The 72089-nt window shown below is 37.4% G+C and overlaps 1 protein-coding gene across 3 annotated transcripts; it reads right to left on the bottom strand.

Annotated features, from left to right (window-relative positions):
- Positions 1–10341: 10341 nt before the first annotated feature.
- DLK1 (delta like non-canonical Notch ligand 1) lies at positions 10342–53097 on the bottom strand. 3 transcript variants are annotated; one of them, XM_007473286.3, is made up of 6 exons: positions 52760–53097; positions 52293–52394; positions 51069–51129; positions 48728–48858; positions 30648–30789; positions 10342–19658 (listed from the first exon to the last, which is right to left on the bottom strand). In XM_007473286.3, the coding sequence occupies exons 2-6, from the start codon at positions 52360–52362 to the stop codon at positions 18908–18910; spliced, it is 1155 nt and encodes a 384-aa protein (XP_007473348.2). In that variant the 5' UTR covers positions 52363–52394; positions 52760–53097; the 3' UTR covers positions 10342–18907.
- Between the last annotated feature and the right edge of the window lie 18992 nt (positions 53098–72089).

The raw sequence follows: 72089 nt of genomic DNA on the forward strand, positions 1-72089 counted from the left end.
CGCCCTAATGCAAATACCAACAACAAGGAAATGAGTTCAGAGCAAGGACAGATGGGATACCCAGAGGAATTGCACATTGGCTAGGGAAGGGTGGGGGGATGGGGGGGAGGAAAAGAAAATGATCTGTTGCCATTGAACAATGTATGAAAATGACCAAATAAAATAATGTTTAAAAATTAAAAAAAAAGAAGAAATCATCTCTAACAATCCGTTACAATTGTCTTCAGTGCTTACTTCCAAACCTTTAAAAATAGGAGAGTCACAGGGCAAATTTGTATATCATATGTATGTATGTGTGTAGCATACATATATAATTCATAGGATCTATGAACTAAGGGGTTATCTAACCTGACCCCCTCATGTTACAGATGAGGAAACCAAGTTCCAGAGAGAGGTAACTAGTCCAAAGTAACACAAATTAAAACTGGTCCAGTCATGATTTGAACTCAACATCAGTCCGTGATGCCAAGTTCAGGGAGCTTGACACTTTACTTTATAGCCTGATAAGAGTTCCCTTGTCTCATTCCTTCACTTTACAGAAGAAACTAAGGCCCTGAATTATCCATTCAGTGACAGAGGCAAGAATAACACCCAGAACTTCTGATTCTCATTCTAAGACTCTCTCCAAGTGATTTGTATTTTCTATCTCACTGTAACAAAGAATCACCCTGGCTGTATGAAAGCTGCATCAGTGGTGCACCAGCTCTTATAGGTCCCATGAAATTGTAAAGGTTTCTAATACAGGTCTGTGTCATGCTTCCTGTCATTTCCAATATTTCAACTTTTTCTTTATTGTTTTCTATGTGCTCTGGGCTATAGCTACCCTGGCCTACTCATTCTTCTTCAGACATAGTACTTTATATCCCATCCCTGTGTAAGTTCACTGGCTAGTTCCCATGAGTAAAAACCTGTCCTTCATATCTGTATCTTGTATTCCTTGATTTTTTTTCAGTATTCAGCTCCAATTCCATCTTTTTCAAGAAGACTCTTTTTTACAAAAAAGTCTTTCCTTCTCATGACCCCCTTACCCACTACTGGTCCTTTCTATATGTTTGCCTCCCATTTACACTATGTACATCTTGTATATATGTAGTTATTTGCATCTTGTCTCTCCCACTGAAGTATTTTTAAATTAAATTTTATTTTTTCAGTTTAGAAAAGTCCCACCTCCACACCCCACTCCACAATGAGAAAATAAGACTAAAACCTCCATAAAAACCATATATAGTTAAGCAAAAGAAATTCCCACAAAGGCCACATCCAAAAACATACATTTCACTCTGTACTCTAATTCCCTTATTTCTCCAGCTGGATGTGGGTAGGATGTGTCATCATGAGGTTGATGCAGCTATTCATTGATGTGACTGACCACTGACCAGAGTTCTTAAATCTTTCAAAGTTGTTTGACTGTGTAATAGTGCATTATTATATAAATTGATCGCTTGGTTCTGATCACTTCATTCTGAATTGGTTCATACAAATCAGCCAAAGTTTCTCTGAAAACACCCCCTTCATCATTTCTTATAGTATTCCATCACATTTGCCTATCATAATTTGTCCTGTCATCCCCAAATTGATGGGCATATTCTCAATTTCCAATTTTACCATTACAAAAATAATTAGTATAAATTTTATACATATGTTATTTTCCTCCTTTTTATCTCTTTTAGGTATAGACCTAATAAATTTCATTTGGTCAAAGGTTATGCACAGCTTAATACCTTTAGGGACATCATTCCAAACTTTTACAGAATGCCTGGACCAGTTCAACAGTCCATCTACCAACACTATATTAATGTATATGCTTTCCCACAGCCACTCTAACATTTGTCATTTTTCCCTTTTTGTTAAATTTGCCAAAATAAACCTCTACTAAAGTATAAACTCCTTAAGAGGAGGCACCTTATTTTTGATTCTTTCTTTTTTATTCCCAGGGCTTAGCACATTGTGTGATATTTAATAAGTTCATAAATGCTTGTTGGTTTACTGGCTATCTTGCCTGAGGACTTGCCTAGCTATGTTCAGAAAAGCGGAATGCTACCTGAAGGTTAGCTACCAGGTGATGAATTTGGAGATGCTACAGTAAATCATACAAATTGGTCACTAAGTCATGGGAAGGTCATGATTTGCATCAGTGAAGGGAAGATGCACCCAATGGATTATTAAAAGCTGAAATGGCAATCACCATGAAATCAGAAAACAGCATGAAATGTCAGGCTTCTGGAAGTCCACATCATCACCTACACCTTTCCTGTCCTTTTCTTTCACTTTGGCAAGAACTAGAATTAATTTGGAACCTAGGAGGTTAATAACCTCCTAATCACCAAATTCAATTGCCTACCTACTCTTTGACTTCTCTGTAGTTTTGACACTGTTGAATACTCTCTCCTAAGAGATTATTTCTCCTTTTCATGTTTAAGAAATAATGCAATCTCCTTAGTTCTTCCACCCCTTTAATTGTGACTCTATATCAAATATCTTCTTCCCAACCCTTTCATGTAAAATTTCCCGAAGGGTCCAAACTTGACCCTCTTTTCTCTCTATACTTTATTCAGCTGTTTTTCGGTCATGACTCTTCATGACCCAGTTTGGATTTTTCTTGGCATAAATATTAGTTGTCTATTATTTCCTTCTCCAGCTAATTTTGGATCTAACAAACTGAGGCATATATGTTTGAGTGACTCGCCCAGGGTCACATAGTTAGTTAGTAAGTGTCTGAGGCCAGATTTGAACTTGGGAAGATGTTTTCTTGATTATTCTAACCTCTAGCAATAACCATAAGTTCCTGGGATTCAACTGTCACCTTGATGCAAATGGTTCACAATTTTCTATTTCCACTTCTGACCTCTCATTTAAGATTACTATTTCTTATCTCTAATTGCCTATGAAACATCTCCACTAGGGCATCTCATAAGCACCTGAGCCAATATCTGCAAAACTGAGCTAGCATTCCTCCCAGAATAATCCTTTACATTTTCTTTTCCTTTTCCTTCTTTTTTCTTTTCTTTTTTGCCTGTGGAACAACTCAGTCTCCCAGTCTTTAGTGTTGATAGCCTTCAATGGGAAGTAAAATGTTTAAGAGCAAAGACAATTTTATTTTGTTTTTTCTTAATATTTGTCTTTCTATACCTAGCACCTAATTTAACTGAAGCAATTAATTCCTTTCAAAGCCAGGAAATTATCACAAAGTTAATTATATCTCTGACACTCTTGAACCTATATCTTCTTCTCTATTCCTGCTGCCACCACTCTACTACAGACTGATTTTTTTTTTCATTTACACTTTTTATTTCCACACAAAGTGTTGCTATACATTCTTTGTGTGTTTATGAGAACTTTTTTTTTATTTCTTGGGGTACATGCCAAACAATAGAATCTAATTCAAAAGCCTTAGGGTTCCCCCTTTTATTTTTTAAATATAATATTTTATTAGTAGAAATATAATTTTTAAATTTTACAAAGCAGTTGTTTTTCTTCAGTGTTTTCACCCCCACAGTGTTTCCTCTGAATGTGGATAGTGTTTTTCTTGTAGATTCCTCCAAGTTGTTCAGGATCACTGCATTGCCACTAATGGAGAAGTCTATTACATTCGATTGTACCACAGTGTATCAGTCTCTGTGTATAATGTTTTCCTGGCTCTGCTCCTCTCACTCTGCATCAATTCCTGGAGGTTGTTCCAGTCTCCATGAAATTCCTCCACTTTATTATTCCTTTTAGCACAATAGTATTCCATCACCAACATATACCACAATTTGTTCAGCCATTCCCCAATTGAAGGGCATCTGCTCATTTTCCAATTTTTGGCCACCACAAAGAGCACAGCTATGAATATTTTTGTACATGTCTTTTTCCTTATTATCTTTTTGGGGTACAAACCCAGCAGTGCTATGGCTGGATCAAAGGGCAGGCAGTCTTTTATCGCCCTTTGGGCATAGTTCCAAATTGCCTTCCAGAATGGTTGGATCAATTCACAACTCCATCAGCAATGAATTAATGTCCCCACTTTGCCACATCCCCTCCAACATTCATTATTATCCTTTGCCGTCATGTTAGCCAATCTGCTAGGTGTGAGGTGATACCTCAGAGTTGTTTTGATTTGCATCTCTCGGTTTATAAAAGAATTAGAACACTTTTTCATGTGCTTATTAATAGTTTTGATTTCTTTACCTAAAATTGCCTATTCATGTCCTTTGCCCATTTTTTAATTGGGGAATGGCTTGATTTTTTGTACAACTGGTTTAGCTCTTTATAAATTTGAGTAATTAGACATTTGTCAGAAGTTTTTGTAATGAAGATTGTTTCCCAATTTGTTGCTTCCCTTCTAGTTTTGGATGCATTAGTTTTATTTGTACAAAACCTTTTTAATTTGATGTAACCAAAATTATTGATTTTGCATTTTGTGATTTTTTTTCTAGCTCTTGCTTGGTTTTAAAGTCTTTCCTTTCCCAAAGATCTGACAAGTATACTATTCTGTATTCGCCTAACTTGCTTATAGTTTCCTTCTTTATATTCAAGTCATTCACCCATTCTGAGTTTATCTTGGTGTAGAGTGTGAGATGTTGATCCAAACTTAATCTCTCCCATACTGTCTTCCAATTTTCCCAGCAGTTTTTATCAAATAGTGGGTTTTGGTCCCCAAAACTGGGATCATTGGGCTTATCATAGACTGTCTTGCTGAGGTCATTTACCCCAAGTCTATTCCACTGATCCTCTTTTCTGTCTCTTAGCCGGTACCAAATTGTTTTGATGACCGCTGCTTTGTAATATAGTTTGAGATCTGGGACTGCAAGTCCTCCTTCCTTTGCATTTTTTTTTCATAATTTCCCTGGATATCCTTGATCTTTTGTTCTTCCAAATGAACTTTGTTATGTTTTTTTCTAATTCAGTAAAAAAGTTTTTTGGTAGTTCAATGGGTATGGCACTAAATAGATAGATAAGTTTGGGTAGGATAGTCATTTTTATTATGTTAGCTCGTCCCACCCATGAGCAATCAATGTTTTTCCAAATGTTTAGATCTAGTTTTAATTGTGTGGAGAGTGTTTTGTAGTTGTGTTCATATCGTTCCTGTGTTCGTATAGGCAGATAGATTCCTAAGTATTTTATATTGTCTCCAGTGACTTTAAATGGAATTTCTCTTTCTAATTCTTGCTGCTGAAATGGGTTGGAGATATATAGAAATGCTGATGACTTATGCAGGTTTATTTTGTATCCTGCAACTTTACAGACTGATATTTTAAAAGGTCTGTACTATTGTAATAATATCCTTACAGGTAATATTCCCTTTATTCCACCTCTCCCCCAGTCCATCTTTTCTACCACACCATTTCTGTCAGAGTAATTTTTCTTATATATGGATCTGATGTCACTCCTCTGCTCAAAAATATTCAGTGCTTTCTTGTTGGTAACTGATTTGTTATCCAATTCCTTTATCTCAAATTTCAGGCCCTCAACAAGCGAGCAGCATTTTATTTTTCCAGATTTATCTTATATTACTTGACCACTCATTGTCCCCCTCAAATATGCACTGTTGTCTCATATATACAGGCTCTTTTTCATACTGTTCACTATGTTTAAAATGCACCCCTACCTATTCATTTCTTACCCAACCACTAAAACTCAATGCAAATATCAATTCCTTCAGAACGTTTTCCTTATCTTTCTCAGAAAGTGATGCATGCCCCCCCTTAAGTCTCAGAGAACAATTTGCCTTCTAACTCTCTAATGAATCTATCTTCTTATATCATAAATTATTTTTGTTCTTTATATTCTATATCGTTCTTTATGTAGGTATTTTGTGCCTCTATCAGACTGATTTAAAAAATGTTGAGGTGGTCACATGCTGAGAAATAGGGGTAACCAATGGACAATCCATGGGTCCCTTGTGATAATATCAAAAGAAAGTACATGATGGGTGAATTCTCTATGGCAAACTTTCAAAACAAGAATCCCATAAAGTGAACAGGAATGGATAGTTTGAGATGTGTGACAAGATGAAATTGGTGATTGATGAGATCACTAAACTATTTGTGTGTTTGAGCATCTAGTGCAAGCGTTATATCCCTAAAAGCCCCATATCTTGTCCACCAGGACTCTGACCCTCTGACCTAGGGTCTCTGTCTGTGTCTGTATGTCTATCTCTCGCTCTCTCTTTCTTAACATGCAATGTCCCTGCCCAAAATCAGTAGCTTCCAGTTTCCATGGAATGTAATACAAAACCATTAACTTGATATTTAAGATCCCCCACAAGCTGGCTCCCACCTACCTTTCTAGTTCTTGTTTCCATTATTTCTTTTTGCAAACTCTATTTTCCATGCAAACTCCTACTCATTTTCCAAACTCGAAACTCCATCTTCTAGAATTGCATTTTTGTAACAGCTGTTCCCCATGCCTGTAATGAACTCTTCATCCCCACCTTTCATCATCCATTTCTTCCATTAAAATTTAGCTTAGATATCACTTCCTCAATGAAGCCTTCAGTGATCCTCCAAGTTCTTAGTGCTCTCATAATCCTTAACTTTTCTTGAACTACAATCACAGGCTTTTATTTTTAACTGTTTTGTTGACACTTTTTGACTTCTGGGTTTTTTAAAGCCTCCATATCAATTTCCAATAACTTTCCCCTTATTAAGCCTATTGGTAGTGGTGGGTGTCAATCATCTAACCCTTAATGAGCCCATTTGAGGTTTTCTTGACAAAGATACTGAGATAGTTTGCCATTTATTTCTCCAACTCATTTTACAAATGAGGAAACTGAGGCAAATAGGGTTAGCTGTCCTTTATAGCAAAAAAATAAAAAATTAAGCAAAACAAACCAAAATATTTATGCTGACAGCAAGTCTAACATTATATACCCATAATCTATCATCTCTCTAATAAAAAGACTTCTTTTTTTGATAAATAAATAAAGTTTCTTTATTAGCAAAGTGGCAGCCCAATGACTAGACCTTTAATTAAAAACATCAGAATTAAAATCCAGTCAACCTTGGGCAAATGACTTAAAATCTATCTGCTTCAATTTTCTCAACTGTAAAATAGGATAATTGTAACTAGCTATTTTCCTCAGTCTTCTTCAACCAAGATTAATTATTATTTCAATATTAATTCAAGATGTGTCTTAGTGTTTTCCTTTGCATTTTGATTATTGTGACCTATACTTGTGTATATGTTGTAATATCTTAATAGATACATAAGCTCCTTAAGGGCAGGGGCTGTTGTTTTTTGGCTTTGTATCCTCAGTGCTCATATGTACCCACAGTGTCTTATGTATGTTGTTGTTTGGTCATTTCAGTAGTGTCTGACTCTTCATCATACCATTTGGGGTTTTCTTGGCAAAAATGCTAGAATGGTTTCCCATTTTCTTCACAAATGAGGAAACTGAGGCAAACAGGGTTAAGTGGATAGTCCAAGGTCACCCAGTTAGTGTCTGAGATCAGATTTGAACTCAGATCTTTCTGACTCCATGCCCATTGTTCCACATAGCTCTGCTTTACATATAACAAGCACTTACTAGCTAGTTCAATGAATGAAGTTGTCATCACTGATGAAATAAATAAGTGAATGAAATTAGGAGTCAACCAAAAGCCTAGAACTGATGAGATTCTTGTTATTGAATGACATTTTCATCTCAGTACCTAACATTTGTATAGTTTGTGGCCTTAATGCAAATTTGTGAATCTTGAACTCTTAAGATTTTACCTAAGTCCTCTTCTAATGATGTGCTGGCATCACTTGGATCTTGAAAGCTATGTAAGTGAAACACAAGCTCTGGCAGATCCTACCAGGCTGAAAAGTCTTTGGTTATGTCCCTGCCAACAGACCTTCAATGTATTTTCTAAGGATCAGTTTAAATGTAGAATCTCCTTACCAGAAAAAAATTTTCTACCAAGGTGAGATGTTTTCTTCTATCACAATTCATTTAACCATCTAATAAAGTGTGGAGGGGTTGGATTGTAACCCTGTCAGTTGATGGAACACCAAAACCAAATAGAATCAAAGATCTTGGCAGGGTTGACTTACTAAGACTGGAGCATGGCAGAATGAAGATGTGTAATCTGAAACAATATCCAATGAAAGCAAGACACCATGAGGTATTTATTAAGAAAAACATCCACATCTGTTTCACTAGGGCTTTTTGCTAGACAGCCACACAAATAGGAGAGATTCACAGGGTGTTGAAGATAAATTTCCTTTGGAAAACTCAATACTCTTTTAAGAAAAAAAGAAGAATTCTGAACACATTGTGTTTTGTATTTTTCTGTGGGTTTCTCATATTTAAGCTCATAACAAGACTCAGCAATTCAGCTCTATGATACAGACCCAAGTCTTTATATTCTCAATTTTAAAAAATCTAATGGGGACATTAGGCACAAGTGTAGGAATGAGCTATAACAGCCACAGCCCTCTCCACAGATGTCAAACTTGCAGCCAGAAAAACTTCCTAGCCCAAGCCAGATTAAAATATAACTGGGAAATATTTAACAAATAAATAAAAATGTAGCACAATATAAATAATGTTAATTTGGTTTTCTAAGTCAACATGCACCCAGAAGGGAGCCATTCTTTTTGAATTTGACACCACTGGTTCAGAGAACCTCAGTGACATTAATACTGCAGCATCATTGCTTAGAAGATTGAGAGTTCGAATAGACCTCAGAGAGCATCTAGTCCTCTTTTCACAAATAATGATACTGAAGTCTGCGGAAGTTAAATAACTTGTCGAAAGTCAGATAGATAATAAATATGAAGGGTAGAATTTGAACCTAGATTACTGACTCTAGAGACAGTTATATTTCAATTGAACTAGTCTACCTCTTAAGTGTCATTCTGGCAGAATTTGAACAGAATGCATTTAAAGCTAGAAGGAATCTTGAAAAATCTTATAATTAAACTTTCACTTTTTAGATCAGAAAACCAAAGCAAAGGGAGATAAAATAAAGCACAAAGTTAATTTTTAATGCAACCATTTTGTAAGATATACCTCTATTCTGTATGCAAGAGCTGCTTCTGTTGTTTTGGGAGTCTATGTGCAACATCACTCTTTATAAAGAGTCTACAGGTTCAGACGCTTCACCAAATCTCAAATTATGATTTTTTAAAAACTAATCTTCTCCAATGAGGGTGACAGCTGGTAGAATTAAAAGCAATTAAAAATAAATGAAGGTATAATCTGATTGGCAGAGCCATATGATAGGGACCACTTGTAAATCAAGAGTAGCTAGATGGTACAGTGGATAGTGCCAGGCCTGAAACCAGGAAGACATCTTCCTGAGTTCAAATATGGCCTTAGACACTTACTAGTGGTGAGATCCTAGGCAACTCACTTAACCTTTTTGCCTCAGTTTCTTTATCTGTAAAATGAGTTGGAGATGGAAATGGTAAACAATGCTAGTATCTTTGGCATGAAAACTCAAAATGGGATAATGAGTCAGGAACAACTGAAAAAAATGACTGAACTTATAAATCAAAAAAGGAGTGAATCCTTCTTGGTCACAGAATATGACTTTCCTTCATAAAAATGTATAGGTTTTTAAAATTGAAAAGTCATGGAATATATCTTCTCACCTGAAAGATTACCAAACTGAGGTCAAGAGTAGTTAAAATGACTTTCCCCAAGGCCCTATGGTGAGCTTACTAGAAATAAGATGAGCATAATATTAAAATTTACATCCTTATGAGTGCTAGGTCAGTCCATCCAGTGGGGGCCGCACTGTCTCTTTGGCATATTACATCTCCATTCCTTGAATGTTTAAATTATTATCAAATTCTTGATCTGATAAGCATGTAGGAGAGAATGAGGAATCATGCTTAATGTGGCCCTGAGACATCAGCAATCAGTGAGGGCATCCAGATTTACAAAGAGTTTCTTGGGAAGTACATTTTCCTTCTGAATTGATGAGAGCTATTTTGTTAGGCTATCACATTATTGGAAGAGTACAAGAGGAAAATGATGACAAGTTTCTTCTGACTATAATTAATTGATACTTTTTTTAAGTGTACATATACATATAATTATCTTAACCAAAATTCTATTTATAGTGTTCTGTTGGTTTTTCCTTTGAATATGAAAGTTTCCTCAGTAATATAAATGCAAGATACAATAGAAACACACATACAGATTTGTTAAGTTAATTCTTTTAACGCAACCATCTTGTAAGATATACCTCTATTCTGTATGCAAGAGCAACTTCTGTTGTTTTGGGAGTCAATCTCACAGGAATCTTCCATGCTGATATTCATTTTCTAATGCTATAACTACATGAAATAAGTTTAAGAGGGAACCCAGAACACCAAACGAACCTTAGTAACTGTTAGTATTTACAAAACATTTCTTAGAAATCAAAATTTCATCCATGATTGCAACAGCTGTTTTATTACAAACCACTCAAATGGGAAATTTAAAAAGACAACAATAGAAAAATGCCTTTCCATTTAAAAAGGAACAGCACTCCTCATTTTATATTAAATAAATTCTTCTCAGAGACTACTTGGATTGACAGGTGAGCTTTTTCATTTGGGTCTTCAACTTTACACACAAACCCCACTCCAAATAAACAAAATGTATTGTTGTTTATTCTTAATAATGACACTACAATTATTCAGTACACATGTATTTTATACAAGATTGAAGGAACATGGGATCCAAGAAGATGGGGGAGAGAGCAGAAAGGAGAGACGATTAGGAGCTGTTTTTGAAAAAATTGCCACATAGAAAGGCTTTGCTTTCCTTGGCATGGGGTGCAGATCTAGACCATCGACTGAAGAGAGATAGATTTCACTTGTATATAAAGGGAAATTTTTGAATAATCAGAATTCTCTGTAAGTAGAGTAAGCTGCTTAAGGAAAAAGTTAGCTAACAAACACTTTGAAAATATCTAATATCTGCCAGGCACTGCACTAAACACTGGGAATAAAAAGAAAAGAAAAAGACAGCCCTTGCCCTCAGTGAGCTCACATTCTATGGGGAAGCAGAGTACTGCCTGTCACTAGGTGTCTTCCAAAGCAGAGGCTGGTTGATGACTTCTTGGTTATGCTGCACCAGGAAACTTTTGTTCAGATAAAGGTTGAATATAGATTAAATGATTATCTGAGTTCTGCTTCAAACTTTGAGATTCTTAGGTAATGTGCCTCACAAAAATTTAGAAGGATCAGAGAGACCCCTAGATTTCATTCCTATAATTTATTTTATAGTCTTAGCTTAAGTTTGCTATTGTCAGTCATGTGGGTATCTTCACAGTCATGTGGGTATCTTCACAGACCTCGGAAATGTGTCCATTTTTTCCTTTTGTAATGCCTCCTCAATTAAATTCAGATAACAGTAAATTTGCACATAGGGAAAGCTAACACAATGATGTGCCTTGGTTAGTGAAATGCAGGAAGGCTGAATCCAAAAGGCAGAGCCAAGTATGATTCTAGGATGGACCCTCTTGTTATGGATGACAGGGTTTTAGAATTGGAAGGTCATAGAATCCAACCAAACCCCTTAATTCAGAGATAATGAAACTGAGGCTTAAAGATATTCATGGACTGATATTGCACAGTTACTTGTAGCCCACCCATGGAGCTAATTTTCCTGTGTTCTAGGCTGCTACTTTTATCATATGCTGACACTACTTCCACCCCCTACATATTTCTTGAACATATTTACAGTGGGAAGGCATGAATTATACATATTATGAACACCATGTGATGCTTTTAAGCACTAAATTTCTGGGGGCAACCATTCTTCAGTAGAGTTTAGAACTGATTCCCAAATACCTTATGGATTTCTTGACAAGTAAAAATGTCATCCTAGATTTACAAAAGTTATTGTCCTTGCTGATGATTTTCAAGTCTACCTATCCTACCACAACTTCTGTCAACTTGTGATCTCAAATCTCCAACTACATTTCAGGTATCTCAAACTGAATAGTGAGTAGACATCTGAAACTTAGTATATCCAAAATGGAACTCATTTCCCTCTAAATCCCCCCTTCATCTTGCCTCCTAAACTCTCACCTCCTATTTGCCTAATTACTATAGGGAGCAATACCATGTTCCCAGTCCGTTGAGCTTACAACCTAGGAGTCATCCTCATTCTCTCTCATATCCCTATATCCAATATATTGCCAAGACCTATTGATTCCACCTTTGAAACACCTCTCCAATAGGCTTGTTCTCTACTCTGAAACGCATTATTCTAGTTCAGGTCCTCATCACCTCATAGATCTGCCTATTTCAAATCTCTCCTTATTTCAATCCATTCCCCATTTAACCACAAAAGTGATTTTTCTTAAACATTGGCCTGATCCTATCACAGACACACATCCCCACTCAATAAACTCCAGTGGTTTCCTGTCACCTTCAGGATCAAACACAAAATGTTCAATTTGTCATGCAAAACCCATCAGAATCTTTCCAATCTTCTTATAGCATGTTGCCATCATGTATTCTTCAATCCAGTGACATCAAGACTCCTGGTTATTCAGTGAACAAGACATTCCATCTTTTGGCTCAGGGCATTTTCCAGACTCCCATGCCTAGAATGCTCTCCCTCCTCAATTCTGCCTACTACCCTCCCTGTCTTCCTTTCAATCCCAACTAAAATCCCTTCTTCTACAGGAAGCCTTCCCCAACCATTTTTTAAATCTTTTAATTTTTTTTTACAGATTACATGTTTTAATATTCATTATCTGACATTTTGCAATCCATATTCTCTCACTTTTGCCCACCTTTCCTCCCTCTCCAGCTGCTTTTAATCCTAGCATCTTCCCTCTATTTATTATTTTCTAGTTATCCTGTATGTAGTTTACTTTGTATATTCTTGTTTATATTTCTCTCCCTCATTTAGACTATAAGCTTTTAAGGTCAGAGCCTATCTTTTTGTATCCCCAGCATTTAGCACAGGGCTTGGCACATAATAGGGGATTTTAAAATGTTGATTGGTTGGTTGGTTGGTTGGCCAACATTCATTCCAAGAATTCAAAATGGCACTTTTTAGGTGAAAAAACAATTCTTTCTTTAAGAAAAGACAAACTATCAAATTAGCAATTCCCACATGTAGGTTTGTTCTGAATGATAGATATTCCTAACATATTTGCGATTATGTTGGTAGAGGGAAATTCTTCTTTCTATGCATAGTGACACTCTACAATTTGTATAGTTTTAAGTTTTCCTTGAAGCCTTCATGCATGAGTGACCCAGGATTAAAGTCAGTATATGTCAGAAATGAGACTTGAATCAAAGTTTTCCTTACTCCAAGGCCAGTTCTCTACCCACACCACCATACTGCTTGTTGGCCACTCAAAAACACTTGATCAATGTGTATCTATAATCTTAACTCCACTCAACACAAAATTTGGAAATGTAGCAATCATAATGAAAAAAAAACCTTTCCCACTAAATATTAGGAAGACATTCAGGAAGTTAATAAGATCCTCACATTTCAGACACCTAATATGGGAAAATCAGTTTAAGTCTGACAGAGAAAACTTTCAAGAGGGCTTTTTTTGTGTCATGTTGTAACATGCAATAAGTGTCGATGGAAATGTATTTCTGTTTTTCATTATTTTGAATTATACTCCTACTGAGGCAGTTGCTACCTCTATTCACACATTTTTATACCAGTGGAGGGAGTGGTCAATACTTACTAGTTTTGGGAAATTCAGAAGGGCTTAATTAAAGTGACAAAGGCCAAAAAGAAATCATGAACAGACTGGTATCTTCTTAGATGTGAAAACTACAGAATTATAGAATTGAAGAATTGAAGGGTCAGGTTCCTCTTGGATCTTATTTTCTTTATCTTTAAAAAGAGGGGGTTATAACAGACCGTCTCTTAAGTTTTTTGCCAACTCTAAAGTTAATGGTCTTATGAAACTAAGCCATGATACATATCAGTCCATTTGATGAATGAATATAAGGTTCCAAACAGATTAAGTTTCTCAACCAAATTATCAGTGGCTGCTGAGTGCAGATTTGGGATGAGAATCTGGGAATTAAAAGCCCTAGGTTCTCTCTCTGACTATACCAGGATTCCATTCACCCCATGCCCATACTCTTAACTAGGCAATGAAAGAGTACTGCCACTGGAGTACCAGATGAGCTGGGGTTAAGACTCACCTTTGACATTTACTACTGGAAGACAAATCACTTAAGCTCCATGGGCTCCTGTTTCAACACTTGCAAAATGAATGGGGTTAAACCACATGGCTTTGGTAGTGCTTCCAGGTCTAGATCTATTCTGCGGATATCTAGATCATAAAAAGGAATTGTGGAGATGATGAGTGCTTAGTAATGAAGGCCTAGAATCCTATGCAATTTTTTTTTTAAAACCCTTACTTTCTGTCTTAGTATCAATTCTAAAACAGAAGGGCAGCAAGGGCTAGGCAGTCGAAGTTAAGTGACTTGCCCAGGGCTAGGAAGGGTCTGAGACCAGATGTCAACCTTGGAGATAATTTATGAAATCAAATTACTTCTTTTTTGTTCACACATGACATTCCTTATTATGGGAATATAATTGCTACTACCTTGCTACACTGTTATATATACCATAGCACTAATAAGAGCATGAATGGAACCTTTGATTATAAAAACCAGTAAGGAAGATGTTATAATGGATAGAACACTGTGTCTGGAGTTGGTAAGACTTGCATTCATATATGGCCTCAGATGCTTAGTAGTTCTGTGATCTTGGGCAAGTCATCTGCTTGTTCTCATTTCCTCAACTATATAATGGGTATGACAATAGCACTTATCTCCCAGTATTGTTTCAAGGATCAAATGGTATAATGTTTGCAAAGCATTTAACTCAGGACCTGATACATGATAGGTACTATATAAATATTTTGGTTAGTATTACTATAAATCAAAAAAGAAAAATGTTCTTTTTAAAAAAGATTTCAAATTAACTAGTCTAATGCATTATTTGGGGTTCTGCTAGTTTTTCCTCTGTCCTCTTAGGAATTTATCCAGTGACATAAATATTTAGGTGATTAGATATAATCTTAATCCCATGACAAAAATATAGTAACAATATCAATCAAAAGCATAAATGGCTTGTTCTGCTTAATTCCAGGTAAGGTTAATAAAACTGAAACTTTGCCTACACATTTAATTTGGAGAATCAGCTTAAGTTTGCCTTTCAGAGGACAGCTAGGTGGCTCAGTGGATGGAGAACCAGGTCTGGAGAAAGAAGGTCCTGGGTTCAAATTTGTCCTCAAACACTTGTAAGCTGTGTAACCCTGAGCAAGTCACTTGACCCCAACTGCCTAGCCTTTACCTCTCTTCTGCCTTGGAACCAAAACTTAAGTGTCAAATAAATAAAATTTTAAAAATAAGCAAGCAAACAAATAAATAAATGAAAAGAGTTTCAGTTCAATCAATTCTACTTATTGGGACAGGCCTTTATGAAGATGGACTTTATGAAGAAATGTACATTGTTTTCTGAGGTATGTTCCTATTGAGATCTGATTGATTACTCTGCTAGAAACAGTGATTTGCCACCAAGAGGAAACTGGTCTGGTAGCATCCCTAGTATTGAGAGAGTCAAGAAAGTCTGATCTGAATAGCAAAGATGAAGTGAATTCTTCCCAGTCCTGCAGTGTGGCAGTCCTTCACAGAAATCAGATTCCAGGATTAGAAGGTCATTTAATCAAGACCCTCATTTGATAACCAAGAACTGAGGCTCCCAGACATTTACTGACTTGTTGCAAAACTGATTGACCTGTGTAGGGACGAATGAGAATTTAGATGTAAGGAATCTCAGGGTGCCATATTCTAATATCTCAGGCTTCTGGTCACATACTCTTCATGAACTCTAAGATCATTGACTTGAATATTCAGATATCTGAGTAAGGAAAGGGGCCACAGAGAAAGCCGTTTCAATGAAAAGGGTGAATGTTGTAGTACTTATAAAAACTTAACTTTGGGGATACTTGGAAATATGTTGCCAAATCAGTAACAGGAAATCATAAGAGTGTAGCAACAAAATGTTTCCTCTTCTTAAAAAACAAAACATTAAGACACTTTTTGAAAGATCCAGTAAACTCTTCTGAGGGGCTTTTCCATTTAGACTTGAAACTTGTTTCAATAATAAAAACAGATTGAAGCAGAGGCAGATATAATCTTAATTACATTCAATATAAAATATTCTAATTAGGTTACTGCAACAATGTCAGGGGACAAATGCAATTCAGCAGCACACAAATGAATTTAAATTTAAAATTCCTCGAGGAAATTCCATGAGCACCTTAGTAACCCTCTTTGTCTTCATTCAGACTAGAGACAGCATTTTGTAATACAGAGTGATGGAAATGGAATCAGGAAACCTTGGTTGGAATTCTGCCTCCAGTAGTTATGTGGCCTGGAGCAAGCCACACTGGATCTCAGTTTCCTCTTCTCAAGATGAAGATAATGATCCTTACACTACCTATCTCTGAGGACTGTTATGAGGAAAACAGCCTGCAATACTTGGCATACTCCAGCTATTATTATGAGCTATTATTATGATTACTTCTTCGGGGCTTCAATTTGTTTTCTGAAAGTCAATCTTTCAGGAAATTCTCTATTCTCTCTACTGAGATATATTTGTATGATGATGGGCCTTTCTGAGAACAGCCCCATTATTTTTGAATAATGTTTGTGGTAGGGCCTCAATCCCAAATTTTGATAAAAATGGAGTAATTTGTCACTAACAGGAGAAAGAATTGATGGTGTTCCAGCCTCTGGGAAATACAAGAGGGTTTAATCCAAATGAGTAAAGCAGAATTACAGGACAGACTGACTCCTTTATCATGGTATGTATGTTTTTTAAAACAGGATTTTGTAATTATAGCACTTTTTTCCCATCCCCTGTATTTGACAGGTAAGGCAACCAATTCAGATCTGTAGAGGTAATGTGCTTCTTAGAAGAACGTCAGAGAACTTATTGGCACAGAGTATAATTCAGATCTCCTTAAGTCCTGGATCATTCCTCACCGTACCTATTTCTTCAAATATTCCATGAATTTTTAGATAACTGAGACTTAAAGTACTGAGATTAATAACACAACAAAAAAAGGGCATGGAGAAAATTTAGCAGGGTACAATACAGGGATACCAATGAAACTAAGTCTTTGTATTCATCCTTGGCTTGAAGATGAAGCATTTATATCAGGTTATAAGTCATTTTTCTAGCCAGGTACCCAAATGAGAGATCCCAAAACATACAAATAAAACATTTTCTTTTAGTTGAAAAAAGTATTTAAAAACTAAAATCAAATCTTTTTTAAACAAATTAAAAATTGATTTTTCTCATACAAATAAATGATCATCTTATTCAGTGGAAACATCTTTTGAATTTTCATATGCACAAGGGTTGCTAATATCATCTGTTACAGAAGAAATAGAGTCATAAAGTCAACATAACCTGAAAAAAAGGCATTGAACCCAGTCATCAAATTCTAGAAGGGCCTCAGGGAATTGGTAAGACATGCAGATTTCACATGCACATCTCCTTCAGGTATTCACTACAACAGTATCTATAGGGTCAAATTTTCAAGACCTCTTTACTTTATTTTTTTAACCCTTACCTTCCATCTTAGAATCAATACTGTGTATCGGTTCCAAGGCAGAAGAATGGAAAGGGCTAGGCAATGGGGGTTAAGTGACTTGCCCAGGGTCACACAGCTAGGAAGGATCTAAGGCCAGATTTGAACCTAGGACTTCACATCTCCAGGACTAGATCTCAATCCACTGAGCCACCCAGCTGCCTCCAACTTTATCTACTGGGGTCTTGAAGCAATTTGTTCCAATGTTCATCATTCTGTAATACTAGCCTTAAAATGTTATAATCATTCCTCCTTTAAATGGTTACAAAAGTATGCTATAACTTTGTTTAGGTAATCCCTCATCTTAATATTCATGCCTAGGGAATTCAAATGACTTGTCCAAGGTCACAATGTCTGAGGCCAGATTTGAACTCAGAAAAAGGAATCTTCCTGACCCCAGATCCAGCACTCTATCCACTTTACCACCGAGGTGCCCATATGTAAGTTTCAGATGGGCTAAGTCCATTGTCATGGGAGGTACTTTCTTCTACTCAAGGAAAAATCCCAAAATTGTGGGATATAATAGTTCAGATGTCTTTAAATCCTAGTCCTTTAAATTTTCCGCTGAGGAGACAAAGGCCCAAAAAGATGAACTGATTCATGACAATTACCTGCAGAGCTGAAATGAGAACTGAGGTCTCCTGAGTCCAAAGTTGATCTTCCCATTATAATAGGATCCCAACCTCACTTCTATATATACTCCTTCTATACATTTAGACTGCAAACACTTTAATTATTGAAATAGTGAGCATGGAAAAAACAAATTTCCAGAATAAGGTTACCAGGCATATTCTCATCAATGTACTATTAGTGCTTGCAAACTAATCCTTCAATTGGAGCTAAAAGAATTACGTTGCTAGCCAACCAACTAAATGGTGAACTGAAAAGGGTACAAAATTACCAAGACTAGGAGTGTGAGCTGGAAGGGACCATATCCATCATCTAATCCACTTCCCTTTATTTTAAAGGTAAAGGAACTGAAGCCCAGGGAGAGAATGTAATGTATCTGAGATTACCAGCACAGCAATGATTTGAAAAAAAAAAAAATCCAGGGTCTTTGCCACTGTTTGCCACTATATAATTTCCCCTTGATTCAGGAAGAAAGACTTAAAACTTTACAAAATCCCATTGACAGTCCCACCGTTGAACTCAAATCACTTTCTGAGAATCTCTGTTTGGGTCTGAAAGTTTCCTTGGTAGCACAAACACAATGGATACACAAATATAGAGCTATTCTTCTAACCACACTGCACACAAGGTAATAGAGCAATTATAAGCTTTAAAGTAAACCGCGTGTCCTAGCAGACTTCATAGAGGAAGGTCTTGGTGAGGGCAGCACTGTGTGCTCATATCTCATTCAAGCACTTACTGTAGGATTTCAGATTCATCTTCTCAGGTAAGATGATGTTAATGGTATGCTCATCCCCATTGCTGTACCTGAGGAGCAAGTTCTTTTTTTTACGGAGGAGACGACTGTACTTGGCATTGGAGAGCCACACCTCACACTTGTTGAAGAAAACAATGCTGATGGTGCCCAGCACAACCAGGCATGTCAGAACCCCCAGGATGGTGAAGCAGATGGCCTGGCTTTCATTAAGTAGAGGTTTGCTATTCTTGGTCAATTCCCTCATGGTGATCTTTAGCATTCTGTGACTGGGCTGATGGGTGGCAATCCTGCCCTGAGTCTCAGGGACAAATTGGTCAGACAGCCCAGGACCCCTCTTGGTCTTGGGTCCTGGGTGGCTATGGTTTGGGTGGCCATGGTTACAAGTGGGTCCAGAGAATTCTGGTTTGCAGAGGCATTCAAAGCCTCCTCTGGCTTGAGGCACACAAGTACCCCCATGCTCACAGGGGCCACTGGCACAATGGTCCCCCACACGTCGACCACAAGTCTTGTCCATGAACCCCAGTGGACAGCGACAATGAAAGTCCCCACCAATGTCAGTGCACATACCTCCATTCTCACATGGATTCGGGTCACAGCTGTTCATGTTCAGCTCACAGAAGTTGCCAGAGAAGCCATCTGGGCACAAGCAGGAGGTGTAAGAAGCAAGGCCATTGTCATCAATGCAAGCGCCTCCATTCTGGCAGGGAGAACTAGAGTATAAGGTGAACAGGTGAGAAAGAAGCTACAAGATGGAAAGGAAAGTAAACTTGGAACAATAACTTGTGTATTTTGATAACAATTTCATATAAGGCTGGCATAACCCTTTAATTTTTTAGAGACTCCTATCACAGAATCATAGAATGTCAAAATCAGAAGGGGTCCAACCCTTACAGCCCCAATAATTCCCCCTCTAACAGTCCCTTAAAAGTAATCTTCTTCTAGCCTCTGTTCAAAAATCTCCAAGAAATGTGGAACTCACTATCCACCACAAACAAGCCAATTCTACTTTAGCCAGCACTGTTTGTGAGAAAGTTGTCTTTGTATCAAGCTTAAATCTGCCTCTCTGCAATATCCCCCATTATTCTTGATTCTATCCAATGGGGCCAAGCAAAATAAATCTAATCCCCCCTTTACATGATGGCCCTTTAAATACTTGAAGACATCAGGCCCCTCTAAGTCTTCTCCATTCTAAATATCTCCAATTATCTTCAACCAATTATCATAGATCCTAATCACATTATGTTGAATATACTCTGGATTATTTATGTCCTTTATAACACATGGTGCTCCAAAAATTCTAGGTGGGGCCTGAAAAGCATACTTAGTTGGACCATCATATTTCACATCCATTAGCTTTTCTGCTTTGCTTTGAGAGAACACAGAGAAAATGTTCTTCAAGATGTGTGTAGGATAGATATTTGGGAAGGAGGAGGGAATTTCACGTGATTTATTTACAGTTCTTTTTTTAGAATGTAATATCTTTTGGTTTTACACTACCTATATTTCCAAATATATTCCTCAGCCCTTACTCTTCCAGAAAACCATCACTTTCAGCAAAGAACAAAAAAAAGAGAAGAAAAAATACAGCAAACTGCCAATATATTCCCAAATATCTGACATTATATTTAATTCTCCATAGTCATAGTTAGAGGCATGCTGGTAAATGGTTAATAACCAGTTTGCTGGCAGGAAAAACATGTCTGCAAAACATACTTGAGTTTTACTTATATTATTACTGTTTTCTCCATCACTTTCTCAAGTCTAAACAATCAACAAACAACATTTCAAGCTGTGATTTGTAACATTTGCTGATTTCTGAGGTTTAAATGCTCACTCTGAGAAGTTAATAGTTTTCCAAAGCAGATAAGAGATAGAGTTGACTCTAACACACCTTTTCCACAATCTGCTACTTCTCCAAGGAAGAAGGGGGACTAGGGCAGGTAGCATTATCTCCACTTAACAGATAAAAGCAATGAGGTTTAGGTTGAGTAACTCAATTTGTGAAAATGAGTGATATGAGCAAAACTAAAACCCACATCCTTGATCTCTCACTATATCTCATGAAGAATATTTTCTCTCTGCATTTTTTCACTATAGTAAAAGCATGCCCAAGAATATACAGGGAGACAATATCACAGTCAGGATTCAAACCCAGAAACTGGCCACCAGATGTAAGGACTGGATTGATGGCTATAATTCCAAATTTTAGGGATGATAGTAGCATAAGCCAACCTTCTCCACATCTAGAGCCTTGCCTACTGTGTCTTGATAGTCTTTCTAGTCCTCAGAACTCCTGAGATAGCAAAAGAAAGATCAAATTAGTAGAACTCTGGGCAAATCTATGATAGGAGTGATTACAAGACTGGAGACTTCCCCCTTAGTCTAGTATGTGCTGTGTGTGTGTGTGTGTGTGTGTGTGTGTGTGTTTCGTTTTTTCTTGTAATGGATAGGGCTGTAGATAGGAATGACAATTGATCAGTATTATGCTGCCTTGGTCAGAATTTTATCACAAAAGCCAGCTGCTTTTTACTAAATGCTTGGACAAGATTGGTCCTCCCCCAGCTCTGCTTGCCAAAGTTCCCCATCTTTCTTCAAGTCCAAAATGTTCAAGGACACATGTTGTTGTTGTTGTTGTTCAGTCATTTTTCAGTTGTGTCCAACTCTCTGTGACCCCAGTTGGGGCTTTCTTGGCAGAGAGACTGGAGTGGGTTGCCATTTCCCTCTCCAACTCATTTTACAGAAGAGGAAACTGAAGCAAACAGGGTTAAGTTACTTGTCCAGGGAACCACAGCTAATGAGTACCTGAGACCAGATTTGAGCTGAAGAAAATCAGTCTTCCTGACTCCAAGGTTGGCACTCTATCCATTGAACCACCTAGCTGTTCCTATTGATATTTAATAAACATGTACTGGTCTGAATCTATATATTATATTATAACCAGAGTTTGTTGGGTGGTAGTGATGGTGGCAGTGGTGTTAGTGTGGTAGTGTTGGTGATGGTGTTAGTATTAGTTTTGGTACTAATGTAGTACTAAGGTAGAGAAGGTATGGTAGGTTGGGGGGAGGGAGACCCGCATGAGAATGAGCATATGTTTATGGTGGTAGATGAGGCATTGCTTTTTTCCTGATAAGTCACTTTATGTCTTTCTTGATGCTCTAAGCAAACATCTAAGCAAAATGATAAGTTCTTGAGAAAGGATCAACCTACACTAATAAAGGGGGTTTCCTGATCTGGAAATTCTACTCTCTATCCCTATGAAGGTGGAGAAATGAATTAATCATTACTGTAAGCTTGTGACAACATGCTCTTAGGGGATTACAGACCAAAAAAATAAAAATAAAAACAACAAAAAATGCTCTAGATAGGAATACATGTGAGACCAGGTCTCTTTGGGGTCACTTATCAAAGAGAAGACCCATTCAGAGAAACATTATGTTTTTAAATGAAGTTGTTTTCTCTAAGAGTGCTTTCAAAGGAATCAAGCCTTTGTCATCTCTTCAGTCCTTCAAGCTCTGAGAAAGAAAGGAACTATACACACAGAGAACAAAAGCATGGGTGCTATATAGGAGATGAATAATTTTTCTGCACAGCAAGTGTATTTTCAAAGAATTTCAAGTATCTTGAGTTATATTTTGACAAACTGGTTCATAGTGGTTAAAGGAGAAAAATATATATGTATATGATATATAAATTTATATTTTAAAGGCCTTTCTTTCTTCCTCTACCTGAAGTATAATCAAGTTGCCATTCCTTCTGCTCCTATGTGGAGCTTTTACAAAATATACATTAATAATAAAAATAACTCACATTTCTATGCCACTTAAAGTTTTACAAAATTCCTCATAGCAACCCAGTAAGGGAGGCAGAAAAAAGTATTACCACCTCCCTTTTACAGATGAGGAAACTGATGGTAAAAGAGGGAAAGTGGGTCTTCAATTAGTCATTGGCAAGGACAGAATTATTGGCTAAATGTGACCTAAATGAATGGAATAAGCATTTTCTCCCCATTCTTAGGTTGTCACAGTGGAGAAGAGGGGGAAGCTGAGGACATCTGGGAAAGTTCTGGAGAAGCAACAACTCATTTCTATAGTCAGTCAATTCATATTTATTGAGTACCTACTATGTGTCAGACACTGTCTTTTAAGTATTAATGATGGAAAGACCAAAAACAAAAACAACTTCTGAAGATTCATAAAGAGTTGTTTGTTTTTTTTTTTTTTTACAGTAAATCTTGTTCTTCTCATTTCACTGGCTGACTCAGTGGACAGAATCCTACCTGGAGATGGGAGGTTCAAGTTCAGCCTCAGACCTAGATGTGTGACCCTGGGCAAATCACTTAATCCCAATTAACTAGGTCTCCTGACTTGGAACTAATACTTAGAATTAATTTTAAGACAGAAGGTAAGCAACTAAAACTAGACTTGAACAATTGGAAGAATATTAACTGGTCATGGGTAGGACGAGCCAATATAATAAAAATGACCATCCTACCCAAACTCATTTATCTATTTACTGCTATACCCATTGAACTTCCAAAATTTTTTTATTGATTTAGAAAAAAAACATAACAAAGTTCATTTGGAAGAACAAAGGATCAAGGAGATCCAGGGAAACAATGAAAAAAAATACAAAGGAAGGGGGCCTTGCAATCCCAGATATCAGACTATATTATAAAGCAGCGGTCATCAAAACAATTTGGTACTGGCTAAGAGACAGAAAGGAGGATCACTGGAATAGACTCGGGGTAAGTGACCTCAGCAGGACAGTATATGACAAACCCAGAGAACCCAGCTTTTGGGATAAAAATACACTATTTCATAAAAACTGCTGGGAAAATTGGAGGACAGTGTGGGAAAGATTAGGTTTAGATCAACACCTCACACTCTACACCAAGATAAATTCAAAGTGGGTGATTGACTTGAACATAAAGAAGGAAACTATAAGAAAATTAGGCGAACACAGAATAGTATACATGTCAGACCTTTGGGAAGGGAAAGATTTTAAAACCAAGCAAGACTTAGAAAGAGTCACAAAATGCAAAATAAATAATTTGGAATACATCAAATTAAAAAGTTTTTGTACAAACAAAACCAATGTAACTAAAATCAGAAGGAAAGCAACGAATTGGGAAGCAATCTTCATAAAAACCTCTGACAAAGGTTTAATTACTCAAATTTACAAAGAGCTAAATCAATTGTACAAAAAATCAAGCCATTCTCCAATTGATAAATGGGCAAGGGACATGAACAGGCAGTTCTCAGCCAAAGAAATCAAAACTTTTAATAAGCACATGAAAAAGTGCTCTACATCTCTTATAATCAGAGAGATGCAAATCAAAGCAACTCTGAGGTATCTAGCAGATTGGCTAACATAACAGCCATGGAAAGTAATGAATGCTGGAGGGGATGCGGCAAAGTAGGGACACTAATTCATTGCTGGTGGAGTTGTGAATTGATCCAACCATTCTGGAGGGCAATTTGGAACTATGCCCAAAGGGCAATAAAAGACTGTCTGCCCTTTGATCCAGCTATAGCACTGCTGGGTTTGTACCCCAAAGAAATAATAAGGAAAAAGACTTGTACAGGAATATTCATAGCTGCAGTCTTTGTGGTGTTAAAAAATTGGAAAACGAGGGGATGCCCTTCAATTGGGGAATGGCTGAACAAATTGTGGTATATGTTGGTGATGGAATACTATTGTGCTAAAAGGAATAATAAAGTGGAGGAATTCCATGGAGACTAGAACAACCTCCAGGAAGTGATGCAGAGCGAAAGGAGCAGAACCAGGAAATCATTATACACAGAGACTGATACACTGTGGTACAATCGAAGGTGATGGACTTCTCCATTAGGGACAATGCAATGTCCCTGAACAATCTGCAGGGATCTAAAAAACACTATCCACAAGCAGAGGATAAACTTGAGAGTAAAAACACTGAAGAAAAGCAACTGTTTGATTACAGGGGTGTAGGGGATATGACTGAGGAGAGACTCTAAATAAACACTCTAGAGCAAATACCAACAACATGGAAATGGGTTCAAGTCAAGAACACATGTGATACCCAGTGGAATCATGCGCCGGCTATGGGAGAGGTGGGGGGGGGGGGGCAGAAAATGATTTTTGTTTCCAATGAATAATGTTTGGAAATGACCAAATAAAATAATGTTTAAAAAAAGGCAGAAGGTAAGAATTTAAAAATAAATAAGTAAATAAAGTCAGAGGAGGGACCTTGTGACAGCAGGTCCAGGTCCACACCACTCACAATATTTTCCTTTGGCCAGTCCCCACTCTGCTGGAATATTGACATATCTCAAGGATATCAAATGAACAAGGGTTGATCATCAGAAAAAGTGATTCCCCCAGGGAAAAAACCCATTCTCATAGTAGCTATTCAGCAGGAAAGAAGGAAGAATGGAAAAGGAAAATTTGGAGGAAGGGAAATATCTATCCCATTCATAAAAAGTATCATTTACCAAACATCAGCCAGTTTTAGTGGTTATCATAACTTGAAATATAAGCTCAACAGTTTAAGGATCCAAGTGCCAGGTCTCTTACCTGAGGTCATGGGTACTTGCCTAAAAGTAATAATAAAAGTTCATATTTATATAATTATCATTTATAAAGAGCTTTCTCCCAAACCCTCTGTGGTAGATAGTAATATCCCCATTTTAAAGATAAAGAAATGGAATTTCAGGGAAATTTGTTCATCTTGTTCACCACCTTGTTCAGCCCCCAGGAGAAAGGTTTTTTCTCACACACACCCCAAGAAGAAGCACTGTTAAAATAGACTTTTTCCTATTGTCATCCCTTGTTGACTTGACATCCTCAAAATATGTGAGTAGTCCAGCAGAATCTCAGATACCACATAGTCCAACTCCTTCATATTACAAATGAGGAAAGGGAGGCTCAGAAAAGTTCAGTCCTCAACACCTCTTACCAGGACTATTGAAATAGTTTTCTACTCTTCCCCTCCATCCTAATTCCCCTTTTCCCAATCCATCCTGCACAAGAATACTAAATTGGTATTCCCAAAGCCCAAGGCCTGACCAAAAAACTCCAATCATCAAGAAATTCCAATGGGTCCCCATAGCCTTAGAATAAAAAAGTCCCCAGTTTGTAGCCCTTCCCATTCTGTCTCTAGCATAGCTTTCCAGGCATATTAAAACTATTCCCTCTCACATGCATTCTAATCAAACTGTCCTATTTGATTTTCCTTCTACAAAGAAATCTATTTCTCACCCTCACCCCCATCTTTGTTTAGGTTTTCTCTCATGCCTGCAATAATGTTCTCTCTCTCTTCTCATACCCTCCTCTAGTTCTACCTCCCTCAAGGAGCCTTTCATGATTTCCCTACTTTCATGAGTACCCCTACTCCCTAAATCACTGTCTAGTCATTTGGGCACATATCCAATTGCCAAAATATTGGCAAATATCCAGTATTCCCTTATCTGCGGGCATGCTATATCCTGTCAGTAGCATGTTAACTTCTTGATGACAGGCACTAGTAACTCACTTTGGTCTTTGTATTTGGAGCTCTGAGAAGTGCCTTGTACCAAGCAAGTAGTTAATAAGTGCATGACGACTGACAAATAACTAATATCCCATTAGCTTGATGTTCCAGCCTTATTCCTCCCTTGTACTTGTTCATTATTTAAGATAGGGTTGTGGGCCCAGGTGAAGGGTCAATGCCAAGAAGAAAGGCCCTATTTTCTGTGCTTTTCTGTACTGGCTGCAGAATAACCCAGAGTAAAAGAGAATCTGATGTCCATCTCCAGACCACTGATCTTGCCTCCTAAGCTCCTTCTATTAATACCATCAGTTTGCTCATGAAATTACTCACCTAGAAACAGAAATGGGAAAGAGAGATGAGCAAGACCTACATCTGCCTAGGAAGTAACATGTAAGGGCAATAAGGAACATTTTCAAATATGACTTTTTATAAATGTATTTTGTTATCTCTAGGGTTCAGGAATAAAGCTGTGGGAGAATTTAAATTGCATTCATGCTCCTTTTTCTGGGATAGAGCATGAAAGACCAAGTTTCTTTTTTATTTCATACAATCTCTATTTTTCCTTTCCTTATTTAAAAAAATAATTTTATTGGTATCTTTTGATCCAAATAAATCCATCACCTTCCTCAATCCACTTAGCCGTCCCTTGTATCAGAAAAGAAAAAAAGGAATTCAGCAAAACTAACCAGCCCATCACCCAAGTTTGACAGTATAAGCAATGTTCCAATCATAGTCTGCAGAGAAGATAAGAAGGGGAAGGCACACTCAGACCTTTTTCATGACTATAAAAAACACCTTCACCAGGGACCTCTTCTTTTCCCTACTGGCCAAAACCCCAAGTCATTTGCATGCAATAACAATTGTTTGGCCATTCCAATAGGAGCTACCAGTAGAGTTAAGTTTGAAGAGATCTTTTGGGTGGAAAAGGAATACAAGGTTCTAATTTGATTAAGCCCTTACAACCCTACATGCTGAAAGGCAGTATGTACTATAGAAGTCCTGGGCTAAGAGTCAGGAGACCTGAGTTTTTGTCTTGTCTACATTGCTGATAAACTGCCTAACTTTGGATAAGTCACTTTTATTCCTTAGTTCCATAAACAAAAAGGGAGGGCGACCCTAAGAAGACCTCCCTCATCCTTAAAAACAAAATTAAAAACCTCAGTTGATCTGACCATCTCCATTTGTTATTGGTCTATATCTATTCTCCCTTTCTTATCTAAACTCAAAAGAGTCATCTAAGAATCTAATGATTCTTCTTCCTCTCCTCCCTCTTTCTTAGAAACCATCTCAATCTATCTTCTGACTTCATCGTTCAACTGCAACTCCTTTCTCCAAAGTTGCCAAAGATACCTTACTTGACCTATATAGCCTTTTTTTTTTTAAACCCTTACCTTCCGTCTTGGAGTCAATACTGTATATTGGCTCCAAGGCAGAAGAGTGGTAAGGGCTAGGCAATAGGGGTTAAGTGACTTGCCCAGGGTCACACAGCTGGGAAGTGGCTGAGGCCAGATTTGAACCTAGGACCTCCTGTCTCTAGGACTGGCTCTCAATCCACTGAGCTACCCAGCTGCCCCCCCTATATAACCTTTTAAAAAATTCTCACTCCTAGAAGTATCCTCCTAGACATTCTCCATTTCTGGGTTTTTTAGACATTGTTCTCTCCTGCTTTTCTTCTACCTACCCTTCTTTTATTATGTATTATTATCATGTTCATTATTCTTATCTGTTGCTTCTTAATGTCCTTTGCTGAGTCTTCATCCAGATCATGTTGACCAACTGTTGGATGTCCCCTGAAGTCCTATGCTGGACATCTCTTTTCTCTGTAAATTCTCTCACTTGTGATCTTGTATTCAATTCAGCTCCTAAGTATGCCATTAACTCTATAAACTTGACTCCCATTCTATATATCTAGCCCTAGTCATTCACCTGAGCTCCAGTCCCAAATCTCACTCTTGGATATTTAGAAGTAGATGTTGGCTGCTGTTGTTCAGTCATTGCAGTTATATCTGACTCTACATGACCCCATTTTGTTTTTGTTTTTTTGGCAAAGATGCTAGAGTAATTTCCCATTTCCTTCTCCAGTTCATCCTACAAATGAGGAAATGAAGGCAAACAGAGTTAAGTGACTTGCCCAGGATCACACAGCTAATAAGTGTCTGAGGTCATATCTGAACTCAGATCTTTCTGACTCTAGCCCAGTACTCTATACACTCTGTCACCTAGCAGCCCCTGAACACAACTTGTCCCCTACAATTTATCCATTTCAGTTTGGCACACTACTACCCAGAAGTTAAAGGTTTAAAACACACACACACACACACACACACACACACACACACACATTACTAGTCTTCCCCTTTCATGGCACTACAAGTCTGGCAATATTATATTCTATGAAACCCATTTATTATATTTTAAATGGCAGCTCAGTGTTGTTTAACTGTCATTAACTTCACAATATTATGCAAATAACTGAGTCTGTGCCTTGGTTCACTGGCCCCAATTTATTTCTATTCATCCACATCAGAACTTCAAAGTATCTCAAGAATATTAATTTCAAATTACTTTGGGTTGTGCCCATAGCAAGGCAAGACACACCTGGTTTTGTTTATTTTCCTAAGGAAATTGGATGTCACTCAGCAGCATTGTGTCGTGGAAAGAACAGTGGACTTGGAGTCAGAATATCTGAATTCTAGCACCTGCTTTCTACTAGCTAGCAATGTGATCTTGGGCAAATCAGTTCTCTTCTTGGGTCTCAAGTTTCTCATCTGTAAAACCAATGGGGTTGGACTAGATGATCTCTAAGATTCCTTCTAGCTCTAAAATGTATGCTTCTGTGATTATCTCAAAAAGTCCACCATCCTGAGGCCAACTCCAGCCTAACATTCTATGTTCTATGACAGTAAGGATCCTTCTAACTCTAAGAGTTTATGATCCATGGTTCTAAGCCCCTTCTTTCTGTAACAATCTATATCCTTGTCTCTAAAGCAGGAGTTCTTAACCATTTTGTGTGCTATGAACCTCTCTGGCACCTGGATAAAGCCTATAGATGCCATAAAAAAAACAAAAACCCTATCCTTCCAACTTAGTATCAACTCAAAGCCTGAAGAAAGAAGGCTAGGAAACAGGGTGACTTACCCAGGGTCACACAGCTAGGAAGTGTATGAGGCCAAATTTGAACCCAGGTCCTCCTTACTCTAAGCCTGGAATTCTAACCACTGTACCACCCAGCTGCCCCTCTATGGGGAAATGCACATTTTTAAATGTACAATATAATGTACATAGGCTTACAAAGAAAACCAATTCTATTGATGAAGATGTAATCTTTTCCCATCCAGGTTCATGGATCCCTTAAAATCTATATATGATTGGGGGGGAGGGGGGAGAAGGGGAGAGGGGACGATAGCTAAGTGGCTCAGTGGATTGAGAGCCAGGCCTAGAGATGGGAGGTCCTAGGTTCAAATCTGGTCCAACTACTTCCTAGCTGTGTGACCCTGGGCAAGTCATTTAACCCCCACTGACTAGCCCTTAACATTCTTTCTGCTTTAGAATCAATACATAGAATTGATTCTAAGACTGAAGATAAGGGTATTTTAAAAATCTACATATGGAACTTGGAGATCTGTTGACCCCAAGTTAAAAACCACTGCTCTAAATCCCCTTTTACCTCTGGCTGATGCTCTATGGTTCTAAGGCCCTTTCTAACTTTTACATTCTATGTTCTATGGTCCTAAGGCGCTGATGTTCTATGTTCTTTAATCCTGAGACCTTTTCCTCATCTGACATTCCATGTTCTATGATCTTGTTTGTATTTTTTGTTTAATGTTTATAAATTTTGTTATATATTGTGTTTATTTGTTTTGTTTTGTTATGTTTAATCCATAACATCCATATTCTCAGTTCCTTTCAAACTCTGACATTCCAAAATCCCTTTTAACATTATGTTCTGTGTTCTATGATTAACTCCCTTGAAGTTCTCACATTTTGTGATTTTCTGACTCTAAATACCCTTTAACCCAGACCATGCTATTCCAGGAAAGGAAGGAAAAGGGTCCAGACAGAATACTATCCCAAAGAACAGAAATTTCCATCTCAGATAGATTTAGACTGAAAGGATCCTTTTGGAATGAGAAATTAAATTCACATAGAAAAGAAAGACAATCCTATATCACGGGAAGTTAAGGTTTACCCATTAATAACACAAGGTCCTTCCTTAAAATGACAGTTTCTTCCTGAAGAGCTTGGGGCACAAGAGCAGCTGGAACCACCTTCTTCAGAAGCAGTGCATGTCCCATTCTTGGGGCAGGGCTTGGCAGCACACAGCTGGAGATCTAAAAGAATACATTCAACACAATCATTATTATCCCCCTCATAGAGAAATTTCTTCCACCCAAAGACTCTGCTTCACCATCTTGCTACTCATTTCTACACATGCTGAATAGCTGGTCACTTATTATGGAGCCTCCCCCACTCCAGGTCATTCCTCTCTCCTGTGCTCAAGTGCCTTATTCTTAACCCAGGCTTATCCAAAACAATGGCTTTCTGGTTTGTGTTGTGACAGTCTCAGGAAAAAGCATCATAACAAGGAGCCAGTGGTCTGGGAGCATAAAAAGAGATATATAAATGCCAGGCTTAAGTGGAAGACATTAGTCCTAAAGGGAAAACAGTAGAAGCTAGAGTATAAGAGTGAGTGGGGAGACCAAATCAAGTATTTATACTTTGATTTACACTGATTTATCAGTATATCAGATAACCATTCATAGGGGCCAGAATCTCTACCTGTAGCAAAGAAAAAATATATTACATTATTCTACTTTGGAAGACCATGCCCCCTTTCCTTCCTACCAATCCAAATCCTCTCTTTCCTGCATGTTAGGGAAAAGATTATGAGGAAGGATTGGACAAGATGACATATAAGGATACAACCACTATGAGATTTGGTGATGCTATGATCCAAAGTCCAGCTGCACCCTCCATGAAAACTTTTCTGATAATACAGCTCACAATAATTTCTCCCTCTTCTGATTTCCTAAATTTCTATTTGACTTCCCCCATATGATATCTTCTCTGGTGCAGATATTCTTGAACCAATAATTAAAATTTCACTTTTATTTAATTATTTTATTAATTTTCTCTCTTTCCATAGTAATAATCTCATAATACTTTTTTCTTTTGAATTTCCTTGCATTTTCCTTTTCCCTTTCCTGTATTCCCTCAAAAAAATCTAGGGACCTCACACACTAGCTACTCTCTACCTCATTGGTTCCCCCAGACCAAAAGACTCACTGGTTTCTCAAAACTTGACTAATGTCTCCACCAAAGTTATTCTGCCCCCCTCCCCAACCCTCTAGGACCACAATAATTGATGGATCTACCTATGAACCAATGATATCACAAGTTTATCCCAAACTTCCTATCTCCTACTCCCACAAAAGTACCAAAAAGCTAGCCTAGCATTTAGAAACATTTGATCAATTAACATAATAAAAGAAATGAGAAATTCAGCATTATGGGATGGAAAGACCCCTGGACCAGAAGACTTGCACTTGAATCTATGGCTCTAATGCTTACAATCTGTGACAACTTTGGACAAGTCCCTTCTCTTATCTGGTTCTCAGGTTCCTCCCATATAGAATAAAAGAGTTGAACTATATAAATTCTAAGATTTGTCATTCCTTGAATGGATCTCCTTGGTTCTGGTCCCAACTCTGCTATGAATTGACTGAGTAATCTGAGGAAAGTAATTTATTTTCTTTGTTTTCTTCATCTATAAAATGAGAAGACTGAACTAAATAATATCTGGTTTTCTCCCAACCCTACCATCATATTTTTCATAGGATTTAAAATTATTGTTCCCGACAAGAGTCTGCGAATTCTGGGAAAAAGGAAATGGATTTTGCCCAAGGCTAGAGTATATCACAGAGCTGTCAATTATGCTTCACAATTAAGAAATGGCCCAGTGGGAAGAATGGTGGTAAAAACTTGCTCCTAGGTATGTTAAAGGAAGGAGTGTGTATTGAGCCAATATAGCAGTAAGAATGATTGAATTGGTAAAAGAAGTTAATATGAATGAAAGAGAGGAAAATCAGCTGAATAAAAAGAAATCAATTTAGCCATTCCTCAATAATGAAATGATTAAAGAATATATATAGTCTTCAAAAAAAATAGCAAACTATTGACAACCACACACAGGATTACTCCAAATCACTAAGAGAAATGCACAAGACAACATAGACAAGAGGCAAAGATATCAAGAGATATAAAGAATTTCATGGCATATAGTAGGCACTTAATAAAAGTTTGTTGATTGCCCAAGAGTCAGTGTTAGATGGAAGAGCTGCAGAGAGGCAAGGCCTCCAATATACTATGGAGTATGTTGGGAATTGGATCAATCATCTTGGAAAACAATGTGGGAATGGTTAAATAAATTGTGGGTGCAGGAATATAATAGAATATACTAAGTCATAAAGAAACAACATGAAGAATTCAGAAAAGCATGTGAAGATACAAATTGATTTAGATAGAAATAAACAAAATTAAGAAACAATACACATGGGAACAGCTAGGTGGCTCAGAGAGCGAAGCCTAGAGACAGGAGGCACTGGATGCAAATTTGACCTCAGACACTTCCTAGTTGTGTGACCCTGGGCAAGTAACTTAATCTCCATTGTCCAGCTCTTACCATTTTTCTGCCTTGGAACTAATACACAGTATTTATTCTAAGACAGAATGTCTGGGTCTAAAACAACAACAACAAAAAAACATATATATATATATACAATGACAATAATATAAATGGAAAGCATGTTTGTGCACATGGGCCCACACACAGATGAATGAATGCAGTATAATTGTAAGTATGGCAACTATATGGCATAGTACTGGACCCAAGTCAGGAAGATCTGAGTTCAAATTTGACCTTGGATTTTCCTACCTATGTGACTCTGGGCAAGTCACTTAAACCTCTCTTTGTCTTAATCCACTAGAAAAGGAAATGGTAACCCACTCTGGTATCTTTGCCAAGAAAATCCTAAATGGGGTCACAAAGTGTCAGATATGACAAAAATGACAACAACAATAATTACAATGAACAAATTTGACCCCAGAGAACTAGAAAAATATAAAACCCTCTGCATTCAAGAGGTGGGATTATGGATAAGCAATATTGCCCACTCTCTCAGAGGTAGTTGATGTATTCATTTTGCTGAACTGATCTTTTAAGATTAAGTTTTCTCCTATTAATTCTTAAAATTAATTTATTAGTTGATCTTTTTTTTTATTAATCTTTTTTATAAGGAATGACTCACCAGTTTGGAGGCAGGGAGGGATATACTACAAATAAGTAGGATGCAACAACAAAAGGTATCCACAAAAATAAGATAAAATCTTCAAAAATGAATTCAATTCTTCATATCTGTAGGAGCATTAGGAGCCTGGGAGCCTTATCTAAGGAGAATTTAAAGGAGAAACAGTGTCTATAAGCTGGGGAAAAAGAGAGAAAGGGTGGGAGTTCAAGATAAGAGGTAGAATGGGTCAGAAGAGGAGACTCTGTGTCAGTTAGGCTGAATATCTGTAACTCTGTAACAAGAACAAAAAAAATAAAAGGACCCTAAAAGATATTCATTCAACAAGCATTTGTTAAGCAGCATGCTAACAGCTAGGGGTATAAAGACAAAAATGAAAGTCTCTGTCCTCAAGGAACCTGAATCATTTTTAAAATCAAGGTGGGGGGGGGGGGGGGAGTGGAGACCATATGTACCAAGAAAGATCAAATGCAAAACATATGACCAAGCAACATTGGCAGTGAAGGTGCAACACTGTAAGGATAATTTTATAGTTGTGACTTAATATCTAAATTAATTAATGGTTGCCATGGGATATCCCAAATAATAAAATACCCAAGTCAACTGGAAATTATGGTGATCTTAATTAATATAGAGAGAAGGAATTAAGGAGAAGAGAGAGAGAGAGAGGAAAGAGTTAATTTAAACTGCTCCAGCTCAGGCTGAGCCAGGAAGGAGTTAAAGGCCTTGACCAAAGGGGCCCTGAGCCCAAGGGAAAAGGAAGTAAGTCTTATCACTCACCAAGAGACCATCTCAAGGAAGCTGTCTGAGGGAGCTCCTCCAGGCTCGAGTTCCGGGATCGAACTGGCACCCAGACTGCTCAGAGGAGGTGATCAGCCAGATCCCACCTCTCCAGGAAAGAGAGTGAAGAGAGGAAGTGACGCACCCTATATAGACGGTTTTTACATCACTTTGCTGTGTCTTATCTGTACCAATGGTAGCTTAGCTTGACTTAGGACAGCCCAGGGGATCTGTCAGCTGTTTCTGTACATGTCTATCAAAGGCCATCCTCCTAGATACTTAATCCTTAAGTATGGGTGCAGACATTCCTGACCTTGTTAGACTAAGTAGGGTGGAGCAATGTAAAGTTTCCAAGACATTCCTGATTCTGTTAGACCAAGTATCTCCATTGTTACAGTCAGGAAATAGCTAAATCAAATCTTCTAAAGTACTGTCTGAGTAGGGTGGAGTAGTTTTAAAGTTCACAACATCAACAGCTGAGGAGCAAGTATATGGGAAACAGCACTCTCAGCGTAACAAGTTTTCATCTGCTGTTTTAATTTCTCTCTTCAAGTCCTGCCACCAAAAGGAAAGCTAGTTTACCAGGTAGCATAGTGCCACACTTCCATTATTACATCTTTCTACAACCATTTATTTCTCAGAGAGGAAGCAAATGGATCAATAAAGGCACAGTTGAATGACAGGTTGAGTAATTGCATGCCTTTCATAAGAAATGATCTCCTTTAGCAGAGACTAGCTCAATACAAGAAAACATAATGACTATTTTCTCTGTGGGAATCAGCCCTTCAGACTCAAGTATCCATGGTCCTGTTCATGGTCAGTTAATCCCCTTGTTTTGTGTTGTCTAGTTGTGGATTACCCCCTGTGGAAGTAAAATGGAGTCATCAAATCAGGCCAGTTATAGGGTGAACATGCAGCAGGGATGGGAAGGGGAGCAGTTTGTTCATCAAACAAAGGTTTCTTCTAAAAGTGACAGTGGTTTAAATTGTACTGATAGAGGACCTTGAGAAAAATGTGTACATTTTCAGAGGTTTCTTCAAACAACTTGTTCCATACAGTCCCAAGAAGCTAACCCAAAGTAACTTTCTGGAATAATTTCATAGAATAGAAATTGTTTTAGAGTCTCTGTATTTTTTTCCTTTACTAATCCTTTTTAATGTTAGTTGTTGTTATTCAGTCATTTTAACTTTGTCTAACTTTTCATAACTCCATTTGTGATTTTCTTGGCAAAGATACTGAAGTAGTTTGCCATTTCCTGCTCCAGTTCATTTTACAGATGAGGAAACTGAGGAAAACAGGGCTAAGTGACTTAACCAAGGTCACAAAGATAGTAAGTGTCTGAGACTGGATTTGAATTTGAGAAAATGAGTCTTCCTGACTCCAAGTCCAACACCATCCACTCTGTCACCTAGAGGCCCAAGGCTATCAGTTGAAGCAGAAATGATAAACAGTTATAAAATAAGTAATAGGTCCATAATATACCCAGAATTAATAAAATAATACAAAACAGGGTGAAATAAGGAAATCCAATATATCTATTACTTTAGGGGTGACAGGCAGTATAGTGCCACACTTTGGCAATGTCCACAATCTTCAAGTGTCTGGCAAATATCTCCTGTTTATTTTTCAAGCATCTGTGAATGAATCAAGGCAAGTTTGTAAAAGTGTTTCTTTGACCATCTCCAGGCACTCTGTGTAATAAAAAGAGGCAAGCAGGCAGGCAGGCAGACAGGCAGGCAGGCAGGCAGACAGGCAGGCAGACAGACAGACAGACAGACAGATAGAGAGAGATAAAGAGACAGAAAGAGACAGATGAACAGAAAGAAATAATTGATGAACAGAGATAGATAAACAGAAAGACAGACAGATAGATAAATAGATATGCCTCAATAGACAGAGATAGATGAATGGAGAGACAGAGATAGATAAATAGATATGCCTAGATAGATAAATGGGGATAGACAGAGATAAAGATAAGACAAGTAAATGAATAGGCAGATAGAAAGAAAGAAAGAAAGAAAGAAAGAAAGAAAGAAAGAAAGAAAGAAAGAAAGAAAGAAAGAAAGAAAGAAAGAAAGAAAGAAAGAAAGAAAGAAAGAAAGAAAGAAAGAAAGAAAGAAAGAAAGAAAGAAAGAAAGAAAGAAAGAAAGAAAGAAAGAAAGAAAGAAAGAAAGAAAGAAAGAAAGAAAGAAAGAAAGAAAGAAAGAAAGAAAGAAAGAAAGAAAAAGAAAGATGGAGGGAGGGAGGAAGAGAGAGAGAGATGGGGAGGGAGGGAGGGAGGGAGGGAGGGAAGGAGGAACGGAAGGAGAGAAGGGAAAGAGATGTGCCTCTACAGATAGAGATCTGATCTAAATCCAATTTGAAATTAGCTACTAAAAAACACTAAACCTCAACTACAGCTAAGGAACTCTTGACCACCTTCTCTATCTTCATTATCCAAAACCTCTGTTTGTTCAAACAATTACATACATTTAATATTATTTCATGAATAATTTAATTTTTAACCAGCAAGGAACTCCTTCCACACGAGCATATTGAAATCTAGTCATATCATCTCATCCTGTGCAATTTTTGCCCCAAGTCTTTTCATAAATCATATAGGACTTGCTTATAATGCTGAACATTTCCCTTTGTTTTGTTTTGTTTTGTTTTAAGGATTTCATTGATAGCAGTGCCATGTAACAGTTGGGCCTCTGCCATCCTTGACTTTAATTAGATATCCAGCCTATCTCCTTTTTTTAGGTTATACCTTTACCTGATGATTCATTTTATGCTAATCTGGACACCTAATTCATGCTGTGAATATATTACAGCCTTTCTTACATCCATGGAGTTAGAAGTCATTTTTGCATGTTTAGCCCCAAGACCTAGCCAAAATGTCTGGCTCATAGTAGGCAATTAAATAAATGTTTCTTGATTGAGTAATTTACTATTTAAAAGAACTAAAGAGGTTTAGCCTATAGAAGAGATGATAAGGTGGGAGAGGGGAATGATTTTGTATTTATTTAATGGGCTATCATATGAATAAGGGATCTCACATTCTGCTTGGCTCTGAAGAACAGAAATAGGAGTAATGAGGAGAAGCTGCTGAGAGGCTGATTGTGGCTCAAAGGAAGGAACAATTTCCTAACAAAGAGAGTTTTCTGAAAATGGAAGGGTTTAGTTCAATTGTTAATGAATTTCCCATCTATGGAGGTCTTGGGATAGAGGCTGGATGACCACTTGCCAAGGAAAATGTAATGGAAATTACTGCTCAGATACAAGTTGGAATAAATGGCCTCCAAATTCTTTTCCATCTCTAAGATTCTACAATCCTGTGTAATATTATGTAGTCATATAACAAACCTCATATAAAATAGCTCCAAATCTTCTTTCCATGCAAGTTGATACCCAGAAGATGGACTTAAAATGTCACACCTGAAGTGCAATTCTCAGAAATAAACAGTATTTTGATGTCTTAGCAATGTCACCAATATAGATAACAAGTGTTGTCCATCCAAGTATATGAAATATTCCCAATCAGCTGGGTTTTATGGAGATTCTAATCAATACAAATGAAGGAATTAAAGAAAAGGGAGAGAAACAGTAAGAGGGAATAGTAGGAAAAGGGCTAGGCCAGCTTAGGCCAGCCTTAAGAGAGAGATCAGTCAGTCTCCTATCAACTCACCACAAGATTTGTCCAAGCAAGACTCTAGTGTTCAGAGACCCATCAGTTCAGCTTTGGCCAGATACTTCTCCAGAGAGAGTTCTCTGAGAGAGAGAGTCCCTTGCTCTCAGCTTCTCAGCTCCTTTTAAAGAGAATTTTCTCCTATGTCACCTCCCCCAAGTTCTCACATCTACCAATCACAGTAGACGTTTTCTAAAGGACAGACCATTCTTAATTCGCACCTGTGTAGACTAAACTTTTGAGTAATTCACACCTGAAAAAACTTCTGAGTAAGTTCTCACCTCTTTCCCACTTGTAAGTTTACAAGTTGCCTGACCTTCATAGTATATTTTCTGTTGAAGATGTCTAAGCCAATCTGTTTTAATAGTTTTATCTAATTTCATATTTGGGAATTTTTCCCTGGTGACCACTTTATTTTTAATATAAAAAAACATATCTTATCTGTTACAGTTTATGGCTCCACTATTTTAAATGTTACACCTGCCATTCTCAAGGAGTCATCATTAATGGTTCCATGACAATGTATAAGGTGTGAAAGGTGTATAAGCTGTGAAATGCCCAATGGACCTGTGTTTGAGCCTTTAATATCTTTGTCAATGACTTGGAAAGAGACAGATGGCACATCTGACTTAAAGATGTCATAGCTTATGTACTGATAATAGTAGATGAAAAAATTTCAGTATGATAGAAAAATGGGTTGCATCTAATGGGATGAAGTTTAGTGTGGAAAAATGTAGCCCCACATTTAAGTTCAAGAAATCAACTTCCTAAATACAAAATGGGGAAGACATGGCTAAAAAGCAATTCATCTAAAAGAAGATCTGGGAATTTTAGTGGATTATAAGTTCAATATGAGTCAACAGTATGCTATGGACAACAAGGAAAAATTTCATGAACTTTGAACTAAGGCATCTAAAGTGGCACAGTGGATAGAGTGCTGGAAGTCAGGAAGATTCCTCTTCCTTAGTTCAAATCTGGATTCAGACCTTCACCAGCTCTGTGACCCTACACGAATCACTTAACCCTTTTTTGCCTAAGTTTCCTCATCTGTAAAATGATATGAAGACAGAAATGGCAAACCACTCCAGTACTTCTGCCAAAAAAACAAAAACAAAAACAAACATGGTGTCATGAAGAGTCAGATGTGACTGAAGACAACTGAACAACAATCTTGGGCTAAATTAAAAGAGGGATAAACTTCTAGAAACAGAGAGATGATAGTCCCATTATTCTTTGCTTGGTCAGACCTCATTTGCCATATTGTTTTTAGTCCTAGGCATCACACTTTAGAAAGGGCATTGAAGTTAGAGAGGGTCCACAGAAGAGTCATCAGGATGACAAGGGCCTATATGTCACAGGAAGACCAACTAAAGGAACTGGGTGGAAGGTTGGAGATGTTTAGCCTGGATAAAAGAAGACTCAATGAGGACAGGACCACTATCTTCAAGCATTTGAAAGATCATGATGTAAAGAGGGATTAAACTTGCTCTGTTGCCTGAAGAGGACAAAAATAGAAGTAAATTGCTAACAGTTGGAAAGAAACAAAATAATAGTTTTGATTATTCAAAAAACTTCTTAATGATCAAAGGTATTCAAAAGTGGAATATTTTGTCTGAGAAGGCAATAAGTTCTCTTCAATATGCAATTTTCAAGCATGATACCCATATATTATTATGAAATAATCTGCCTGAGAAGGTAGTAGGTTCTTTCTCATTTAATGTGCATTTTTCCTTTTAGTATTTTTAAATCTTACATCTTAGAGTCAATATTGAGTATTGGTTTTAAGGCAGAAGAATGATAAGAGATAGGTAGTAAGGGTTAAATGACTTGGCCAGAGTTATATGGACAGGAAGTGTCTGAGGCCAGATTTTATCCCAGGACCTGCCATCTCTAGGCCTGGCTCTCAATCTATTGACCCACCTAGCTGCAATTTTCTAGGGTGATAGCCATACATTATTATGAATTGCACTAGAGACTTGTAGAAGTATAAAAGCAAAATTTGAATAATTATTTCTATATGTTGTAATAAAAATATTTTGAGGTTTGTTTTGGGGGAAGCATGGATCAATCAATAAGCTTTTGTGTACCCCTTTCATGCCAGGTATTGTGCATTGGACAGTCCCAAAGATCCCTTCTAACACTAAAATTTTGTGATTCTATAATTCTGAAGCATGTTATGGAACCATCTTTTGCAGAAAAATTTCTTCTAAAAAGATCCTTCAAACATTAGTTACTAGTATCCCTGGATGGACTCTAAGTAAGCCCTTTATGTTAAATTTTGCCTTACAAAACCATTTTATGAAGTCTCTGTGTATACTACTTCCATATTTTGGGTAACCCCATAAACAGCTAAATCATGACCCAGATGTAGCATAAAGTAATGTAGAGAATGGTGGCATGACGAGACTTAGGTTCAAATCCCATGTTAGGCACTTATTACCTCTTGTATATTAAGTACACCACTTAAGCTCTCTGTCCCACACTTTCCTCATCTTTAAAATTAGGAGGTTAGATTTGAAGTCCCTTCTAGCTCTAAATGGAAATTTGATCCTGTGATCCACTCATGCCTGCCCATTCTGTGCACATCCTCATCTCCCATAATGCCTCCATAGTTGGGTCTGATCAATATGTTGGGAGTCATTCTCTAGATCCCTCACTTTTCTGTGATTACCATTGAGGTACACAGACTGTCAGTCCCTCACTCTTCCTAAATAGACATATAGATGTTCTCCCTTTCTAGTTATACATCTCTTTGATGATATCTTGTACAATTTCTTGAGTGCAATTCTTAGTTGATAACATACTAAAGCCAATGCACACTCTGTGTTGTTCTTGGGGTCATCCAAAGAAGAGTACATATTAATGTTAAAGAGATGGATTTGTATGCTAGGGAGTGACTTGGAACTATTCATAATGCTGTGCAATTTCCCCAATGAGATCTAGTCTGACTTCTTCCTGCTCAGTTCTTGGCCCAATTCATTATTCATTATCCATCTGCAGTTCCTGAAATGCATATTGATGGGCCAAATTGGCAGGCTACCTATTGACTTCATGTCACAGTCTGGGCTACAAGCCTCTTTCTATCAAAGATGACATTGGTATGTATTTCACTAAGGAAAGTTTGTCATGTTCTAAGACTTGACTCAAGTAGCACAAGGTCAGTTGGGAACAGGGTCATTTGGAAGCCTTGGCATGAATAGGAAATTCTTCTTTCATTTGGACTTTGCACAGGATTTCCTCCACCAACCTGGTGAATACCTTTGGTAAATAAATAGCTTCCTGTGTCTGATACCTTGCTTGATAGCTATACTCAGCACACTGCTGAATAGAGTAATCTCTGTTGTCATGTCTGTCTTCAAATCTTGTACAGTTCTAGCACTTAGAGGAAAGCCTTTATGGTTTCGTTTTGCTCTACCAAGTCAAACAGTTCCTTAAAGTCAATGAACTATATTTTAACAGACAAGAAACAGCCAGCTACAGATATAGCAGTCATTGAAGAATCAGCTGGCTCTGTGTAGTCAGATTATTTACTCATTGGAATAAAGGTCAAAGTAAATAGCAAAATAATATTAAAGTAGAAAGAAGGATAAAAGTGAGATGTGTGAGATGCGTGACTACAGCAAATGACCTGACTTTGACAACTGGGAAATGGATCAAAGGAAAGAACTCTGATTTATTAACATTTCCAAAAGAAGTTTAATTGATGCAAAGAATGGTTGCTACAATAAGGAGGCAGAAAGAACTCCCAAAACACCTTAACAGTGATAGACACTTAATCTCCTCATGGAGCAGTAGGATGTGGTAACCAAGAGCAATGTGAATTTAGAGTACGAGCTCATCTGCAAAACACCACAAGGGAGTAGAATGGAAGATTATGAGCAACATTACCTCCTCAAACAGCAAAAGGCTGTCAGGGAGAAAGTGAGCTGAATATGAGACATAGCTAAACTAGATGATTCTTAGAACAGCTATCTAAAAGTAAACACCAAACAAAACAGATCCTCTAGCATCTAAAAAAAAAACAAACAACAACTTACTTTTTGTTTTAATAACAACTCTAAGACAAAAGGACAAGGGCTAGGCAAACAGGGTTAAATGACTTGCCCAAGGCCACATAGCTAGTACGTATCTAAGGCTAGATAGAAGGACAGATAGATAGAGAATTTATTGTGTCAGACACTGTGCTAAGCCCTGGGGAAAAAAAATATAAGTACAAAAGAGTCCTTGGCCTCAATAGGCTTACACTCTAATAGGAGAAGACATTACATAAAAGGGAGCTAAGATGCTTGGGGGGAGAGTGAGCAGAGAAGGCACCTACTTGAAAATATGATAGAGAGGTGGTCTGAGGTACCATGAGATGGTCTGATTTTAAAAAGAGCAGAATGGGAGCAGTCAAATCTTGGACAAAATTTGTCTACAATGTATTTATATTCAAACAACTGTCTGAGAAGTATAAAGAACAAAAGATTTTATTGTCTATTTAGTGCTGCTTATGAGAGTTTCAGGCTAATTAAAAAAAAAAAGAATTTAAGGAAAGGGTGGTGTAAGCCAAATTTTCCCTATGAATTAACTCATAAGTTGAATTGGCCTAGTCTTAACTATTTATAAAACATTTGTTTGATTCAAATTATCATCACATATCATATCAAATAAATAGATTTTGTGAATATGTACTAGAATCACAAATTTAGAGTTGGAAATAATTACGTCATCTAGTCCAATCCATTCATTTTATGGATGAAGAAAGTGAGACTTGCCCAAGGTCACAGAACTAGGATTTGAACCCCAATTTCTTGACACCAAACTAGATCTTTTTTCCCCATCATACTCTTCTCAACCTAGAAATATTTAGATTCATAGTCCTAGTGTCTTAGACTTATAGAACCCCAGAGTGGGAAAGTATCACAGAGGCTACCTTAAGTTCACCCTTCCCCTCCCTAGCAGAGGGGAAGAAAAAGGGGGAAAAACACACTGCTTTGTTTTACTAAGAAAATGTTATTTAGGAAACATTTTCTGATGTGGTCATCAACAACATGTCCTCAAGGAAATGGATATTAATTGCATATACAGACCTTTAACAGAATTTTAATTTAACTCCCATAGAACCATGGCAACTTAATCTAGTACACCAACTTCAGCTGCTATTTTCATGCTGGAAATATCTGAGTCACTCAGAGTATAGTGCATTTTCCAATTGCCATATCCAGAGGAACTCATTAATGGTAGAATAATTAAAGAATTTTAGACCAGCTCTGAAATAATCACTTTGACAAGAACTATCCTTCATCCCTATGGGAAACTTTGTTAAAGGCTGTATTTGAGATATAGAGTCAGGATGACCATGGTTTAAGTTCTGCCTCAAATACTTAGTAGCTATGGTAGCTAGGACAAATCATTTCACCTTGTTGACTTCAGTTTCCTCATTTATAAAAGAAAAGGTTTGGAGTTGATGGCGTCTAAGATCACTTCCAACTCTGTATCTATGATCCTTTGATTTGTTGTTGTTCAATCATATCTGACTTTTCATGACCCCATTTGAGATTTTCTAGGCAGAGATACTGAAATGGTTTGCCATTTCCTTTTCATTTTACAGAAGAGGAAACTGAGATAAACTGGTTCACACAGATAGTAAGTATCCGACCAGATTTGAATTCAAGTCTTTCTGACTCCAGACCCAGTGCCCTATCTACTGTACAATCTTCCTATGTCAAGTAAAGTCTATGATTTACTAAACCATTAAATTGAAAAGAAAAGAATAAAGATGACTCCATCTCCTGACTTTACAGTGGAAATCCTCAATACCTCTCTCCTCAATTCTGCCTCCAAAAGTACCTCTTCTCCTTTAAGAAGCAGTTCAGATACCATCTTATTTCTCCATGAAGTCTTTCCTTCTTATTCCCCTGGTCTAGAAGCCAACATTAGGAAAGCAATCACTTAACCCAGATGGATGAATAAAAAGTGTGCCAGATTCTGAATTCAGGAAGCCTTTTTTTCTAGTCATGCTCTTCTCCTAACTCAATGAGTAGCATTCCCCACTTTGGGCCTCAGCTTCTTCATCTACAAAATCAGAGGGCTGGATGAGACTATCTATCTCCAGGTTCTCTCCAGCTCTGACATTTTATTTCCTAAAGAATTCAGGGTTTTAATCTCATCTCTCATGCTCTGATTCTACTATTTTGAGGTCTGTCCTAGCTCTGATCCTCTAAGGCAGTTAGGTAGCACAATGGATAGAAGTTACAGTCTTAGAATCAGGAAGACTTAAGTCAAACTTGCCTCAGACAATCACTAGCTATGTGACTCTGGGCAAATCACTTAACTTCTGCTTGTCTCAAGTTTCCTCTACTGCAATATGAGGATAATAATTGATTCTACCTCACACTATTGTTTTGAGGATCAAATGAGATAATATTTGTAAAATGCTTGGCAGAGTTACTAACACAGAGTAGGCATTTAACAAATTCTTGGCTTTTCCCTTCTCTGTGATTCTAATATCCTTTCCAGGTCTGACAAGATTTCAGAAGGCCCCTTCTAACTCCAAAATTCACAAAAATTCAGTTGACTCTTTGGATAGGTTTACTAAGGGCCAACTTATTTATTAGTGGATTTCTAAAGACCCTGGTTGCCCTGGTAACATGTGTGTGCATTATTTGACTACTCTTATAGAACATAGGAGAGGAAGAAAAAACATTTTTTAAATATCTGTTCTGATCTTTTTATTTTAGGGAAACTGAGGCATAAAATGATTATGCCTATAGCATCTCTTGTTGACTTGTCTCCCTACAAAGGAATCAACTCCCAAATTAGAATTTAACATCCACTGATGGGTTTATAGAGATCTAAGGTACAATAATTAATTAATCTCTATTTTTTTTCTTGCTTCACACTGCCTAAGCACTTCCCGTGTATAGATAGACACACAGTAGGTACATAATAAAAATTTTTATTGATTCCCTGCAGCAGCCTTTCTGCAGTTCTGACATCATCTCAGTCCAAATTAGTTTGATAATATTTAAAACTCAGGTTGCCTAAAAGAAGAATACTCTTCTCCAAGAAAATTCAGACAAAATGATTGGAAAATGAAATTGAAATTCAAACTTCATTTATTAGATGCCTACTATGAAAAGGGTTGTGTAGGGATTCAAAGATGAGCCAGGCACAGTCATACCTTCATTAAACTTACGGTCTATTAGAGGAGGGAAGAGCACATCTACATAGAAGTAAAATATAAAACAGAACATTGTATGTACCCTAAATGAATTACAGAGTTACAAGGAAGGGAGAACCATTTCAAATGGATTAGGGAAGGCATCATGGAGAAGGTTAAATTTAACCAGGACTTTGAGAGTCAACCCCCTCATTTCAGAGATAGTGACTTATCCAAGCCATACAGGCAGTAAAAGGAGGGGGAGAAGAAACTAGAACAAACACTTAGTGATTACTATGTGCTAGGCCCCATGCCAAGCTCTTTACAAATATAATCTCATTGGACCCCCACTACAACCCTAGGAGGAAGATGCTATTATGATTCCCATTTTACAGTTGAGGAAACTGAGGCTAAATGACTTGCCAAGGTCTCAAGTAAGGGTCTGAGGCAAGAATATGAACTTGCATCTTTCTGACTTCAAATCTAACACTATCCACTGTCCTACCTAGTTACCTAGAGAGTTACATCTAATACAGTCACCTCTGCCTTCCCTGAAGCTTTTTCTACTTGGGGAAAGATCCAATATGGTGGCTTAACAGCATGAAAAGTTGGAACCACTCTAAGAATCCTCTCAAACTAACCTTAAAATTGAGCCTCAAAATAAATACGGGAGTCACCATACAAATAAGGAACAAGTGGACAGAGTGAAGTAACTCTCCTGTGGAAAATAACTTGAAAGGTAGGTAGGAGAGAGTCTATTTCTTGGAGTAAAAGAAATGAAAGTAAAACTACGCACAAAGAAATGCAAGCCACCGACTTCTCACCTGCCACACCAAGTTCCAAACCCAGGCACAGACCAACTTCCAGACCCCAAAACTCTGCCTAATCCAATAGCAGAGCACCCCACACGACCCCTTGAAGTACCAAGTTCTGATACAAGCCTACAAGGAGGCACTAAGTCTGTGAGGCTTAGCTGGTTCAAGTCTGTGATGAAGCCTCTAGCTCCAGGGAAAAGTAGCCCTCAGTGCTTTGAGTCCTGCAAGTCATCAGCAGTCCCTAAGGAAGATTGGATCAGCAGCTTTCAGAACTCCCTGTCATACCACCTTGGAAGAACTGAAACTTGTAGAATACCAAAAGTAGATCAGGTGGAACAGCAAGGAAAAATTGGAGTTTAAGAGAATGTACCCTCTACCCTGAGAACAGAGTGTACCATTAAGAGAAAAATAAGGGGTCAGCGAGCAGCTGGGTATCTCAGTGGGTTGAGAGCCAGGGCTAGAGATGGAAGGTCCTAGGTTCAAATCCGGCCTCAGACACTTCCCAGCTGTGTGATCCTGGGCAAGTCACTTAACCCCCATTATCTAACCCTTACCACTCTGCTGTCTTGGAACCAATATACAGTATTGATTCCAGGATGGAAGGTAAGTGTTTAAAAAAGAGAAAGAAAAATAAAAGTCCCCCCCCAAAAAAAAAGCTGGAAAAAATAAGCAAACAGCAAAAGAAATACCTAACCAAAAAAAAAAATTATGAGGACAAAGAAGAACAAGACACTGACTCTGGAAGAAACAGTGAAAACAAAGCAGCCCCATGCAAAACTTCAAAGAAAATGGGAATTGGTCTCAGGTACTAGAAGAGCTCAAAAAGATTTCAAAGGAATTCAAAAGTCAAATAGAAGAGGTAGAAGAAAATGGAGGGAAGAAATATAGGTAATGCAAAAAGAAAATAACAGCGGGAAAAGAAGAATTGGTCTAAAGAGGCACAAAAAAATCCAATGGAGAAGAGTTGCATTAAAAATAGAACTGGCCAAATGGAAAAGGAAGTTCAAAAAGTCATGGAAGAAAATCAGTATTTAAAATTAGAATTAGGAAAATAGAAGTTAATGACTTGAGACATCAAGAAACAATAAAGCAAAATGAAAGGAATGAAAACATTGAAGAAAATGTGAAATATCTCACTGAAAAAAAAACTGACCTGGAAACTAGATCCAGGAGATACAATTTAAGAATTATTAGACTATCTAAAAGTCATGATCAAAAAAATAAATAAATAAAGCTTAGACAACATATTACAATAAATTATCAAAGAAAACTGTCCTGATAGTCTTGAACAAGAGAACAAAAAAGAAAGTGAAAGAATATACAGATAACTGCTGCAATAAGTCCTCAAATGACAATTCCTAGGAATATTATACCCAAATTCAAGAGCTCCCAGGCCAAGAAGAAAATACTGCAAAAAGCAACCAGAAAGAAACAATTCAAATATCATGGAGCCAGTCAGGATTACACAGGATTTAGCATCTTTTCTTAAAGGATCAGAAGGCTTGGAATATGATATTCCAGAAGGCCAAAAAAAAAAACTGGTTTTACAACCAAGAATCATCTACCCATTAAAAGTGACTATATTTTTTTCAGGAGGAAAATGGTGATTTAATCAAATAGAAGATTTCTAAGTATTCCTGATGAAAAGGCCAGATCTAAATAGAAATTTTGATATCCAAATAAAAGGTTCAAGAGAAGCATAAAAAGGTAAATATGAAAGAGAAAATTTAAGGGACTCAATAAGGTCAAATTTATTTTCCTACATGGAAAGATGATATCGTAACTCAAAATTTTTATCATTATCATAGTAGTTAGAATAAGTATGCATAAAGAAAGTGTGTGGAAGTAAATTTTTTAGGATGATATGCAAAAAAAATTAAGGGGTGAAAAAGAATATTGCATTAAGAGAAAAGGAATGAGAGAGGTAAAATGGGATAAATTATATTACCTAAAGAAGCACAAGAAAAAAAAATATTACAGTGGAGGGGAGGATGAGGGAGGTGATACTTTAACTTTATTCCCATCAGAATTGTCTCGAGAAGGAATAACAACCAGACTCATTGGGGGTATAGAATCCTCTCTTACCATAAAGACAAGTAGAAGAGAAATAAGAACATTGGTGATGGGGCAGGGAGTAATATAAGGGAGGAGGAATTTTTCTATGGCAAAGGGTTGCCTGAAGCTTTTTCTGAAGCTACTAATGTACCTAAAATGCCTCAATCCCTATTTGTCTCCTCCTGGAGTCTTTTCTGATGACTCTGAACCTCACCCACTAGCACATTACTTTGGATTTTCACTGAGCTATTTTCCCCCCTATTAAAATCTGCCTCATCAACACCACAGTAACAGTTCCCCAAAGAAAAAATACTGTTTCTTGCACTTCTCTTATCTTTCCCAGAATACCCAGCACAGTGAAGCCTCAGTGCCCAGAGAGGTGGGTCACCTCCTACAAAACTGTTAGCTCACTTGAATCGGTAGATGGCGATCTTGTCCATTAAATCTAGGACTCAGGGCTGCTGCCTTCTATCAAGTAAAAATGTCAAGTAGATATTCACAAACCTATATCACAGAGGCTCCCAATCCAGCCATCCTCACAGATACATTGCCAGGGAAGAGAACAACTTCCATGTAGGCAACCAGGAAAGGTAACACACTCATTGCACAGGGGTCCCTGCCAACCAGGTCGACACCTGCAAAAGTTCAGAGGTTACTTAGATAGAGGCAAAATCAGTAAAGAGCATTACCTGATGTAATTAAGCTGAAATTCCACCCAGCCTGGGAATTGGGGGGAGGGGGGGTTGAGGAGACTAGATTAGGTCAACAGATCACAGGAAATTAGATGGGGGAAAAATATTGAGGATCAGAGTCACTAATTGTTATTGCAAGTAGAATATAAGCTCCTTGAGGTCAAAACTGTCTCATTTTTATATCCAAACCCATATTTACTTAGCCCAGTAAAATGACTGTTAATTGACTGATGAAGGTAAAGGGGGATCCCAAGAGATACTGAGGTTAGAAAACCAGGAATTGTCACAAGTCCCAGCCAGGAGGTAGAAAATAGAGGGTAAATACAATTGCCCATGTGTTGGGTCTGTCCAAAGGCAGCTACCCTCTCTTCTCCTTAGTACGCTTAATAGTCACTATCTAAACATGCTTTTCTTACTACTTGACTCCTGACTTATTCTTATATATGAGTTACCTGTAAGACTCTCAAATCACTATTCTCTCTAATCCATTTTAATTTTTAAATAAAAAACAATACAACTTCCATTTTGAAAGCAATAATAAAAAAGGAAGTGGAAAATATAGTTCTCCTCAAAAAAAAAAGTCATTCTTTTTCCAACAGTTCTGTAAAACAATCTCAAATTTTGATTTTTTTTGTTACTAAAATCTCCATACCTACTGATCCAAAAATCACTGTTAGTAATGTATGCTCCAAGAAACCAAAGACAAAAATACTTTTTCCATATACATAGAAATATACATAATATTTTTGGTAGAAAAAAATGGAAAAATAGAAATCCATTAATTGAGGAATGGCTAAAAAATATCATGATGCATTAATCAAATGAAATGTCAGGCCACAAAAAAAAGATGAATTTAAATAAGCGTGGTAAAAGATATGGATTTATGCAGAATGAAGTGACCAGCACCAGGGAAATAACCTACATAATGACTACAGCAATGTGATTAGAAAGAACAAAAACTGAAAGTAGGCAGCTGTAATTATAATGATCAAATTTGTACCCAGAGAAAAACTGAGAAAATGGACTACTTTCCTCCTTTGCAGAGGTGAGGGGCCATCGGTGTGGAGAACTGCATATATTGTCAAATTTGGCCAAGATATTGTTTAGTTTTGCTAAACTGTATTTCTTTCTTTAAAAATTACTGTTGCAAGGAATAATTCCATTGCTAGAGGAAAAGAGAAGGATAAGTTTCGGAAATGAAAAGTGGAAAAAAATAAATGAAAAACTTATGAAAGAAAAAAAAGGCATATTCCCAGTATACTTAAATCCTTCAAGATCTAGTGATTTAAATCAGTGTAGGTGCTGCCTCCCTCAATGTAGATGAGGATGCTGTCACTCCCCTGATAGGTTTGTCCCACTTAAGAAACACTGTTAGGCTGGTCCTTAAAGGTCAGGTGCACACTTCTGCTAGAAGCCCTTACTATTTAGTTTGAAAAGAACAAACCAAGCTTAATTCTGTGGGCATAGCCTTAGAAAACCAAGGGTTACATCCACATTAAAATGAGGCGATATAGGATGGAGCTAGGGAAAAGAGCTTTCAAGCTTAAAATCTCCAGTTTAACCCAAGGCAAAATGCCAAAAGAGAAAAGGATTTTTTTAAAAAGTGAAAAATTTATGCATACCTAATAGCTCTTTGTCTCCTGAAAGCCCACGCCTTGAATCATTAAGATGCCATTCCTAGTTGCCAGAAAGGGGGTTTGAGTTTGAGAGCAGCAGCTCTGGGACTCCCACTTAGGTGGGTTGGACAACTTTCAATTGTGAATCCACCTGCCAATCAACAATCAATCACCAAGCATTTATTAAGTGCTCTCTATTTACTAGGCACTATTCCAAGTGCTGGGAATACAAAGACAAAAATGAAACAATCCCTGACCTCCAGAACCTTACATGCTATCAAGAGAAACAACACAGACACATATAAATATATGAAAATATATCACCATGCTAGTATGGACCCGCCCCAAGGGTAGCTTGCCCCAGAGGCATGCCTTACTTAGTGAGAGAAGTCTATTCATTCAATTATGGATATGTAGGGGGAGAGGAGGGAAAGAAGGTGGACCTCCTAGAAAATCTTTTCAGAGTTATTTCAATCTTAGCCGTACATTCGGTATTATCCCCAACAACCACCCCAGTCTCAGGCCCTTCCTTCTCACCTACACAGGTCCTTTTCACAGATTCCTCTATCCCGGTGACAGTCCACCTCACATTCCAGGCCTAGAATACAGAAAGTACCCTTGAACTCCAGGGGGGAAAAACAAAACAAAACAGAGAAAACTGACATTTTTATCTGAGGAGCCCGATAGGACTCCTTAAAGCAGCAGAAACCTTTGAGTCTTAAAGAGGTGTAATAGTCCCCAAACAGAATCAGAAAACCTTTTAGCTAATAAAAAATAAAAGATTAACTAACCTTTTTAAAATCCCCAATTGTCCTTAAAGGTGCTACAAATGCATTATATCACTGTAAAATCCAAGGAGTCTTCGTCTGCTGGGCTCCCTAGTATGACTTAGCTATGGTGCAGCAACAATAGCAATAACTGGAAATCTAGGTTACAGTCTCAGGCCAAATACTTTCTAGCCTCTGGGATCCTCAGTTTCCTCATTGATGGAGATCAAAAGAACTCTACAAAATCTTATACATTTGCTACGAATTACAATGCTGTTTTAAGAAAAGCACCTTATCTTATTTAAGGGAGGGGGGGGGTTCTCTTGTATTCATAAATGGTCTGCACAAAATAAGCTCTTTGTATGAGTAAAACACCTTAAACCTGGCTCCTTCAGACAGAATGCAGGATACCAAGCTTCTAAAGATACCGATGCAAGAGAAATGTATCAAGGTACCTAGAGCGGCAGGGAGGAAGAAATGTTCATAATCATACAAATACGGCTCGCCCAAAGACCTACGACCTGCTATACATCCGACTTCTACCAGGGCGAGGGGAGGTGTCAGAGTCATAAGTCAGGAACCCGAGAGGCTAGCAAAGTTTTGATGTCTTGGGGCTCTGTGCCCCAAGGGACTGTCCAAGCCCCAAAGCTTCAGACCTTGGGCCCAGAGCTCCCTCCCTCTTAGCTACTATCCATTTTTTGTTAGTGCCTAGTTTCACCCGTTCCCATCCCTTCGCAGGAGACTTTCTCTCGAAGAAGAATAGAATCCTTCCGGAAAGGAGCCCGCCAGACCTGCAGGAGATGAGAGGAGCACTGCGCCAAAGGAGTACTGGGGCAGGATGGTCACGTTCCTAAGAAGACAAGCTAAGATAAGAGCGCTTTTCCCTTCGGAGCGCCGAAGGGGCGCGCAGGTTTCGCACCTAAGGGATGATGGCGTGGAATCTAAGCTGGGGCTAAAGGGCGGGGAGCAGAAGAGGCTGGGAGAGATGTCTTACCTAGCGCAGAGAAGAAGCCAAAAGGTGGCCCAAGAAGGCACAACAGCAGAAAGGATCCCAAGGCGAACATCGCAGCACCAGAGGGAGTTGCTGGGGAGCTGGCTGCGGAAAAGAGGAGCAGATGAACCTGACGGCTCCGCCTCCTGGAGTAGCCCACAGCGGCCACCCGCTTCCCAGATGTTTTTTTTTCCCAACAAGGGGTCGACCTACTAGGCGGGCTAGCCTACTAGGACACCCCCGCGGGAGAACACTCAGTTTTCCAGTTCAGACAACGTGAAACCAGCTCCTCGCCCCGTTTTCGATCACCTAGTTCCCTTCGCGTCCGGCCCAGGGTGCCCTGGCGTGCCTAGACTATCCGACCCAGTCTTCCTGCACTGAGAGGAGCGTGGAGCAGAGCTAACTGGGGGAGCCGCCCCCACCGGCCTCACGCCCGCCGCCACAGCAACCCCCGCCCAGCCCCGGCTTACATTTTCTTCTCCTCCCTCGGTCCTGGGACTCTTAGATGGCTGCACTACCTCACTGAGTGCCTCAGGACCCAGGAGCTCTCCTCTCTCAACACTTTTAAAGATCGCAAGATAGAAAATTTGGAGCTCAGAGACACTCTAATCCAACAAATGAGTAAACTGAGGCTCAGAATTGAGTGGTTTACTCATGTCCCTATAAGCAGTCAAGCAGCAGGGTCTGAATTCAGTTAAGGAGTGTGAACTCCACTTCCCAACAATTATCTTCACTAGAATCTAAGGGAAGCCCCAGCCCATGCTGGGAGCTGTTTCCAAGGTGCCCCCTCTGCCTGCCACATCTTCCATGAATTTTGCAATTGGTGTCCAAACACTCCCTCCACTTTCCAGCCTCATTCTTAGGAATCCAGCTTCTAGTCTGCGACAAAAGCAGGGATATGCCCAGGTGCACACCTTATTAGCTGTAAATCTGGAGTTTCCTTCCCTTCTCACAGTTACATGAAGCCCCAGAGACAAGTTTTGTTTTAATATGTTCAGAGTCAGTTTTATGGAACTGAACTGAGAAATTTTGCATTGTAAGCATCTTCCCATCTTGGCTTTTGAGTCTTTGCTCTCCTCAGTGCCCACCCTTCTGCTGCCCACTTAATACTCTTGTTCCTCCCCCTCCCACAATCCAAGTCCACCTCAGGGTACGTTGTCCTTCCCTTTCCCTTCCCTTGCTGATCTGATCAGCTGAGGCATGTTGAAATAATTGGGAATCAGGATTTAATGTGTCACTCCCCAACAGAGAGATTCCTACTTTGAAAGAGGAGCCCAAGAAGCTAAACCAATTGGAATTACTATGTACAGAGAACTTCTGGCACCTTCCAGGCAGGTGAGGGTGGGATGGGGAAGAGATTTTTAGGAATAGGAATCATGGAAAAGTCAAGCTGCAAGGAACCTTGGAGTTACATAGAAAGTCACAGCTGGAAAGGATCTGAAACCCTATAATTGTATGCTTTAAGTTACCTGAAAAGAAAGGGGGTAATGATCGTATGTAGATTATGCTCCCCTATGGCACCCTTAATTATTAAGCACTAAGGGAAAACTAGGTGGTGCCATGGCTAGAGCATTGGCATTGGAGTCTGGAAGACTCGTATTTGAGAGTTGAATCTGGTCTCAGATTTTTAAAACCTGTTTTACCCTGGGCAAGTCACTTAATGCTCTGGCTCAGTTTCTTATCTGTAAAATGAGCTGGAGAAGGAAATGGAAAACCACTTCAGTATCTTTGCCAAGAAAACTCCAAATGGGGTCAAGAACAACACTATGTGTAAGGAAGGCACTGTGCTAAGTACTTGTGATACAAATAGAGGAGTAAGACAGCTCCTACCTTCAAGGAACTCACATTCTAATGTGGAGCCTAAAGATATGGAAATTTTCAGTTGTATGTCAAATGTCCCTGGTGGTTGGTTTGTAGCACCAAAGCAGATGCTCATATTTCTTTAATGCCATTTCCAATGACTAATCATAACCGTTTCTGATGCTGAACCATTTGACAGTGTGATCATCTCTGGTGAAAAGAACTTTCTTTTCTGGGTCTTCAGTAACTGTAGCTGTAGCATCTGCAAGAGCAGTTGCCAGGCTGGATCTCCACAGGGGTTGCTTCCCAGGATGATGGCTGAGGGCACTGGGCTGAAAGCATCATTATTCCCAAGGCTATTGGGATCAGGGTTTGGTACTGTCTCCATCAGAGAAATAAACTTCAGAGCCCAAAGTTTGCATTTGCAAGTGGAAGTTATTCTCTTGGGACATAGGGCACTCAAGTTAATAGGAAAGAAAACAGAACAGTTGAGTAAATTTAGGCTTCAAAATTTGACAGCACACTCATTCATCAGTTCAATCAGAAATGCCATTTGTGAAGTTATGTTAACAAAAGTATATATGGATATAAATTTTCCCAAACACTCATCACAGGGAAGAATCATAGAGTGTACTTTGTTGTATTATAACATAGTCTCCTGGCACAAAGGAAATATGTGCCCCTTCTTACTGTTCCCTTAGCACAACCAGTTCTCTGGTGAGGAATGAATTGGACACTGGGGAGGATCAACTTTATTGATTTCCATCCTACATCCCCCTTCTTGCTTCTCTCTGAAAGTTTCAAGAAAGGAAAAACAGATTAGATTAGAGTTAAGGAAAAAAAGGTTCATCTGTCCTCGTTCATATTCTGAACTCGCTGTGTCAGTTGCACCTCCAAGAGATATGGAGCAAAATAGTCTTCTCACCAATGGAAGTCAAAATTAGATTTCTCTTTCTGTTGCTTGCCATTGGAGTTGAAATTGATATCAAATTCACAAGGCTATAATTACACAGTCATCACTTTAAAGGTCACTATCTGGTCTACCTGCTGATACCAAGTGTTAGGAGATCCTCTGAAAAGTGTTAACATGTCTCCGAAAAAGGAAAACTTATTAGAAAAAGGAGGAAGGGAAATAGAAAGAGATCAGAACCCTTCATCCTTTGGCCACTACATTTATATGCACACACACATACTCACACACACACACACACACACACACACACACACACACACACACACACACACTTTGCCTGCCATCTTAGAATCAATATTATGGATTGATTCCAAGGCAGAAGAACTACAAGGCAATTGGGATTAAATGACTTGTCCAGGGTCACACAACTAGGAAATGTCTGAGACCAGACTTAAACTCAGGTCCTCCTGTCTCTGATTCACTGAGCCACCTAGGTACCCCCACCTAATATATGTTTAATGTAAATATAGCAAAGTCCTTCATTATCTGGAATCATTGGGAAAAGCACTGGACCAAATAAGCAAATCTTCTAAATAGCCTAAGCTAATGTGTTTAAATACCATGAATATATGCATGTTTAAACTATTTTGAAAAAAAATCTTTCTAAAATTTGTCACACTTGCCTGTCTCATTTAATATACCAAACTCTGCATTTTTATGACTCACAATTATTATGAATTTAATGCTTTTCTTCATGTTATTACCTGCCTTCTATACCTAAAAAAGTGCTTCAAAATTTGATCAAATATAGCCAAATTCTTCAAAAGTGAACATTGAACAAAGACAGGGAAATACAGAATGACTAGTGAAGAACAAAATCAGAGGGTTTAATAGATACTCATTGAGATCATCTAGTACAACCCCTTCATTTTGAAATAGGTTAAGAGACAAAATAATAGAATGTCAGTAGAGAGAGACCTTAGGAATTCTCCCAGGCTACATAGTTATTAAGAACACTATAAAATTGTACTTTCTTTGGCATAAATAAAAGAATTCTCCAGTTCTCATCTGACCTAAATTTGTAATTTTGTAAATTTACAATTTGTAAATTGTAAATTTTATTTTGTAAAACCTCCCAGGGCAGCTAGATGACTCAATGGATAGAGAGCCAGGTCTGGAGTCAGGAGGATCTGGGTTCAAATTTGACCTCAGATACTTTGTAGCTATATGACCCTGGGCAAGTCACTTAATCCCTTTTGCCTAGGCCTTGTCAGTTCTGTCTTAGAGTTGTTACTAAGACAGAAAGGAAGTTTTGTTTTTTTTTTAAAGGTATTAAAGGATTTGAGTGATAATATATGTATTGCCTAGTGGAATTGCTTGTCAACTCCAGGAGAGGGGAGGGAGACAACAAGAATCATGAAACCATAAGGAAAAAAAGAATAAAATAAAACTGGAGGGGGGGAAGCTATTAACTGAAAATGGTGAGAATTGGGTTTTAAGTCTTGGTATTACCACTCTCTAGTCTCTGACCTTGAGCAAATGACAACATTCATGAGGTTCAATTTTTTTTTAATCTGGAGAAACAAGTGGGTTACACCTAATGACTTCTAAAGTTCTTATAGCCCTTGACATTCTAGGCTTATGGTTTTATTTATACATTCATGAGTAAGGGGCAGCTAGGTGACACAGATGCCAGGCCTGAGGGACCCAAGTTCAAATCTGGCCTCAGAGGCTTACTAGCTGTGGGACTCTGAACAAGTCACTTAACAGTGTCCTCCTCTGTAAAATGAGCTAGATAAGGAAATGACAAACCACCCTAGGATTATTGCCAAGAAAATCCCAAACCGGATCACGTAAAGTTGGATGTAACTAAACATAAACAACAATTTCTGAGTGACTATTACATTTAGGATCCCTACCTCGGCCAGTGGAAATTAAAATGGGCAACTGGCTAACAAAATCCTCCTTCCCCTTCCTTTCCCATCAACCCTATTATCTAAAGGTTGCCAGTTACCATAAACTAGAAATCACAAAAGATGTTCAGTGTTTTTAAAATGCTCCTCAGCCCTTCTGACTGTCACTTGACAAGGATGTCGCTACTTTTAGACCAAAGCTATTGACATAGTCACTGTGTGAGCCCCCACCTTGTCTATCTCTCTTCTTGGCAGTTTGTGCCTCCACATTTTTATGCACTGGTTCCTATGGTGACGCTCTTTGCATGCCTTCTCTCTGAAGGCTTTACCTTGATGCTTGTAATAACAGCCACTCATTCAATGCACAAAGAGAGATTCACCAGAATTAAGTATTTGACTCTCTTAGTACACAAAGTGCTTCTGACAATGATTTTAGTTGGTCCAAATTCATCCACCAGCCTGCCTGCCTGCTTGCCTCTAAACCAAAAGCCATAGTTGGCCTCTTGCACTTTACTTCTGATGTTTTAAAATAAAATGTTATTGATCTGTTTTCATATTACATATATTCCCCACCTTCCTCCTAAGCCTTCCTCCACCTCCTCCTAAAGAGCCATCCTTTAAACAGTTCAGAAAAAGCTAACATGAAGAAAAGGTCCTTATTATATGTATCCATGATCCCCCACCTCTACAAAGAAGCCAGGGGAAATACCTTCTTTGAGACTGCACCTGTGAGTTCATTGCTTTATGGATAAGGAAACTCTGTGCCAATGTAACTTTGATACCTCTACAATTTAAAGTCTTAGAGAGTTGCTTAAAGGTTGTTATTTAGTCATTTCAGTCATGTATGACTCTTCATGGCTCCATGAAAGATTAAGTTATTTTCCCAGGGTCACAATTTATATGTATCTGAGGCAGGATTTGAATTCAGGTGTGTTTGGCTCCAGTCCACATCTCTATCCACTTCTCTGACCTGTTTTTATTTCTAAATAGTTTTCAATTTATTATCTTCATCATTAGGTTTTTAAATTAATGTAATTAATTATTTTTTACATTAAAATTCCCTAAATCCTCTCCACTCCCCATTAAAGAAGGTATTATTTTAAAAAAAAAGACATATATAGGCATAAAACTATGCCTTACTTATTTCTATTTATCAGTTCTTTCTCTGGAGGTAGACATACACAAGTGATTCTTCAAACTATTTCTCTTACTTTATATAATGTTCTCTTGGTTCTGCTTATTTGTTTTCTTCATTAAGCCTCTTATCTGCCTTTTTATTCTTAAATTTCATTCTCTGATTCATATATTCTTATTTACTCCCTGTTTAATCTGTTTGTTTTCATCCTGGAGTTAAACCATCTGAAATACTAGGTTTGAACTCCCTCTTCAAATAAAATTTTATTCCATTGCCCTTATAGATCTTGCTCTGTTGTTCATTTGTTCCATTGTGCCTCACTGGCCAAAATCTCTATTCCTGAGGAAAGCAATGTGGATTGGAATGCCTTGTGAGATAAGTTACCCAAATCGTTTCCCAAATCATATCATCTAACGTCTTACTGTCCCCATAATCTTTCTCCTTCCCCTTGACCATGCCATTACATCTCTGTGTCCATGCCCTTCCTCAAATCATGCCAGCTTCCTCTATGAGAGTGTCTTTTCTTCTAGGACAGGATATCATTCCTAAAAGCACATTATTCTATCTATGTCGGTCATTTCTCAATGCACCAATATTGCCTGGATTAAAGTTGTTAAGAGCTCCCCATTTCCCATCACAGGCATATACATTTCTTCCCTTATGGAAATGCCCTTCAGTGTAACTCTACTCCCCAAAGGATTGAGAGTCTCCCTTTATTCCCTTACTTCTAATCCTTCCCTTCTATCATCCCTTGTGTTCTCCTATAGCATGTCTTTTTACCAAGAAAATCTAGGTGCCAGTAATCCTTTGCAAGAGCAACTAGGTGGAACAATGGAAAGAGCACTGGGCTTGGAGTCAAGAAGACCTAAGTTCAATTCAGGTCTTAGATCCTTAGCAGCTGCATGACTGTGGGCAAGTCACTTAACTCTGTTCTCTTCAGTTCATCTGTGAAATGAGCTGGAAAAGGAAATAGCAAACCCAGTATCTTTTCCAAGAAAACCCCAACTGAGGTCACAAAGAGTCAGACAAGGCTGAAACACCTGAATAATAACCCATTGCTTTTCACTTGATAAGGGGACATCATCCATTACCTGCTATTCTCTGTTCCCCTCCCCATGCTTCAATTATCTTATCCCTCAAACTTGTCCCATAAAACACTTGATTCCTTGGGGGGGTGGGGATTAAGTAATTCATGAAACTTCACTTTTCTTCCAACTTTATCTTTCCTATTTTGTTAAATTCTGATTAAAAATTTAACCCCTTTTGTGATTTAATATATATACATACATACATACATACATATATATATATATATATAAGAACACTTCTGTGTTCTTAATCTCTTAGGTTCACTTTCATCTTTCCAGCTAGATGGACAAGTTGTTTTAACAGTGAACCAAGTGAACCAAGCACTGGACCTGGAGTCAAGAATACCTCATTTTAAATCCTGCCTCAGTTACTGATAATGAGATGATCCTGGGCAATATACTTCAGTTTCTTCAATTAGGAAAAAAAGGAGATCATAATAGCACCTATCTCACTGAGTTCTCGTGAGGATCAAGTAAGATTGCATTTATAGAACTGCTTCACACAGTGCCTAGCACATTTGGTGTTGTTAGTCATATCCTATTCTTCATGACTCCTGGACCATACAGTCTATGGAGCCTTTTTGAAACACATAGTAGAGTAGTTTACTATTTCCTTCTCCAATGGAAGATAGTAACCTGGCACATAGTAGATGATTAATAAATGTTTCTTCCCTTTTCTTTTATCCCTTCTCTTTTAAAAAACAAACAAACTGCTAAGCATGAGGTAATTTATTTCATTACTTATTCTCTTTTTGGCAATTTTACTTTTTTATCTTTTTATGTTTCTCATTATGGGGTTTATAAGTCAAATATTTTGCTTATATCTGTTTTTTTTTAATGATCCTTCAAATGCCTCTTTCTTGTTTAACATTTTTCCTTAGAAGTTAGGCTCTTGTTTGTAGTGTATTCTTTCAGAGTTGCAACTTAAACTCCTATTTGAACGCTATTTGAAATAAAATATTTAGAGGACCAAGTCAAAACAGTGAGAGAAAGCAGGACAGACTCAGTTGCCTCCACTATTGCTCCAGCAATAATCTAAGAAAACTAGATAGATTCATGATTAGGAAATCAAAAGAAAACCTACAGCAGGTCATAGTTTCAGACTAAAACAACAAATATGACCTACAGAGAAATGACCAAGGAAGAAACTAGAATATGAGTGGACACATATCAAGTAACCAAAGCTCCATTAATCCAGCAGCACTGGGATGCTCAGAGCTTATCTCTGACTCAGTGCCCCCCCATTCTCTTGCATAAGCCAGGAAGGGGAGCAAGAGGTAGAGATACTCAGAGCTGATGTCAGATTCAACTACTTACCCACACCAGCAGAGAAAGGCTGAGAGCACTGACTCAGCACACAGAATCCAAAGCAGAAGATCAAGAGCAGATTTTGGACTTGGTCCCTCACCCTGGATAGCAGCCCAGTAGATCTCCCAGAAGGGTTTAGAGTACAGACATATCCCCAGAGCTCTAAACAAAGCTAGACACAAAAGGTTGCTCATAGACAATTGCTGAAAGAATAAGTAAGAAATACAAAGATTTTTTAAAACAATGATAATATAAGGGATTCTCAAGCTACAAACCCAGAAAAGGAAATAACTCTGAAACATCTACAAGCAAAGATTCAAAGAAAAAATACAGAATGATCACAAGATTGATTAGAATTATTAGGCAAAATGAAATTTTTAAAGCATCAAAATGTTATTTTGAAAGTTGCCTCCACTATTGCCCCAGCAATAATCTAAGCAAACTAGATAGATTCATGATTAGGAAATCATGAGAGTGCAGAGGAAAGAATTAGGAAAAAAACAAGAACAATGAAGAAGCAACTTGGAAAGAGATTATTAGTTTAGCAAAAAGATACAAAACCTTAATCAAATAACACTTTCTCAAAACTTAAAAAGATTCACCAAACAGAAATTTAAGCAACATGAAATGTTAAAACAAAGTAAAAATATTGAAAAATAGAAAAAAAAAGATATCTCATTAACAACCTAACCTAAGAAATAGATCAAAGAGAATTTAACTTAAGAATTTTTGGACTACCTGAAAGCAATGACCAAAAACTGAGCCTGAATAACATTTTCCCCTTTCTTACTCTTTTAAAAAACATTTGTATTATTATTCCAAATATTTACAAATCCAAACAAAATGAGCATTTACAGTTGTAAAGAAAAAATTACACAAACGAAATCATATCTCCTATATGTTTAATTTACTTTTCTTCATATCTACCTAATAGATCTCATCTACTAGTTAGTGTCCCAACCCTTTCCCACTCTCCCCACATCACATAAGGTATCATCATGGAAGCCAACAAGCTCACATTTTCTTTCATGTTTTTCATTTATTAAGTTTTTCATGTTTTATTTTTCTATTCATTTTCTGTTGGCAACATTCTCAGTTTATTATTCTAGTTTTAGATCTGTGGCTGTATATAATGTTCTCCTGGTTCAACTCATTTCACTGTTCATTATCACATATGGTTCTTTCCAAGCTTTCTAAAACCACTTTGTTCATAATTTTTTATGGTATAGTAGTATTCCATCACAATCTTATACCACAATTTGTTTACCCATTCCCCAATTGATGAGCATCCCCTCAGTTTCCAATTCCCTACCAACACAAAGAGAGCTCCTATAAATATTTTGGAACATATGAGGTTTTTTTTCCCCCTCTTTCCCTAATCTCTTTGGGAAACAGACTTGGGAAAGAGCAATACTATTGTTGGATCTAAGGATATATATATACATAGTTTTATAACTCTGGGTAGAATTCCAAATTACTCTCCAAAATAGTTGGATCAGTTCATAGCTCCACCATAGTTCATTAGTGTCCCAATTCCCCCCCCCATTCCCTCCAGCATTTGTCACTTTGCCCTTTTGTCATTTTAGCCAGTCTGGTGGGTGTGAGGTGATATCACAAAAATGTTTTGGTTTGCATTTCTCTAATCAGTTGCGATCTGGAGTATTCATTCATATACCTATATATGGTTTTGATTTCTTCATCCAAAAATTATCAATTTGTATCTTTTTCCCACTTATCAATTAGAGGATGGTTCTTATTCTTGTAAATTTGACAAATGTCACTATAAATTTTAGATATGAAACACCTATCTGAAGGACTGTTTATAATTTTTTTCTTCAATTTTCTGCTTTCCTTCTAGTCTTTACAGCATTTACTTTACTTGTAAAAAACTTTTCAATTTAATGTATTCAAAATTATACATCTGACATTTTACAATGCTCTCCATCTCTAATTGACTCATAAATTCTCAAATTTAAAGAAATCTTAGACAAAAACTGCCCAGCTCTTTCAGAACCAGGGAACAAATCTCTCTCTCACGTCCCAATAAGAAACTCCAAAATGAAAAGTCTTAATAACACCAATAGCCCAAATCCTGATCTTCCAAATCAAAGGAAAAAATGTGGCAGCCATCTAGACAAAAAGCATTCTGGTTCCAAGGTACCATTGTCAGGATCATACAAGATTTAGCAGCTACCAGTGTTAAAAATCATAAAGCATACCATGAGGCAAAATATGTTAAAACTGTGGTTTATTCTGGTTCTTCTGACCACCTTTTGTCTTATAGTCAATATAGTAAATTTATAAGTAACCACTATAAAGTAATAGTACCAGGAAATAAGATTGCAAAGGGGCCACTAAAAGTCATTTTAAAACCATTCCCAAGTTCAAAGAAGCATCATTTACAAACTGTATCATAAATTAACCAAAATCACATCCTGAGAATAAGAGAATAAGAGAATAAATTACAAGAAGTCATCTAGGCCTTACTGGCAAGGTATTTTTGTACTATGATATGTAAATCTCAGATATCCACAGTAAAATCAACAAATCACTAAATGATGCTGATAATTTTGAGATGGAATGGTGCATTAACTTTTAAAGTTTTACTGGCAATTTTGAGATCATTCGACATGTTAGTGAACTAACACCAAGATGGCATGGATAAGACTTAGTCTGTTCTCACACAAAACTCTAATTCTTAACCTCAAACTCCTGCCCCAACTCCACCACCACCAGCACTCCTCTTATCTCCATCTGGGGTCATTCTGTTAAGTACTCCCATTTCTAACCAATGGCCACATGAGTTTTTTTCTGTGAATTCCTTCTTCCCATTTTTCTTCCCCATCATTGTCTGCCTCCATCCACCACCCTAACCTTTTCCCTATGATGTCTGCCTCTGCCCCACTCTTATCCCTTTTCTCTGTGATTTCTTTGCCATTCACATGTGTACCCTCTGTGCCTTATTAAAGTGTAAACCACCATCATAGTCTTCCCTAATGAGTACCATGCCTGCCCCCATTTCATAATTCTATAAATTGATTAGCAATTCATAAAAGATGTAGACTTCCAAATAAGAACATTATACCTATATGTATGCATGTATGTATATATGTGTGTGTGTGTGTGTGTGTGTGTGTGTGTGTGTAAACTGAAACTCCTACAACAAAGAAAGTAGGTCTTTCATGAAACAGAAGAAAATGCTGAATGAAACATGCTTTTTGGCTATATGGGAATTTGTTTTGCTTAACTATGCTTATGTGTTACAAGAGTTTTTGTTTTATTTGGGGGAGTTTTTTGGAGGGTATGGAGGGAATATAATAAGGAGAAAAGCAAATGCTTGACAATTGAGAAAAGAAAATTTAATTTAAAGAATATATAACACCCTATTTACCTTCAACAATTTCTACTGAATATAGAAAATCTAGAATTAGAGACAGGTCCTGTTTAGTGGGAATAATGTGAGTCCATTATTCAAATTCATACTACATATTTCCATTGGCCCAGAACAAATTACCATATTTTAAATAATCATAAGTTCAATTACCACAAATCTTAATACATGAGACAGATGATGGTGCAATGGATAGAGCACTGACCTGGAGTCAAGAAGGCTTGAGTTGAAATTTGGTCTTGGGCGTTTACTAGCTATGTGACTCTGGGCAATTCAAGACATTTAATCTCTGTTTCATTTTGCTCAACTATAAAATGGGGGTAATGATAGCACCTACCTCACTGAATTGTTGTAAGGTTCAAATGAGATAATAATTATTAAAAAAAAAGAATTGGACACAATAAGTGTTATATAAATGTTAATTTTCCTTCTCCCTCTTCCCCATTTGAGGGGGATTTACTATCTACACTAATTATGACCTAGCTATGTTTGAAATTTTTTCTTTATTTTTGAAGGCATTTTGCCTAACCACCTAGAGTTTATTTTTAATTGGAATTGTTCAATTTAACCACTGTGTCTTAGTTTTTATAGCATTTAGCTTTTCTTGAAGGTGATACTTTCAATTCATATTTTTGTTTTTTAGGGATTCAGAAGTTCTGTGTAGTTTTCTATTATTCCTTGCATAAGGTATATAAAGTGCTAAATAAATATTAAAGCATTATATAAATACTATCATTATGTATCCTTACTTCTATGTCAGTGGTTTCTGCTCACATAGAGCTAATCAGTTGTTATTATTGTTTCCTTTTACTCATCTTATAGCAGATTTTCCTGTACTTCAGTATTTTTGAATCTCAAATCAATTATTCTCTCTGAGTTCTCTTGTAAAACTCTTTTCCATCAATTCATTTCCCCCCTAATTTGCTACTGAGTTTTTATTTGTGCATTGTTTTAAATTGACATGTATACATTCTTAATTGCTTCAATTCATTTCTCTTTTTGATAATTCTGGAAGTTTTTGTTATTCAATTACCCTTTTGGAGTCCATAAAATTCTGTATTTCATCAAATATTGGCTCATTTTCTATTGTCTTATAATATTTCTTGTAAGCTTTGTAAACTCTTTGAGAACTTAATATTCATCTTCCTTCTGGAGACATCCCCTATTAATTTATCTACTTGTGCTGTGAATATTTGGGTTTTCTTCCTCTTGAAATACTTGGCATTTTAGCTTTCCCCATTATATTTCCCTGTTACTCACTTTCTGACTGCTTCCTCCTTTCCAGGAGGTAGACCCTCAAGGACTGATTGCAGTTTTCTTAGTTTTTCTCAAACCTTAGGGGACTTATTATCCATTTGCCTGGGGTCTTGCCCTTAGCAGCTTCTATGAGGAGAAAGTTAGCCTCATATCTATTTCATTTGCCTTTCTTTTAGGTCCAATGCAGTCACTATGCTCCATTTTCTCCATTGACTTTCTCATCTTTTTCTTTCCTTTTTAAACTCATTCAATTTCTACCATTTCTTGCAATATTTGACAAGGATGGGAGGGTGCTATGGACAGTCTCTGAAGCCAGAGGTTCCTATTAACTCTAGGAGTTCCCCAAGTAGAAAACATGTTTCCCCTCTCCCCTCCTCCTCATGTAGCTGAGCAAAATCAATGACTGTTACTTGTCAGTTCAATTTGAGTAGATGAGTTGTTCCAGCAAAGTCATTGCAGATAGTGTAAATCCCTATATGAGCCCCAAATATGAGCCTTGAGGATTGGTTTCTGGAACCTCAACATCAGTGTGAAGGCTGGTGAGAGACAGATACTAAGCAAACACTTTAGCATTAGCATTCTATGATATTAATTCTCAAAGATTTTGTCTATGTTGGGGTTATGTCTTATTTTGTCCCATAGAACTAGCTACAATTAATTGTTCTAGATCTAGTGTGTTCCCTCTTTTTGCGTGAAAATTAGTGGGGAATGAGCAAACTCTCTAATCCATCACCTTATATTAGTCTCACGAAATAGAAATTAACAAAGGGCCAGAAGCAAAGGGTTTTGAGGACATTTGGGATGGGATACAGCTGAAAAATAGTCATGCTTAGCATTCGTTGGCAGAAATATTAAAACAAAAGAGAAACCTGAAGTTTTGTCTCTGTGAACTAGAATAGCTTTCCAGCTGACTGATAGTGATTGAGTCCAGCAGCAGTCAATTGAACTCCAACCAAGAACAAGTCAACAGGTATGGTGTTCAGACTCAAGTTTAGGGCAGTATATTGTACCATAAAAAGATATTATGGTGACAGGGACATTGAAGATATGAGCTCATAAGATAAATTTGCTTCTAAAAGATCCCTAACAGTTCAGGTACAAGTTAAACCTGTATTCCTGGAAGGGATAAAATAAGAGTTCTTTAAAACATCAAAAAGGTTTTTGATTATCTGCATATTATTAACAATGAACAAGCAGAAGAGAGAGAAAAAGAAAAAGCATTCAAACTAAAAATAAATATTAAATGAAATATCTGAGTTAAATTAGCAAGACACACATGACATATAATTATTATTACAAACATATTTTCGCAGAAAAAGGAAGATCTAAATAAGTAGAAAAAATTTGATGTTGATGTTTTGATGACATTGATAAAGAAAAATAACAAGAATATATTTTTTAAAACCCTTACCTTCCATCTTAGAATTAATACCATGTATTGGTTCCAAAGCAGAAGAGCAGTAAGGGCTAAGCAATGGGAGTGAAGTGATTTATCCAAGATCACACACATGACTTAGGAAGTGTCTAAGGCCAAATTTAATCCCAGGACCTCCCATCTCTAAGCCTGGCTCTCTGTCTACTGAATCACCTAACTTTCCCCTATAATAATACTAAAATTAATCTACAAACAAAAGCATATAGAGAGCACGGACTGTCTTGCTTGCTTATATTTGTATCCCTACCACTTTGTATAGCACCTGGCACAGAGAAGCAATTAACACTTTTTCATCTGTTTATTTAGTCATTCATCCTACCACAGGAGAATTGATTGAGAATATGGTGCAGGTTTATATGATGTGGTGAAGCAAAATTTATCAGTACAATTTATAAAATGAAATTCAGTATATTATGTTGACAATGTGAGTCAAAAACTATTTACAAATCACCTACCATGGCATTGTTAGGCATGAGGGATATTGTTGTTGTTGTCCACCCTTCATCTTTTAGGAGAACCAATGACAGGTTGGGGTGATGTCTTGACTAATGAATAAATTAGATTTAACTAACACAAGAGTTGCACAACATCATTAATATCATTCTCTTTTCTAAAGTCATCTGTGACAATAACAAGATAAAAGTCAAGAAGATGGGAAGCCTGGTAATGGCCATGGACTCAGTAGATGACCTTGGCATCTTCCATATCTGACCAAGCTCTAAGTGCTCCACAGTACCTGCTTCAGCCACCTTCATGGCCCTTGGTACAAATTGTTCTCATCCACTTGTTCCACTGTTCACATGCTTGATAAATAGGAACTACTTAACTTAAGAAAATCACATGAATTAAGAGAGTTTAGGAAAGGCAAGATTTTAATTGGGTCTTGAAGTAAGTGAGGGAATACAGGAGGAAGAAATGAGAAGGGAAAGCATTCCAAACATAAATGAGAGCCAAAGTAAATTCCCAAAGCCAAGAAGAAATACAGTGCCTTGTTTGTGGAATTTGTAGGAAATCAGTGTCACTGGTTCAAAGAGTACATAATGGGATATAAGCTGTTAGAAGGCAGGGGATTTCAGATGAAGAAATAAAAGCTATCAATAATCATATGAAAAGTGCTCTAAATGTCTCTTGATTAAAGAAATGTAAATTAAAACAACTCCGAGGTACCACCTTTGTAAGGAAGGCCTATCAGATTGAGAAGAAGATTGAGAAAAAGAAGCAGCCCAATTTGACCCCTAGGTTCTGAGCTTGGGAAACTGGGAGGTCATGGCAGTACCTTGACAGTAATAGGGAAATGTGCAAAGGGGACAAGATTAGAAGAAAGGATTAATTCAGTTTTGAACAGGTTGAGTTTAAGATATCTATTGAAGACATGAAATTGGAAAAAATGCAATAATATATTACTAAAAAAAAAAAAAGATGTGTCTACTGAACAATCAGTTTGAGATTCTGAAAGGCAGTTGGAGATGTGAGACTGTAGGGCAATAGAAAGGTGACAGCTGGATATGAAGAATGGACCATGAAGTTCGGTGAGGAATCTGTGGAGAATACAGAGAAGGTCATGGGGAGAAAATTCTTTCTTGAAACTATTTTGATCATATAGTGCTTTAAAGAAATTTTATATAGAGAGAAGTCTCTGAAGAACTCAAAGATAGAATTAAATATTTGGCAATCTTGTGCAGGCAGAGATTCAGTGACCTGTACTCTTCACTGTTTTCCTCCTTCCTCCTCAAAATCCAATTTGTTGCTAAGGCCTGTTAATTTAATCTATCAATTATGCTCCTTTCTCTCCTCTGATATTGCCAACACTCTAGTGCAGACCCTTATGACTCCATGCCTGGATTATCCCAATAGCCTGCTGGTGGGTCTGTCTGCCACAAATCTCTTCCCATTCCAGTTTGTCCTCCATTTAATTACCAAAATGATATTTCTAAAATGCATTTCTGACTATGCCATTTCCCTATTCAATAAATTCCAGTGGTGTTTTATTGCTTTGAGGTTATAATACAAAATTCTCTGGAATTAAAAAACATTCATAATTTATCCCCCTCTTCCAGACTTCTTTTTTCATTTTTAAAATTAATTTTTAATATTTTATTTTCCCAATTACATAATAGCAATTTTAACATACATTTTCTGAAAATATAAGATCCAAATTATCTCTCCTTTCTCCCATCTCTCAGAGATGGTAAGCAATTTTATATGGGTTATACATGTGTTATAATACAAATTCTACTTCAATATTGGTCATTTTGCAAGATAATACTCCTGTAAAACCAAAACTCCCAAATAAAAACACAAATAAACTGAAGTGAGAAATAGTATACTTTGACCTGCAGTTCAACTCCATCAGTTCTTTCTCTGGAGGTGTTTAGCATTCTTTGTCATAAGTCCTTCAGAACTATCCTTGATCGTTGTATTGCTGCTGAAAATAGCCAAGTCTTTCATAGTTGATCATTGTACAGTATTGCTGTCACTGTGCACAATGTTTTCTTGGTTCTGCTTATTTCACTCTGCATCAGTTCATGCAAGCCTTTCCAGCTTTTTCTGAAGTCATTCTTCTTATCATTTCTTATAGCACAATAGCACTCCATCACTATCATATATAACAATTTGTTCAGTCATTTCCTAATTGATAGATATTCTCTCAGTTTCCAATTCTTTGCTACCACAAAAAAAGAGCAGCTATATTTTTGTAGAGCTAGATCCTTTATCCCTTTTTAGAAATCTCTTTGGGATATAGACCTAGTAGTGGTATTACTGGATCAAAGTATTTATTGAGTTTTATAGCCCTTTGGGCATAGTTCTAAGTTGTCCTCCAGAATGGCTGGATCTGTTCACAACTCCATCAACAATACATTAGTGTCTCAATCTTGCCACAACCCCTCTAACATTTAACTTTTTCCTTTACTGTCATATTGGCCAATCTGATAGGTCTTCCTTACTTCTTTCTTACCTTGTCATACTTTGGACCACAAGATAGATTGTTCTAAAATAAACTTCAATTCCATTCTTTTTTGTTTGTTTTTAATTTGAATTTTTTAATTTAATTAATTGATTTAGAATATTTTTCCATGGTTACATGAATCATGTTCTTTCCCTCCCCTCCTACCACCCCCCCTCCCATAGCCAATGAGCAGTTCCACTGGGTTTTATATGTGTCAATTCAATTCCATTCTTAATAGACTAAAAAATGAATGAGAAGCAATTTATTATATTGGATAAACAGAAGGCCTTCTGAACCTGGAAAAGTCTATCCCTAATCAGTTCAGCAGCATAGTGGATAGATCACTGAACCTGGAGTCAAGATGGAATGATTTTAAACCCAGTCTCTGACATTTACTCTCTATTTAACCCAGTCAATGGAGAATAATAATAGCACCTTCTCCACAGGGTTGCTGTAAGAATCAAATGTGATAGCATTATAGTACTTTCTTTAAAAACCTTAAAATGCTACATAAATGCTAACCATTGTAGCTTCCTTATCCTGATCATTGCAATTACTCCCAGAAAAAAATTATCTTCATGTATATATGAAGAGACAATGAATATATATTTAAGTATGTGTACTTAAATATATATTATCCTAATTATTCTAGTGGGTTTTAACCAATCAACACAAGGACTGTTTCAATTCTGAAATAGGGATTAGGTAGAAACAATTTATTTTAATGGAAAGGCTCCCTGGATTCCATCTTAGGGATTCATTGAGAGGAGTCCACCATCTTTCTGAACTTCATCTCTCACACTTCCCAGCTGTGTGACCCTGAGCAAGTTACTTAACCCCCATTGCTTAGCCCTTACTGCTTCTTCTGCTTTTTAACCAATACATACAGTATTGGTTCTAAGATGAAAAGTAAGGGTCTTAAAAAATACAAATAAATAAATAAATGTTGGCATAATTTTAGCTACACTTCTATAATTTTACCAGTGTTTTATGAAATAATTTTGTATAAGTATTCATTTATTATATTGTTTTGTATTACCCTTCTTTCTTTTATGTCACCCAAGTTTAAGAATCAAGATCACATTTATCTCATGAAAATACTTCTATCCAGTACCTTTTTTCTCCATTTTTAAAAAGTTTATATTGCACAGGGACTGTTTTTTCAATGTTTGATAGAATTATCTTGTATCAACTCCTGAACCTGACATTTGGAGCATTGTCCCTCATCAGAGTTAGTTTATAGGTCGCTCAATTTATCTTTCTGAAATGAGCTCTGTGCTAACCCTGGCTCATTATTTTAGGAAGGTGTTGGCCAAGCTGCACTTTATTCCCTCTTTCCCAACTATCTTCTTGCCAGCTGCCTTAACATCTGGACCAGAGACCATGACTGAGAGATTTTTACTTTTTTGTTTCTGAAACATTTGACCTAGGGCTCCACCATCCTGATTAGTGAGTGCTATATCTGGTCCTCTATTATGGGCAGCCCTCCTCCACCCTGACTCCCATCATGCTTCATTTTATTCCCAATTCCCTGGACATATAATCCCATCCACCTTATTGTAGCATGTGAACCCTCCCACTCTTCCTACCCACAGTTATAGAACTAAGGTCAAAGGATCTCTGCCATTCTTCCTTGAAAGCGGCTATCAGTCTGCTTTCTTATGGCCCTATATACCATCCCTGTAATTCTTTACACCAACATGGCACCACTTACTTATAAAAGTTTGGGGGCAAAAGTTGAAAGAGTAGGTATTATATCTTAGGGCAAGTAGTATTAAGTGACTTGCCTAGGATCACACAGCCTGCAAACATATGAGACAAGATTTCATCATAGGAAGATGAATCTTCTTGACTACAGACCCAACTCTCTACCCATTGCACCATCTAGTTGTCCCATCAACAAAGCTTCTGGAGAACAAATTGCCTTTCTTTTTCTCCTTGTAGATTTAGCACTTAGCTCAAGCTCTTTATACATGGTAAATACTTAATAACATTTCATTTATTCAATCAAATCACTTAAGTTTTTTCTTTTCTGAGGCTTTTTGCATTTTGTATAATACTTAAACAGTCATCTCTTTTGTTTGTTTTCAGGCTGTTTTCCATATAATTTAAGAGAGCAAATCTGATAATCTTCCTATTTTCAAATTTCTGTGTTTTCCCTTTTCATATTATTAATCTGGTTCTGTTTTCTTTTTTTCAAAATTAGATTAAAGACTTATCAAAAGCTTTGTTTTTTTTTTAACAACTCATGGTTTTATTTAATCATTCAATTGCTATTGTTTTAATTTTTCAGAACTGTTTATTTTGCTTTTTTTTGAAACCCTTACCTTCTGTCTCAGAATCAATTCTGTGTATTGGTTCCAAGCCAGAAGAGTGGTAAGAGCTAGGCAATGGGGGCTAAGCCTGGGATCACACAGCTAGGAAGTGTCTGAGGCCAGATTTAAAACCAAGACCTCCAGCCTCCAGGTCTGACACACTATCCACTGAGCCAAACAGCTGCCTCAACCTTTATGTTTTCAAAATCCTTTGGAGGGATTGGTTTTGCATGTAATTTGTTAGTTTTATCTCCAAAAAATACATATGGAATTTATTAGCCTTCTCTTTTTCTTTAGG

Source organism: Monodelphis domestica, chromosome 1 (genome assembly GCF_027887165.1).
Source record: "Monodelphis domestica isolate mMonDom1 chromosome 1, mMonDom1.pri, whole genome shotgun sequence".
Taxonomy (NCBI): Eukaryota; Metazoa; Chordata; class Mammalia; order Didelphimorphia; family Didelphidae; genus Monodelphis; species Monodelphis domestica.

Excerpts from the sequence above, each read along its gene's own strand:
- DLK1 (XM_007473286.3), bottom strand. The coding sequence starts at position 52,362 with ATGTTCGCCTTGGGATCCTTTCTGCTGTTGTGCCTTCTTGGGCCACCT. Across the intron at positions 48,859-51,068 it reads TGTGAAAAGGACCTGTGTAG|GTGTCGACCTGGTTGGCAGG; the intron begins GTGAGAAGGAAG and ends GAACTTTTGCAG. Across the intron at positions 19,659-30,647 it reads GGACCTTGTGTTATTAATGG|TTCTCCCTGCCAGAATGGAG; the intron begins GTAAACCTTAAC and ends CTTATACTCTAG.